The sequence below is a fragment of the Monodelphis domestica genome, chromosome 7 (genome assembly GCF_027887165.1).
Source record: "Monodelphis domestica isolate mMonDom1 chromosome 7, mMonDom1.pri, whole genome shotgun sequence".
In the NCBI taxonomy this organism is placed as follows: domain Eukaryota; kingdom Metazoa; phylum Chordata; class Mammalia; order Didelphimorphia; family Didelphidae; genus Monodelphis; species Monodelphis domestica.
Genome location: NC_077233.1, coordinates 246,845,492 through 246,917,580, shown reverse-complemented (window position 1 = coordinate 246,917,580; position 72,089 = coordinate 246,845,492). Strand labels below are relative to the sequence as shown.

The window sequence follows — 72,089 nt, the reverse complement described above, 5'->3', positions numbered from 1 at the left end:
ACTAGTCAGTCTAATTTAAAAAAGGAAAGAAATAAACCAAATTGACAGTATCCAAGATGAAAAAGGAGACCTCACCTCTAATGAAGAGGAAATTAAGGCAATCATTAAAAACTACTATGCCCAATTATATGGCAACAAATATGGCAATCTAGGTGATATGGATGAATACTTACAAAAATATAAATTGCCTAGACTAAAAGAGGAAGAAATAAATTACCTTAACAACCACATTTCAGAAAAAGAAATTGAACAAGCCATCAAAGAACTCCCTAAGAAAAAATCCCCAAGTCCAGATGGATTCACAAATGAATTCTATCAAACATTCAAAGAACAACTAATCCCAAGATTAAACAAACTATTTGACAGAATGGGCCAAGAAGGAGTTCTACCAAATTCATTCTATGACACAAACATGGTACTGATCCCAAAGCCAGGCAGGTCAAAAACAGAGAAAGAAAACTATAGACCAATCTCCCTAATGAATATAGACGCCAAAATCCTAAATAGGATACTAACAAAAAGACTCCAGCAAGTCATCACATGGGACATCCACTATGACCAGGCAGGATTCATACCAGGAATGCAAGGATGGTTCAATATTAGGAAAACCATCCACATAATTGATCATATTAACAAGCAAACTGACAAAAATAACATGATTATCTCAATAGATGCAGAAAAAGCCTTTGATAAAATACAACACCCATTCCTATTGAAAACACTAGAAAGTATAGGAATAGAAGGGCCTTTCCTAAAAATAATAAACAGTATATATCTAAAACCATCAGCAAACATCATCTGCAATGGGGATAAATAGAAGCCTTTCCAATAAGATCAGGAGTAAAACAAGGATGCCCATTATCGCCTCTATTATTTAACATTGTACTAGAAACACTAGCAGTAGCAATTAGAGAAGAAAAAGAAATTGAAGGTATTAAAATTGGCAATGAGGAGACCAAGCTATCACTCTTTGCAGATGATATGATGGTTTACTTAAGGAATCCTAGAGAATCAACCAAAAAGTTACTCAAAATAATCAACAACTTTAGCAAAGTTGCAGGATACAAAATAAACCCATATGAGTCATCAGCATTTCTATATATCTCTAACCCATTTCAGCAGCAAGAATTAGAAAGTGAAATACTATTCAAAATCACCCTAGACAATATAAAATACTTAGGAATCTATCTGCTGAGACAAACACAGGAACTATATGAACACAACTACAAAACACTTTCCACACAGCTAAAACTAGATCTAAACAATTGGAAAAACATTGATTGCTCGTGGGTGGGATGAGCTAACATAATAAAAATGACAATCCTACCCAAATTAATTTACTTATTTAGTGCCATACCCATTGAACTACCAAATAACTTCTTTACTGAATTAGAAAAAAACATAACTAAGTTCATTTGGAAGAACAAAAGATCAAGGATATCCAGGGAAATCATGAAAAAAAAATGCAAAGGAAGGAGGACTTGCAGTCCCAGATCTCAAACTATACTATAAAGCAGTGGTTATCAAAACAATTTGGTACTGGCTAAGAGACAGAAAGGAGGATCAGTGGAATAGAATTGGTGTAAATGATCTCAGCAAGACAGTTTATGACAAACCCAAAGACCCCAGCTTTTGGGACAAAAATCCATTATTTGATAAAAACTGCTGGGAAAATTGGAAGACAGTGTGGAAGAGATTAGGTTTGGATCAACACCTCACACCCTACACCAAGATAAATTCAGAATGGGTGAATGACTTGAACATAAAGAAGGAAACTATAAGTAAATTAGGTGAACACAGAATAGTATACCTGTCAGACCTTTGGGAAGGGAAAGATTTTAAAACCAAGCAAGACTTAGAAAGAGTCACAAAATGTAAAATAAATAATTCTGACTACATCAAATTAAAAAGTTTTTGTACAAATAAAACCAATGTAACCAAAATCAGAAGGGTAGCAACAAATTGGGAAACAATCTTCATAAAAACCTCTGACAAAGGTTTAATTACTCAAATTTACAAAGAGCTAAATCAATTGTACAAAAAACCAAGCCATTCTCCAATTGATAAATGGGCAAGGGACATGAACAGGCAGTTCTCAGCCAAAGAAATCAAAACTATTAATAAGCACATGAAAAAGTGTTCTACATCTCTTATAATCAGAGAGATGCAAATCAAAACAACTCTGAGGTATCACCTCACACCTAGCAGATTGGCTAACATGACAGCTATGGAAAGTAATGAATGTTGTAGGGGCAAAGTAGGGACACTAATTCATTGCTGGTGGAGTTGTGAATTGATCCAACCATTCTGGAGGACAATTTGGAGCTATGCCCAAAGGGCGATAAAAGACTGTCTGCCCTTTGATCCAGCCATAGCATTGCTGGGTTTGTACCCCAGAGATAATAAGGAAAAAGACTTGTACAAGAATATTCATAGCTGCGCTCTTTGTGGTAGCCAAAAATTGGAAAATAAGGGGATGCCCTTCAATTGGGGAATGGCTGAACAAATTGTGGTATATGTTGGTGATGGAATACTATTGTGCAAAAAGGAATAATAAAGTGGAGGAATTCAATGGAGACTGGAACAACTTCCAGGAAGTGATGCAGAGCGAAAGGAGCAGAACCAGGAGAACATTGTACACAGAGACTGATACACTGTGGTACAATAGAAGGTGATGGACTTCTCCATTAGTGGCAATGCAATGTCCCTGAACAATCTGCAGGGATCTAAAAAACACTATCCACAAGCAGAAGATAAACTGTGGGAGTAAAAACACCGATGAAAAGCAGCTGCTTAACTACAGGGGTGGAGGGGATATGACTGAGGAGAGACTCTAAATGAACACTCTAATGCAAATACCAACAACAGGGAAATGTGTTTGAATCAAGAACACATGTGATACCCAATGGAATTGCGTGTGGGCTATGGGAGAGGTGGTGGGAGGGGAGGAAGGGAAGAAAAGAAAATGATCTTTGTTTCCAATGAATAATGTTTGGAAATGACCAAATAAAAAATTTTAAATAAATAAATTAAAATTAAAAAAAAGACTATGGGGTAGGGTCAGGTAGGTGGCTTAGTGGACCCTTGTAATAAGGTGGTGTTGGAAATGGGATAGGATGGATAGATTTGGCCAGTATCAAGATGTTTCACTGTGGGTTGAAGACTAGCATTTAATTCTGACCAGGGCAGGAACTGGTCTGAGACCAACAGACAGACTGCTCAGTAATGGGGAAAGTTTTTAATTTAATAGGAAAAGGTTAAAGGGAATCAGGATAACCTAATGCTAATCTCACTAACTAAAATTCTCCCAGATCTAAATGTCTTCGAGAAGAGAGTCTTCAAAGAGATGTTGGACTACTCTAATCTTTCCTCACTCACTTTAATTTCCCAGTCCCTACACTTAGCTAATTCTGCACTAAGTCCCCTTTGTTAGTATTTAAAGTAAAATGGTCTGTGGTAAGCTTAGCAGGGCCCAGGGAAGGTCCAAGTTCCAAAAGGACCTAGACTTGGTCTTACAATCACTGCAGATAGGTGGTTTAGGATCACCAATTTCTTCTCCAAGGAAATACAGCACACACAACAGGTAGGATAGGAAACAGGACTAAGCACTCAGGATAAGCAGCCACACTCCCCAGATACCTCCAGAGAGAGAGACCACTAGACCCAACAGTCTCTGAGTAATAGCTTAACCCTTCCCGCAGAATTCCAGAATCTTTCCCTTGTTGGCCTCATGCCTCTACCCTCTTCAAAACCTACCAAACTTATCTCTTTCTTATAACACCCTGCACAAGCCCTTACTGCTCAGATTATAACTTCAAATCTATACACAATATTGATTCTAAGATGGAAGGTAAGGGTTTGGGGACTAAAGGATTGTGGAAAGATGGAGTAGGGAATGAAGTTTTTTTACCCTCCTAATGCTACCCACAAACAACAAAATATAACTCCACAGGATCAATTCTACAAAAATAAACTGGAGTTGGGAATGAAGCTGAATGACCAGGGGCAACTAGGGAGGAAGTTTCTGACTTCCCTGGCACCATTTCCACAGCTGCAGGTCCTGGGGCTGGAACAGAGCAAAAAGTAGAATCAACAAGGCAGCCCCTGAGGGCGGGACCAGCAACCTCAGTTTGTGAGTCCTAGTGATTGTATCCCCAAGGATAACACTGTAATCCACAAGCAGAGGACCTTGGGGGCAGCTGTGTTTATTGTACCTTCAGATTGGGAGATTCTCAGGGAAGTGGACATTAAACATGTCCAGGCAACAGGCCTTAAGGGTAGGAACTTTAGCCTCTCTGCTAACAAACAAGGAACTTTGGAGGCCCCAGGAATATGGCCTGGACACCTGCTCTATCCCTGGCTACAGCAGAGGAAGATGAATAAGGAAGGAGCACACACTGATAAGTGTGGTTGCTGAATTATGGTCTGGGGCCCTGTCAATTGTAGTCACTCCCAGGACAGTAGAATCCCTGATTGCTGCCACAGGGGAAGGCAGACTAGCTGTAGTCACAGTAGCAGAACTACCTGCAAGCTCCAGTTGGAGCACCTGAAGTCAATCACAGACAGGAGCCTGAATAGGAAACCGGGAGTATATCCAACTCTGGAATATAAAAACTGCAATAACTTTAACAAATTTGATGCTGGTGAAACTCAGATGATAACATAGTAGAGAATCCAAGCACTAGGTAGCAGGTCACTAAGTATACACTCGATAGGCCTCTGCCTCATATTTTCCTATCATAATTCCCAAAGTGATAACAAAAATGAAACTTCAGTGTGTAATTAGTGTAATTAAAAAAATACTTACAAGCATAGTTTTTACTCTAAGCTTCTCCTAGATAGGGAAGGGAATCTAGACATAGCATCCATTTAAAAAATCAATGTCTGTACTGTCTGCCCTTTGATCCAGCCATAGCACTGCTGGGTTTGTACCCCAAAGAGATAATAAGGAAAAAGACATGTACAAGAATATTCATAGCTGCACTCTTTGTGGTGGCCAAAAACTGGAAAATGAGGGGATGCCCTTCAATTGGGAAATGGCTGAACAAACTGTGGTACATTTTGGTGATGGAATACTATTGTGCTCAAAGGAATAATAAAGTGGAGGAATTCCAGGAAGTGATGCAGAGTGAAAGGAGCAGAACCAGGAGAACATTGTACACAAAGACTGATACACTGTGGTACAATTGAACGTAATGGACTTCGACATTAGTGGCAATGCAATGATGCTGAACAACTTGGAGGGATCTATGAGAAAGATCACTATCTACATTCAGAGGAAACACTGTGGGAGTAAAAACACAGAAGAAAAACGACTGCTTGATCACATGGGTTGATGGGGATATGATTGGGGATATAGACTTTAAAATGATCACCCTAGTGCAAATATCTATAATATGGAAATAGGTTTTGGTCAAGGACACATGTAATACCCAATGAAATTGTGCGTCAGCTATGGGAAGGGTGGGGGGAGGGAAGGGAGGGAAAAAATATGATTCTTGTAACCAAAAAATAATGCTATAAATTGACTAAATAAATTAATTTAAATTTTAAAAAAAATCAAGGTCTGTATTCAGATCATTAGCTGGTAAGAGCAAATATCAATGTCAATACTAGATGAGAAGATAGGATAAAAGATAAAAGACTGCATGCTCTAGATCTTACTTGTTCAAACTGATACCACTAAAAAGCAGAAATCAAGTAAAAGTAACGATACTGAGTATCATCACTATTTCTTAGAGGAATTTTACCAGTTCAAAATATCATCAAATAATGGAGGCAGAAAAGAGGCTAGAAACTTTTTAAGTCAGCAAATACTTAAAGCTCAGGACAAGAGACATGGCAACTGTGTCAAGGAAGATTATCCCCTTCCCCTCCTGAGTAACTTGACCTGCCCATCAAACATTCCTGACATAAGACAGTTGCTCCAGGTTTGTGTCCCTTTATGTGTGGTACGTCAATAAAAATCAAGGCTTTGGGGCTTGAGAGGGAGAGAACTGAGAAGAGAAGGAAGAAGGAAGAAGTTGAGAACAGAGCAGGCAGGTGAGAGCGATGGAGGAAGGGATTTGCAGGCTAGGGACCATGTGGTCAGGTTACTTATAGGAATGATTGTCTACCCTTTCCAATAAACTTTATAAAATATATATCTGGGTAGAAATATTATTTCGACTCTTACACAACCAAAGCTAACACTAGTCTAGAATAAAAATTCATTCAGAAAACATTGAGAGGAACTTCATGAAAAAGAAAAAAACAGTTGAAGAAAAAAATGTTCAAAGTATTTGGCATAGATCCACCTTTATATGATAAGATTATAAGCTCTGCCTGCATTTGGAAAATATCCCAAGTGATGTCTGGGTCACTTTGTAATCATCTATTTGTATATATTTGTACATGTTCTGGCATATTCAGACTCCAGGAAGATGGCATCATTTTATAATTAATCAATGAGGAAATATAATATATAATTTATTCTGTAGGTAGTATTAGACCATAGCCACCAACCCAATGGCCCTGTCAACAAGTATCTCTAATGAGTGCAGAAAGTCTTCTCCATCTATAAACACAAACCATTTTCTACCTTGCTGAGTAGTTTCAAAAAGGGCAATAACAAGAAATCCTTGTTGACTAGTTTCTAAATTTCAGCCTAAGGAATTGCTGATATTAAAATTTTAGGAGGACTAGAGCTTGCTTGGGATGATCTTGTGGAGTGGTAAAGACTGACTCTTTCTCCCTTAAGGCTCACACTTAGGCCATTTGGCCTAGGACCTTCCTATTTTCTCTCTCTCTCTCTCTCTCTCTGTCTCTGTCTCTCTCTCTCTCTCTCTCTCTCTCTCTCTCTCTCTCTTCCCTTAATTCCTTCATTTATATTAATTAAAATCTCCATAAAACCCAGCTGACTTGGGTATTTTCATATTTGGGAATTTTCCCATGGCGACCACCTAATATTAGATTTTAAATCAAGACACTAAAAATTATCTTTACAGTTTGGCCAAAACCTTTACAGTTTTGGCATTTACAGTTTTTAACATTCACACTATCTAGATTTATTTTACACAAGCAATCACTTTTCTGTAGTCAAATGGTGTACTAAGCATAGCAAAACTGCAAAACCAAAATAAAACAAAAATTGCTAAGTACTCTGTTGATTAAAAGTTTTATCCAGTCTCCCCAAACTTTTTGCTACCATGTTCTTGTGGCATTTAATCTTGAGGTCTCCAAGGAATTTCACTGTACTAGGATAAAGTAAAGATCAAGGAATCAGATATGTCTAGGACCCTCTTGGGGAAAGCTCTATAAGCAAAGGAAAAACAGAGGGAAGAAAAGTGGACTGGTAGGAGTCAGATAGGGACCAGTCCCATCTGTTACTCCAATCTCTTTGCCTTTAGCAAGTATGCATATAGCATACTAGCACTTGGCCTCAGAATGTTACCTGTAGGTACAGACAGTATGGTAAGCTCCCAGAGCAATGAAAGCAACCAGGCCCTCTAGGCACCTCTCTTTCTTCTTCTCATTCTCCTTCCCTCCCTATTATGCCTCTCCCTCTCTATATCTCTTTCCTTCTTCCTTTTTCTCTCTCTCTCCCTTCCTCTCCTGCTCAAAGGGAAGACCAACCGATATGTAGACTCTGAGGCTGCATCTGCAGTAATATGACAGTTCCAACCCCTATAGTCACTTGCCAATATCTAATAAAGCAAAAATCAAACTGGGTCGCATTTTCAATTTCCTGCACAATGATGCAGGAAGAGTTTGAATATTAAGAGCAACAGGAAGAAAAAAGGTACATTTGATCCATTATGCCTCCCATAGTTTTGTTACTTCTCGGCCCTCTTAAACAAAGAATACCTTGACAAATTCAATGCTGATGAAATTTGGATCATAACACAGTAGAGAATTCAAGCACCAGTCAACTGGCCTTGGCCTGTTTTCCTATCATAATTCTGGAAGTGACAAATAATCATTCAGAAGAATTCTATCATTCTTCCTTCTGCTACCTAAATATCATTGTCCTGGGATGTGAAATACGGAAGTAATATAGATGGTAAGGTTGTAGAAGTGTAATATCAAGGGCTGTTGGTTACTTGCTATCACAGTGATGATAGGCCTCTCACAGGCCTAGAAAGCTTATCTGACTAGTAGAATGAGAGTAAAAATCCAAAGACAGGGTTTATTGTTATTCACAGAAGCAGGACAGGAGGATTAGGAAATAGAAATCGCTAAACTAAGAAATTCTTACTAACCCTCCCTCCTTTCTAAGGGTCCTGCAAAGGACTGTCTTCGTTTTTTTCAGGCTGCCTATTCACTACACTCTCTTGACTAAAAATCCCTGGCTATCTACTGCTAATCCTCCCAAAGAACATTTGGTTTTATATATATATATATATATATGGGGAGAGGGAGAGGGAAAGGGAGAGAGAGGGAGAGGGAGAGGGGGAGAGAGTGAGTAAGAGAGAGAGAGAGAAAGACAGAGAGAGAGAGAGAGAGAGAGAGAGAGAGAGAGAGAGAGAGACAGAGAGAGAGAGAGAGAGAGAGAGAGAGAGAGAGAGAGAGAGAGAGAGAGAGAGAGAGAGAGAGAGAGAGAGAGAGAGAGAGAGAGAGAGAGAGAGAGAGAGAGAGAGAGAGAGAGAGAGAGAGAGAAAGTTCATCAGAGTAGTTAATTTGAACCCTTTATATGAGAGGGTCAAACTCCTCCTTGGGTTGGGCCCAAGATGGCTTCAAGTCTTTCCCACAGTCAGTTTTACTGGCTTGCTGGTAGAAATCTTCACAGCAATCAGGGCACTCTCTCAGGACTCAGGATCACAGTTGTATGACAAAGTAGATGACAAAGTAGGTAGGATCTCGACACCAGGACACCAGGACAGGTAGCTTTGGCTCTACAAGAAGAGGAAGGCAAACTCCCACTTGGCTCACACAGATACAAGCTGCAGGAAGTAGTGGCTTCAAGATCTTCCAGAGACAGGAACTAAAAGCCCCCACTAGTTTTACCATGTCCTCTCTTCTATCTTTCCCACATTACAGAATAGGGTCTATAAAGTTCCATGGCATGTGGCAAGGCCCCTCTTTGCAAACTCTTCTCTCTGCTATCTGTTTGCTAACCATTTCTTTTCTTTCCTTCATACAGCCCTAAGGCTAGAGATAAGGCATTTCATAACTACTTCTCACACATATATTATGTGTTGTAGCAGACCAGCCTCTGAAACATACTGGCTGTCAGACCACAGGCAAGTCATTTAGCTTTGCATTTTCCCAGGTAACTCAGATATGAATCCATATTGGTTGTAGTTGGGGGGAGTGTCTCTCCTCCCCCTCCCCCCCATGGATGATGATCTATTTGGGTATTTCTATTTTATTTTAATTATTTTTCCACAATTACATGTAAAATGATAATTTTTCAATGCTATAGGTCTATCTTTTTAATACTCACTGATGCTATATAGATGCAAATCACAGAATGTTATGATCTTGGAAGGATCAGAATTACATATAATTGAAAGAGTAATTAGAAGGGAGGATGGATGGTAGAAGACAATTTGCATAGCAGATGTGACATAAGAATATTACCAAAGGTAAGTATGATCAGAAAAAAGAAGGGAAATCTGTCATAGATATGGGATGACAGATGGGACATTCTGAGTAGTTTACTTGTAACTTGGAGATATTAAAAGAATCAGAAGGCCTCCAGCATTTAGCACTGTGTCTTGCATATTGTAGATATTTAATGTTTGTTAAATTGGTATTTGGGTGAATTTTCCAATAAGAATTTATGGATCTATGGAAAAGGCACTGACTATATTAGCTATTGAAATATAGATATAAAACTAAGATAGTCCTTGCCCTTGAGAAAATTCTACATTGTTGTAAAGTAATATACAAGCAACAGGATTATACTGCATGAAGAGACTGTTCTCTGTAATCAGAAGTATCCTATAAAGAACTTGTGGTTGCCAAAATGAGTATATAGGCAATACTCCTCTAATGCTATCAGGCTACCCTGAACCTTATTATTCCACCCTCTTTTAAAATATTGAAATAGTTTGGTGAAATGCAAGAATACTAAACTTGGAATCAAGAGTTGGGTTCAAATCCTTCCACTAATACTTTCCAAATGTGCCTTGGGCAACTCCCTGGGATTTACCAAAGTCATAGAAGGCTATATCTGTATTAGAGGAGAAATGACCAATATGAGCATCTTTTTACACTAAGAAGAACAGAGATTTCTGGTTTTTAAATCTAAAAAACAGAAACAGAAAACTTAAGAGAACTGATGAAATATGGGAAGTTTTTCTCATTCTTGCAAAGGGTAACCTGTCCTGAACCTGGGGTTTCATCTCAAAGCTCTCCCACAACAGGAGATTACTAACTGTATAAATGGAGATTTTTGAGCCTTTGGAAATCATCCTCCAGAAGTCCCTTAATATTTCCCAAAATTCCCTTTTCCTGCATCCCCACATTTTACGTGATTATATTTAAGTGGCTGTAACTCCTCCCTCTTCCTCTCTTGGTCTTGCAACTGGGCTAAATTCGGGCAGTTCTTTTGTTTTAATTATTATTAATAAAACTTTATAAAATATAATAGTTATTGATTATTAATTTTAAAACCCACATGACAAACTTATCTTATTCTATTACTCCATTTCATTTACTCAATGATCTAGCTACTCATGCTTCTTCCTTGCACAAGACACAACTAAATCCAGATTCCATGCCTGTTCACTGACTATTCCCCTACCCAGAATAGTCTTCTTTTCCTTTAAGAATCAGATTCTTAAAAAAAAAAAAAGAAAAATCAGTAACCAGATCTCTTAGTTAGGACCAAGATTACTTTCCATTTAACTGTATATACATACAATTATTTGTTGGCTCTGTTCCCCATTCATATGTAAGCTCCTAGAGGGAAAGAATCTTTCTTTTCACCTTTATTTCTTTGCATCCCAAGATGCATCCCAAGAAAGGACCTGAATATTCTTATGCTAACATGTACAATTCTCAAAGAAATGCCAAAATTGCTAGAACTAGTGGCCTTCTTCTCTATTTTCATTTAGATAACTTTTGGGCATTCTTACTGCAAGGTTACACTGGAAGATACAAAAATATCAAATATGGCATCTGACAAATCCCAAGGCTGTACTACCCTGGGCAAGTCAACTAATCCTGATTACCTTGCCCTAGCCACTCTTCTATCTTAGAAAAGACAAGAGAAACAAAGAGGGAGAGAGGGAGAGAGAGACAGAAAGAGACAGAGAGACTGTTACTTATTTTCTACTGACAAAAATAAGGATAAAATGAACTGGTAACCTTTAATGTATAGAGAATGCCTAGAATTTGAAAAGAAAGGAATAAGGAGTCATATAGTTGCTGAAAAGTAATTTTTAATAACCAAATTCTGGAAAATAGATATTTACTTGCCTATACATGATGAGCAAAAAGAAAATTTACCTTTTCCTTTAAGTATAAATACCAAACCTAAAAACAAAACAAACTTCCACAACATTGAAATCCAAACAAACACCTTTTGGGGGCAGATATGGGGAGTGGGGTAGGAAGCCATAGTAAATAAAACACAGGGCATAATTTTTTTTTGCAGAGTCAGGCTCCCTAAAACCAGAAAATATGAGAAAAAATGAACAGTGGTGTATTTTCTTAAACAATGAACATTGTTTTCTTCTAGGCATTAGGAAGTTTTAAAACTTGACAAAACCATTTAGCTTTCAAAGCATTCCACATTCCCCACCCACAAGCAAATGCTCATAGATCCCATTTTCAGCCAACTCAGAGCCCAGGAATGGTTTTCTAAATACTATATCAGATTTCTTAAATATTCATACTTCACAAATTAATACTTAAAATTGTAACCATTAATAGCCTTATGAAAAGTGCCAAAGCTTTCCTCCCCCTTCATCTACTTTACTTGTTTTATAAAATTAATTTTAAAAGAATGCTTCAACAAGAAGATAAGGATATAATATGAGATGTGATAATAAGGGATCAAGTTAGGAAGCTAAGAATCACTATATTAAAGATCAATTTGTTGGCTTACAAGGCTTTTGCAATTTTATAAATTACACTAGAAAAAATAAAAATTGAGGTTCAGAGTAACTCTAGAAAAACATCCTATAACTTAACAAAATACAACTGTGATTTCCACGACAAACTTATTTTCTTGCTTGCTATGTGCCAGGAATCATGGTAAATCCTGAGAACACAAATACAAGTAAAAAGATAGTCCTTGCCCACAAGGGCAGTCTAAAGGGGGAAGACATGACACAAAGAGGAGCTGAAAAGGTTTGGGTTAGGGGCATATTGGCAGAGTGAAGATAGGACTGGGCACTTCCTCAAATGGAGACTCTGAGAGAAACATCAATTAGAGGAAGGGCCTAAAAGAGTACAGGAAATTTGTGAGAAATTATTCTGTGCTCTGGAGTAGAAATGGAACTAAAATGACAGCTTTTTGTTATTATTCTAATTCAATATTTATCCTTTGGAAAAAAAAGGGACTAAAACACCCCTTTTCCTGACCCCAAAACTCTACATCCATGAATATTCTGAAAATATTCTCATGTGGGGATGGATATAAAACTTTTAAAAATTATCTGAGTGCTACTGACCAACAGAAAATATCAATTAAATCCCATGAACAATGGTTCTTAATTAATGTTTTCTGTGGTTCAGTGGTGGGCAATTAAAAAGAACAAAAGCTTCCTGTTCCTGCTCTAGAGAAATGCTCATGTTAGTAAAAAAAAAAAGAGGCTTCTTGTTTCTGCTTTTTTCTCCCTTTGCTCAATTTAGAATATTTTTTTTGAAGGGAAAAAAACTCTATGTATATTTGGAGCAAATTATATAACATTGGCCTGGAAGTTCACACACCATAAGACCACAGATGGGATGGGATGGGATGGAAAGGAAAGGAAAGGAAAGGAAAGGAAAGGAAAGGAAAGGAAAGGAAAGGAAAGGAAAGGAAAGGAAAGGAAAGGAAAGGAAAGGAAAGGAAAGGAAAGGAAAGGAAAGGAAAGGAAAGGAAAGGAAAGGAAAGGAAAGGAAAGGAAAGGAAAGGAAAGGAAAGGAAAGGAAAGGAAAGGAGGAAGGGATAGAGAGAGAAGAGAAGAGAAGAGAAGAGAAGAGAAGAGAAGAGAAGAGAAGAGAAGAGAAGAGAAGAGAAGAGAAGAGAAGAGAAGAGAAGAGAAAAAGATTTGAGTTTAAATCCTGCCTGTTGCTCTAGGAAATCTCTCGCTCAACCTCCCTGTGCCTGTTTCCTCATTTTTATAGTGACGGGGTTGAATTGGATAACATCTAAAGTTATCCAGTTTTAATCCTATATTTCAAGATATTTGTTACATGTGCTTTTTGGGGGGCATAATAAGTTTGCAGTACCTCATAATCCCCAGATCTTTTCCATACTAATTGTTAATTAGTCATGTGGCCACTAACCTGTACTTTTATAGTTCACTTTAAGAACCCAGGAGTATGACTTCACAGTTATGCCTATTACATTTTATTTTATCAGATTTGGCCTATCCTTCTTAAGTTCATTTTGAATCCTATCCTGTTATTAAGCATGCTAGCTGTTTCTTTCCACTTTATGCCAAACAGCAGAGAACTAATAATGTCAGATCCCTGAGTCATTCCATTAGAAAATTTGTTACAAGCTAAAGTGGATCCATTAAAGCCTATCTTTTAGGTCCTGTCATTCAGCCAATTCTGATTCACCTAATTACATTCTCATTTGGGCCTACATCTTGTCTACAAAGAGGATGTCAGATTCTGTAACTTGTTTACAAAAACACAGGGACACATAACGACTTTCATGTGCAAGATCTGCCTAAGAAAACTGGCAAACAAAAAAGCAAACCAATTACAAGGTTAGTCTAAGTTTTAATAATCATTACTTTCCTTCAGCAAACATCCTTTTACATAATACATACTAAGATTTTGCCAGGAATTAAAAGCAAATTTACTGTCCTATCTTTTGAAGATTTTATCCTTTTTTAAAACTTTGGAACAATATTTGCCTTTCTCTAGTCCAGTGGTACCTCTTCTGTTTTTTTTTTTTTTTTACAATGTTCCCTCTTCTTCCACTTAGAATCCTTTTAGAAAAAAAAGGAGAAAAAAAGCAGGGCAGTAAAATTAAGCATATCAATCAAGTTTGAAATTATATGTAGTGTTACATACCCACAGTCCTCTGTTTCTCCAAAGAATAAAAAGCATATTCTCCTGTCTCTTCTTCTAGATCAAATTTGGTCATTATAGCGATTTCCATTTTTCCCCTTCCATTTTTATTGTAGTTACTGTTTTACTGATTCTAGTTCCCTTACTTTAGATCTGTTCCTGCAAGATATCCTGTATTTCTCTGCATATTTCAAACATAAGTTCTTGTAATATTTTATTACTTTCAAGTATACTTCTTTTTTGGTCATTCCCCAACTAAAGTGCTTCTGTTTGTTTTTTTTTTTTTGCTACTACAAAGTGTTACTATTCATGTCTTGGTATGTTGGTTATTTACAACCATTATGGCCAGAGTTTTTAGTATCCTGGGATATTGTTCCCCGGGCCTGGGATTCTGAATACATTGAAAAACAACTTACTCACTTAACTTTCATTTCAGCTCCCTATAAACAATTTTTGCTCATCTCTTGCTTTTCAATTTGTATTTCCAGTGCTTAGGATAATGCTTTGCACATAGTAATGGTTTTGCATTCATTCATTTATCTTTACACTAGGAAGAGCCAGTCCCTGCTCTCTAGGAGCTCATGCTATAATGCAGGAGGTTCCAGATGCCAGTCAGATTGGAAAGGCTTCCTCATCTTTGAGTGTAGAAGGAAAGCAGATGGTAAAAATGTTTGGGTGTCATCTCCACTGAGAAAGCCATAATCTATTTGTGACAATATTATAGCAAATACTTACATTGTGCTTTAAGGTTTTGAAAAGCATTTTGTACGTCTAGTTTGATGACAAATCATTTAACTGTGCCAATGACATTAGTGATGAGAACTTTCTTTTCTCCGTTTTCAATATCTCACTGTTGAGAATAAGGGATGAAATGAAAGCTGCTGAGCTCTAATATCTGCATAGGCAATTCATAAATCCCATCTCTCCAAGGGTTGCTCCCTTGGATGATGACTTGAGGGGCAAGGCTGGGAGTGGAAAGGTTGGTGTTCTGGGAGGGGTAAGACAGAAGCAAAGTAAAGGTCTAAACCCAAGGAATGCTGATCACTGCAGAATCGACACTTGAATCGTGGCATGGGAAGAGCTTTTTGAGAGTCCCTTGAACAGCAAGGAGATCAAATCGGGCAATACTTAAAAAGAAATTAGTTCAGACTATTCAGAGAAAGGTCAAATACTGCAGCTGAAATATTTTGACCACATATTGAAAGGGCAAGACTCATTGGAAAAGACTGAAGGCGAAAGATTCCATTAGATGGATAGATATCGTCATGGAAGTAATGAACGTGAGCCTGGACAGACTTCAGGAAACAGAAGAGGTTACGGTCTAGCATGATACAGGGTTAGTCAGACACAACTTGAACATCTGACCATCACCCAAAGGAGACCTGTCCTTTTGTTTTCCCTTTACAACAGAGCTGAATTCCCTTTTTCATGTTCCTCGCATTTAGCCATAGCCTTGTCCTGAGCTTCAGTGTTCAATATTATTCCTATGGGATCTGGCCTATTTTTGTATTTAGATTCTTTTATTTATCTGTTTCCCTAAGAATAGGCCCTTCTGTCAGCTCTATCTTTTCAGAATTTTTTGTTCCTGTTATCAGACGTTTTCATGAACATACACTTCCATAACATTTTTAAAAAACCTTACTTTGTTTTCAAATCAGTATTAGGCAGAAGGCAGAAGACTGGCAAGGGCTAGTAATGGAGGTTAATTTGTTCAGGGTCACACAGCTAGGAAGTGTCTGAGGCCAAATTTGAACCCAGGACTTCCTGTCTCAAGGTCAGGCTCTCTATCCACTGAGCCAACTCCCATGGCATTTTAAGCAAAGGAATCCTGGCAATCCTTTCATTGAATTCTTAAAAAGAAAAAAATTGCCATGACCAAAATTAATGGCTTAGATGGGACTGCTCCCACCTTTCACGGAGTGGTCATTTATTCCAAAGCTTGCATCATTTCTATACATCAGAAACCAGTTACTCGGATCCAGAAGAGCAGTTCCCCTTGTCACCTCCATCACCCTTTGAAGAACAGAATGAGCATTAAGGTGGACTGAGCTTTTCAGCTGCTCTACTTCTGGTTGAGGGGTCTGGCAAACATCTCCCCCATCAGTCCTCTCTGGGCAGGTTTTGTGAACCCTTCCTTCCGTCTGGCCAGGGAATCAATAGCATATTCACACGCTTCTAAATTTTTCCTCACCCAAATGCTATTTTTCATGCCATCTCCTACTACTTGGACTTGCTCATTAGTATATGTTCTTGATACAGCATTCGACTATGTGATCATTAGTATCTAATGCAACTCATTCTTCTTTGTATGTATGCAGTGGTTTCCATGTTTTCCCATTGGATTATAAGCTCCTTAAGGGCGGGGCTGTTTTTGCTTTTCTTTATAACCTCAGTACTTGGCACCGTGCCTGGCACACAGCAGGCACTTAATCAATGCTTGGGGACTTGATTTATCATTCATATATTTTAAGTTTGATGTGCAGGCCCTTGAGGCCACCTTTTGCTGTTACTAACCCCTTTCTTTGATATCATCTGTTATGAATTACTGGCCTTTAAATCTGATGATATACTTCTTCTAGGTATACATGTGGTTAAGTGTAGCCCAGATGATAAGATTCATAAATCTTTGAGCAAACACTTTCCGTGGCCAACAACCATTTTATAAGAAATACTAGGGGTAGCTAGTTGGCTCAATGGATAGAGCTGGGCCTAGAGATGGTAGGTATTGGTTTCAAATCTGGCCTCAGGTACTTCCTAGATGTGACCTTGGGCAAGTCACTTAAGCCCAGCTGCCTAGCTCTTACTGTTCTTCTGCCTCAGAAATGATACTATACATTGGTTCTGAGAAGGTAAGGGTTTAAAAAAATATACTGGTTTGGGATACAAATTCTTCTCTGACATCACCTTAATCAGGGAGGCACATCCCAAATCTGCCATCTCTTCTGACCCCCTTCAAAACAATAAATAGCAGTAGTGACTATCCTCTCTATGCTTCCTGAACTCTTTTTTTTTTCTTCCCCAGGATCTATAATCACTAGCAATGCGTTCTGGGTTCCTCTCAATGATATTATTTGTTTCCATGTGAATCATGGAAATCTCATAGAGTTATCATGAAAAGAGAAAATGAAAACATTTTATGAAGTGCAAAGTCTTATACATAAAGTGCATTAAAAAGGTGTTCTGTTAATTTTCAGGAGCTTATCTACACCTGGCGCAAATTACAGATAGCTAAAACAATAGCAACTGAATATTTACTGGATAAAAATAAAAGTTATAATAGTCTTATCATGATATAGATGTCTTTTAGGGTTTAGATAACCTTCCTAACAATGAGGCTATCATAGGGTATAAGAAACCAATTTTAGAACGTTGCACAAAATTCTGATGGAATAATTTTCCTGTAGAGAAGGCTGACAAACACATGGAGAGATGACTATGACTAAAGGGAAAATTATTCTGTCAGAAATTTGTCAACCAGTTGATTCTTACACAGAAGAATTCTTTTATCAAAAATGACCTCAAAATACAAACTATTTCCTTTTAAGAAAACAACAAGCTAATGGCTAATAAAAAAGTTATTACAAAAACATTGGATAGTTTAAGCAGGCTCAATAAGCTTTCCAATAAGCAATCCAATAAATACTGATAGGCCTAGAACAAATGACTGTCAGACAAAAATAATTTCAAAGATATTTTATTCAAAATTCTCCTGCCTGGAAAAACAAGATATATGACATAGAATCTGCTCATGCTCTAATAACTTATTTCACTGTACATTATATATTCTATACAACAAAACCAGCATTTGAACAACCATCCAGCATTTAAATTAAGAATCAAGGCTTTGATTGAGATATGAGACATGAGACATTGAAGTTGGTAGTGTCTATCAATTTATTCAAAGCTCTGAGCTAGTGCATCATGTAGGTAAATCGGTGTTCTCTCTAAGATTTTGATAGCTGTGATGAGAAAAAGCGGTTATCTTTTAGAACAAGATATATCTTTGTGGGTAAAATTTTTTAGAAAGGAGTTGACACAAACCTTATCCTTCTGTTTCTCTTCCAAATATTAATTCTTTTTATTCTATGTTTCTAGTACAATTTAAAATAGAAAGATTTTCTTGGGTACTAGTACAATGTTCACGTCAACAATATTCTGAATGTGGAAACATGGTAATCAGTTATTATACAGCTGCCAGTAGGGTCCAAAACAAGAAGGGAATCAAACAATATCTAAGTTCTGCCAAAATAGTATCTATCTCTTCAGGATGAAGATGTACTGAATATGCAGAATGTAGAAATCATTCCCAATTAGGTATAGTGACCTTCACTGTGGCCTAAGATAGTCCCTTTCAGGATATTTAGAAACTTACACTTTATTTCATTTTCAATTAAATTGTTCCATTTTTCCTTTTAGTAACAAGTGACTAAATAGTCTCAATAGGAAGAACAAATTACTCAATAGAGCAAGGGAATCTCTTATATTCCACTTGAAGAAAAATCTCAAGAAAGGATTTTCTAAGAATAATTAAAGTATCACTGGAGATCCAAACAGCAATACAATCATGTATGATAAAACCTTTGGGTTCTGGAGTAATGATAAAAGGTAAAGAAAATGTCAGCACCACAAAGTCAATAATTCAATAACTCCAGTGTAAGTCACAAATTGGCAAAATCCCAAGTCCTCTAAAGCACTTATATCATCCATTTAAAGTTGTGGGTCAGAATGTTTCTAAAAAACAAAACAAACAACAAAAAAAAAGTCTAACAAGAAGAAAAATGTAACAGCAAAAATACTTCTTGCTCCAGAAAAGAAAACACAAAACCCTTGTGAACTTGGACTCAAAGGTGTAAGCAGATAGAAAGAAATCTCTCAGTGATCAAAAAAGGTTTTTTCAATGCATTTTGACACTTTTTACAATTTCAGAGCTACAGTGATTGCAAAATCAGATCAGTACAAACATAAGAAAAAGGAAAATTAAATTACTTTAGGAACATCTTATATTCTCCCTCAAATTTTTATTTTCAAGGGGAAGACAACATAAATATTTCAGTCTGGCTCTTAATAAAGAAAAATACCTTCTTAAAAAGTTCAAGTTCCCATATTTTCTTCATAGTTCAATTAGCCTGGATAAAATAAGAAATATAGGGTAACCCACTATAATCGGGGACCCTAAATATTATTTGGCTTTTCAATAAAGTTTAAAGACTCACTTTTAAAGTAGCATCTAAGCATTATAGTTTTAATAACTGCGTGATTCATATTTTTTCTAAATTTTAAATAAGTTCAACTTCCCTTTTTGTTACTATATAAACTATTTTGGTAAACTGCTCTGATTTTCAATTGTTCAATCTACAGAATACAAAGCATTATAGCAATCTAATACCCTTAGGAAAAATAAAAATTTAGAAAAGGAATAAAGTGTGAAAAACTAACAGAAAACCTTGAGATGAATTTAAATAAATATTTTCAGATTCTGAAGATAGCAGCTGTTGTCAAAATTTATATATTGCCCTAACATTAAGGAATATTATAATTGTAAACAAAAGGCAATTCTGAAAAAGTGCATGTCAAGAAGGGATCCATTTATAAACGATGTAACTGATAAAGTAACTATAAAGTATTTTATCCCAAAAAGTCTGCAATATAACTTTAGCTGCAAATGTAGAGTAGAGCTTTGGAATATGACCCAAAGAGTGTTTTTCATAACATTAATTTTCTCTGAGCTGCACTCATGAATATGATGAAATAAACTTAAAAGGTTGCTTTTAAAATGTCATTAGCACATCCCGTTCTTGTACACTAGTGTAGAAAGGTCTTCCGAAGATAAACGAGTGTAGGCCTGGTTTGATTTTTTCAGCTAAAGCCATTATTATGTTAAGATCGCCCTCTGCTGTTAAATCAAGATCTATCTTCAAGTTTCGAAGAGATTTAAATGGCTTTTTTCCCTTCTGCCTGAAAATTACAAGGAAAAACCTTGTTATATTACAGAAAATGCTCACCTGAAAAAGTATAAAATTATCCTGATTTTACTAGGACTTTTACTTACGTATCATCCTCTATGTATTTTATTAGGGTTAAGGCTTTTCTATGAAGGACAAGTAGAAACTGTGCTAGAAAAGTACTTCTCAGAGACAAACCAGGTTTCAAATGAAAGACCTATAAGAAAAACAATAGTATTTTATTAAACAAAATAACATTTTAAAATTACCCCTTTCACATTTGTTTCTTAGAATTCTTTCCATAAATTCATTTCTATCACCCACTGGGAACCTATTATGCTTTCTATGGTGGTGAAGATGGAGTAAGAAGTACAGTGATTAAAAAAAAATTTTTTTTGACCATTTATAAACTAACTTTACTACCAATTTTCCTCATGAGATCTTTGTACAAAGACCAACAAATCTATACACTGAAACTAAAATACATTGATATTGTTGCAGATAAATGTAATGACTGCTCACGTGCTCTCCTTGGAAATGAAGCTGGAGGAGCTGGTTTCATTGTATACACAAAGGCTACAAGAAACACCATTTTATGGGACATTTGGTCAATGTTTCTTACTGTGTTCATGATAAGCTCAAACAAAATAACATGAAGATAATTGTAGTATGTGTGCTAACATTTGTTGCAGAGGATGAAGAGAAAGAAAAATTTTTTACTAAGAACTTGTTGGTTTGAGATTAATGTGAAGATGGGTGCTGATCACAGAAAACATCGGCAAATGCTGCTTAAATTAGAAAAACACAAGAGCCAAAAAAAAAAAAAAAAGCTTATAGACTATTCTGGAAATTAAAGTCCAAGTAGCACCACCAATACTTTCATCTAGAGAGAGAGAGATAAGTAAGGCATAGGATGTAACAAGTCCTCAATGAAAGCATGAAACAAAGGCAAGAGCACTAACTCTGGAATCAGAGGACTTGGACTTAAATTCTGCCTTAATACTTAATACTTGTGTGACATTGAGCAAGTCACTTAACCTTACTGAGTCTCAGTTTCATCATCTGTAAAATAAGGGGCACGCAGTAGATGGCCTCTGAGATCCCCTCCAGATCAACATCTATGATCCTAAGAACATCACAAAAAATTAAACAATTATCTTAGGCAAGAAACTGTTGGTCACTGATGTGGAAGTTATTAGAATCAGTTTTCTGTATGTAGTCATGACTTATCTGGTTAAAGCAAAGAAGATCAAAATCAATGTCAGATTAGAAAAAGAAAGATAAGATATAGGATACAACTGCCAACAGCCTCAGCCTGACCTATTCAAATGAACTATTAAAGATGAAAAATGGGAAAAGGCAGAGATTAACTTTGGTTATCACCATTTAATCAGTCATCAAAAGAGGAAGTCAGAAGAGTCTAGAAATCCTCATTGCTCCTGGTCTTGTCACTTTTAGGTATGGCCTGTTACTGGTGAAGATGAAAGAGCTATTTTAGTTGTAATGATGAGCTTTAAATAAACTCTGTTAATGACTAAGTTGTGGTAAGTAAAATTCTACTATAACCAAAAGCTCATTTATTGACTAAAGCCAATGACAAAAACATTTAAACACTGATAGATGTACAATCACATTAATATGGGTTTTCTTCCAAAGAACAGACTGTAATTCAAACTAATGTGATTTTGTATGTAGCATGGGGAGTTTACATAATATTTTGACATTGGATGGATACCAATGAATGACAAAAGTTGTTCATTGGTTATTCTCTGTCCTTGCCACATAATTGGCCCTTTTTTCTAGGCATAAGTCTGTCATTAGAAAGTGATATACTTTATGCTGCTTCTCCCACGCAATACCTCATTTGGAATGTGTTACAACCTATATTCACATCAATAGTGTCTCTCCATTGACCTTGGGGAACAGATCATCAATTTTCATTCCCTGAGACTTGTATTCCATGACTTCTAAAAAATAGGAGAGGCCTGAAGGTTATTAAAAACACTACACTATTTCCCTAAGGTAATTCAACATGTTCTCTTCTTGTTCAGCTCTGTATAGCTCATTGCCCATCTGTGGTATCTAGATGAAGATAAACATACTAGTGATCTGATCTATGGACTAGCCTTCCACATAGACTTGAAAACTTTTTAATATCTCTAATAGTAAAAAAATCTTTTCCCACGCACTAGTTACATGTGTTGTGGAATTTTGTCTGATTGTACTTATTAAGATTAAAGAGTCTGAGAACTGTGCTGGTAACCCACAAAAACAAAAAGATCTCTAGTTAAGCCATCTGAAGAGAATCTCTTGAGATAATACCAGTAAGAATGACAAAGTATGACAGCATATGGATGAGTTCCAATTATGACCAATATTTGACCACATCTTTAAGACTAGAACTACTGAAGTATACTTCTTTGAGCAAGAGCATGTAACATAATTTGTACTAAAAGAATGTGAAATTTGAACCTTATATAAAACACTCATAGGTCTATTTGAGCCTTTTAATTCTTAGTAGTACTAGTAGGAACTCATTAATCCAAGGTTTCATCTGTAGTGTGATTCTATGATATGAATTTCCAACATGGCATCACAATGAAATAAGAAAAATTCTAATTATTCCATCATTTATGTTAATGGTATCACCATTCTTCCAGACACTTCAGGTTTGCAACCTTCCAGTCATCCTTCTGGGCCTCATTTCCCACCCTCCCCCAAATAGGTAAGGTTTTTAAACACAGGGGTTGTATTAATCTGTCCATTGATCCCCTTGGAACACTACTTAAAAAATGTTTACTTAACAACTGCTTGCCAAGTCTTAATGATTCTCCCTTCACATCATTTCGTAAGTCTGTCAGTCTCACTTCTCAACCTAATTCAAGCCTTAAACAGATCTGACCAAGTCCCTTGGCTTCTCAATAAATTCTAGTTGCACCTACTTCTAAGGATAGAATTCAAAGCCATTTAAAACCTTTATAACCTAACTACAATCCCCCCCCCCCCCCCCCCATCCTTTATGCACTCAGTAGTCTGGCTGAACTGGTTTTAATATTCTTGAAACAAAATACTATATATCTCCATTTCAATTCTCCTCCCACCTCCATTATCCTACTTCTACTTTGTATATATTTATGTGTACACATGTTATTTCCCCCACCAAAATATAAGCTCCTTGAGGACATAGATGATTTCATTTGTTGTCTTTATATCCTCAGGGCCTAGTACAATGCCTGGCCCAAAACAAGTATTTAATGAATTTTTGTTGATTGATTCTTTTTATAATGATTGGGATTTTGCATTTGGCCATTTAAAGAATTAACCAAAAAATGCTTTTTTCTTTCCTTCTTTTACCATTTAAATGAGAAAGTGTTGTTTATTTAATTATTTCAATTGAGTAAAAAACCAGTAATTTTTAGCATTATACCTATGGTTAGTGATTGTAATTAAAATACACAGTATCTGATGTGGGAACACCTAGTACTGCAGAAGAAAATAATTTTGAAACTATTTAGAAATATTGGCAATAGTTAAAAAAATTACTTAAAATTTTAATGGATGATAGGAGTATAATGGATACCTGTTTTAGATAAAAGTTTTTATTTTTGTTGATTCTAATTCAACCATTACCTGATCCAGGAAGGCTTTTACTAGTGTGTCTCTGTGTAGGACATCTTGAAAAACATTCCTGGGAAGATAGCATAGAGACAATTGAATACAAATCAGACTGTTAAAAAATGACAACAGAGAAAAAGCTTAAAGATAGTAGAAAAGAAATGTAACTTTTGGTATTTGGATTATTACTCTAAAAGGTTTATTTCCCATAGAAATTTTCAGGGCAGTGCATTTTCTTTTTTCTACTATAATCAAATCACTATGTGGATTAATATAACTTGTCTCTGAAAATAGAGACCATACCTAAAGCAAAAATAGGCAGTTAATTAAGGCAATGATTGCTTCTAGCAATCTGCTTATAAATTATACCAGTATTTCCATTTCTAAAACACTGGGTAGCACTTAAATGGGGTGCCTTGAGGAAACTTGCTAAGCTAAATGAATTACCATTGCTACTTTAAGGGAGGCTGCAAGAAAACTAGAACCGAGCCAAGGCAGGCTCTATATTTCTCTGCTGGTGTCAAAGGTAGTTGTAAATGAGATAAGAGGTTAAGGGCTAATGAGATGGCAAGTAAGTTCTGCATTTTCTATAACTACCTCCTATATGTCAGTTCTCTATTTTTCTAGGTCAAATTTTATTCTAGTAACAAAGAAAAACATTGTTGTAGCCCTAACCTTCTTGGGATGAACAAATGGAGAAAGAATTTTTCTGGATAATTATTTAGGTTAAGATTACACTTTGAACTTTTTTTTCTTCCCATCTTTGCTGGTTTAGACAATTTAATCTGATGATTTACATTATTAGAGAAAATGATAATCTTTGAAAACTTAAAATATGAGAACTATAATCTCTCTTGTTTTTGGTGCAATCATTTATATGATCTTCATGATGTCATGATCATTATCCATTTTTATAGTCCCCATTTTTAAATACAAAAAGAGCTACAATGCTAAACTCATTTACTGAAATGTATTCTGTACTATGACCAAGGTGTGCTGCCTACATTTAGGATAAAAGTAACCAGAATTCATTCATTTTCTTTATTTAACAAGCTAATTAAATTAATAGTAATTCTACTGATATTTTAAAAGAACTAATTTTGCATCATTTGAGGAAGACAATGATAAAAGAAGAAATTGAACAGTTAATTCCATTTAACATAGAAAATATTCCTTCAAATATTATCATTAATCATGTTCCTTTTATTTTGAACATGTTATTTGAATTATATGCATTAAGATGTTACTGGCAACAATGAGCAATATTTAGTATAATTTGGAAGCCATTACATACAAATCAGGAGTAAAGCTTTCATCTGTATAGATAATTGTATCCTGAGCCACATCTTCTTCTGAAGTGGCTCTCCAAAATGCAGTCAGCTCTGATCTCATGTAACGACGCTGGTTATAGATATGTTCATGACAAGGTGGCATCTGTTTCACTGTATTAACATCCACATCTATATGTGTAGTAGGATATGGAGCATACATGACTTGTCGGAAGGGCAACACAAAACTTCCAGTTGAATCCTGTCATAATAAAAAATAAATTCAATTTATTATAAAAATTTTAGGTAACTTTACCATGCTTTCAATTGTTTTTCAGGATTCAGATTTTTTCCTGTTCTATAAAAATTCATAAACAAGCACACTGACAAAAGTTTCTTAACTTTAAAAAACCTATCAAAAGAGTCTATTAAGGTTCTGCTTAGTTATGACTCCCATTTTGGAAAATTATCTTTTTTTGAGTAATTCCAACCATTCCAAGAGATGTTACTCTTTTCATATCAATATCATCCATCACACCTTCTACCACATCCTCACTGTGGGTATTTAACTTATTAATATATAAAATATTTTTTCTTTGCATGAGGGAAACTCTGTGGCACATACAGAACAAGAGCAATATGCTGTACACCAGAAGGACTAGGTAAACTAATTCTCCAGATGACTGCAGACAAGTCACGCCACCTCTCCAAGAATTAGGTTTTGATCTGCAAACACTCATTCATTCATCGATTATGAATTTATATACTTGAGAAGAAATGAGTGAATCAAACTCTTTGTCTATCAGTGACTTTAAGTTAATCAATCAAAAACTTAAGTACCCCTACTTAGTACCTTACTAGTCACTAACCAGTCACTAAGTATAAGAGTTCACAAGTCACTTGCTAGAGTGGGTGACAACTCCAGAAGCCACTGTACCCCCACACCCCTGCCAGTAGTGCTAGACAAATTGAAAGACTGTGATTGATTCCTGTAAAGTGGGGAAGGGAAAGGAATTGACAGGGAAAAAAAGTCTATAAAAAGTTCTGAACTTCCTGTCCAAGAGACTTCTCCTTGAGATTTCTCCTTTGGAGTCCCTACTCCTTGGATCTTCTCCTTTGGACTTCTTTGGAGGATGAGGAAGGCTTCTGGAGCTTTTGGACTTATGTCTTCCACTTGGAGCTTTGGGCCTTTCTTGTTAGGTTCACTACTGCCTTGGTGAGCTTAGCTCAACAGGGATTTTCTGCATTGGGACCTTGCCTGAATATGAAATATGAAGCATCTCATTCACAAATAAGAAGATTCCAAAAATCATTCCAGGAGAGACAACTTAAGAATCATTGGCATACAAGAAGACCATGACAAAAGGAAAAGCCTAACAGCATACCACAGGAAATTATCCAAGAAAACTGCCCTGATATTCTAGAACAAGAGGGAAAAGGGGATATTGAAAGAATCCACAGATCACCTCCTGTACTTAATCCCCAACTGACAACACCCAGGAATGTTATAGCCAAATTCAAGAACTATTAGCCCAAGGAAAAAATATTATGAGCTGCTAAGAAGTAATTCAGATACCATGGAATATAACACAGGATCTGGTTGCATCTACTCTGAAGGACCAAATGGCATGGAATATGATATTCTGGAAAGCAAGGGACCCAGGTCTACAACCAAGAATCAGCTACCCAGCAAAACTGACTATATTCTTACAGGGGAGAGTATGGTCATTTAACAAAATAGAAGAATTCCAAGCATTTGTAAAGAAAAGACCAGATCTGAACAGAAAATTGTATGTCCAAGCACAGAATTCAAAAGAATCATCAAAAGGTAATTAAAAAAGAGGGAAAAAAGAAAAACAAAACAAAACAAAAAAACTTTTTTTAAGAGACCCAATAAGTTAAAATGATATGTATCCCTATAAGAAAAGAGGTCATTGGTGACTCTTAAAAATTGTTATTACCACGGGACATTTAGAAGAAGTACACTTAGAGGGAACAGTGACAAACTGTATAGGATGAAATGACAAGACATAAATATATATATAGATATATGTATGCATAAATGCATATAGTGTATATATATGTATACATACACACACACACACATATATATATATATACACACACATATGCAACTAGAGCTTTAAAAAGAGGTTAATACTAAAATAAATAGGAAAAGAAACTGAAGGGGGTAAAGTTATATGTCACAAAGAAGCACATGGTGGGAGGAGGGAGAACATCAATACACTGGAAGGGTAAAGGCTGGAGAGAGGAAATACTCAACTCATACGTGCATTGAAATTGCCCCAAAGAGGGAAGAACAATCCAATCCATAAGGGCAGAGAAATGATTTGCGCCCCATAGGGAAGTAGAAGGAAAACAAATGGACTGGTGGGGAGGGAAGCAGTATAAGGGAGGGATAGGGTGGGGGAGAGTAGTTTAAAAGGACTTTAAAGAAAATAAGGGGGGAATAAGAAGGGAGCAAGGTAGAAAGGGAAGTAAAATAAGGGTGGGAATTAGGGGAATTGATTAAAAAACAAACCATTGGTTTGGAAGGAAATAGGGAAAGAAGAAAAGGCAGGACTAGGAGTAGAAATCAAAATGCTGGGAAATACACAGTTGGTAAACATAACTGACTGTGAATGGAATGAACTCACGCATAAAATGTAAGCGAATAGCAGAGTGGATTAGAATCCAAAACCCTACCATTTGCTGTCTGGAAGAAACACACATGAGGAAGATAGATATGCATAGGATGAAAGTAAGAGGATGGAGTCAAATCTATTGGGCATCAACTGATAAAAAAGAAGGCAGGAGTCGCAATCATGATATCTGACAAAGCCAAAGTAAAAATAAATCTAGTTAGAAGAGATATGGAAGGTAATTACATCCTGATGAAAGGCAGTATAGACAATGAGGAAATATCAGTACTCAACATGTATGCACCAAATGGCATAGCATCCAAATTTCTAAAGGAGAAACTAGTGGAGCTCAAGAATGAAATAGATAGAAAAACTATACTAGTGGGAGACCTGAACCTTCCTCTATCTGAACTAGATAAATCAAACCAAAAAATAAATAAGAGGTAAGGGAAGTGAATGAAATCTTAGAAAAATTAGAGTTAGTAGATATGTGGAGAAAAATAAATAGTGACAAAAAGGAATACACCTTCTTTTCAGCAGCACATGGTACATTAACAAAAATGGACCATGAAGTAGGACATAAAAACATTGCAAACAAGTGCAAAGGAGCAGAAATAATAATTGCAACCTTCTCAGATCACAATGCAATGAAAATAATAATTAGTAAGGGTACATGGAGAGGTAAATAAAAAATTAACTGGAAATTATAAACAATACGATTCTCCAAAATCGATTAGTTAAACAAACCATAGAAACAATAATTTAATTGAAGAAAATGACAATGATGAGACATCCTTTCAAAACTTATGGGATGCAGTCAAAGCAGTACTCAGGGGCAAATTTATATCCTTGAGTTCATATATTAACAAATTAGGGAGGTCCAGATAGATTCACAAATGAATTCTATCAAACATTCAAAGAACAACTAATCTCAATATTATACAAACTATTTGACAGGATAAGAATAGAAGGAGTTCTACCAAATTCCTTTTATGACACAAATATGGTTCTGATCCCAATGCCAGGAAGGTCCAAAACAGAGAAAGAAAACTATAGACCAATCTCCTTAATGAATATAAATGCAAAAATCAAAATAGGATACTAGCAAAAAGACTCCAGCAAGTCATCACAAGGGTTATTCACCATGATCAGCTAAGATTCATAGCAGGAATGCAAGGATGGTTCAATATTAGGAAACCATCCACATAATTGACCATATTAACAAGCAAACTGACAAAAACAACATGATTATCTCAATAGATGGAGAAAGTCTTTGACAAAATACAACACCCATTCATTTTGAAAATACTAGAAAGTAAAGGAATAGAAGGGCCTTTCCTAAAAATAGAAAACAGTATATATCTAAAACCATCAGCAAACATTATCTGTAATGGGGATAAACTAGAAGCCTTCCCAATAAGATCAGGAGTGAAACAAGGATGCCCATTATCACCTCTATTATTTAACATTGTACTAGAAACACTAGCTGTAGTGATTAGAGAAGAAAAAGAAATTCAAGATATTAAAATAGGCAATGAGGAGAGCAAGCTACCAATTTTTGCAGATGATATGATGGTCTACTTAGAGAATCTGAGAGAATCAACAACAACAACAAAAAATAAACCCACATAAGTCATCAGTATTCCTATATATCTCCAACACATCTTAGCAGCTAGAATTAAAGAAATTCCATTTAAAATCACCTTAGACAATATAAAATACTTAGGAATCTATCTGCCGAGACAAACAGGAACTATATGAACACAACTACAAAACATTCTCCACAATATTCAAACTAGATGTAAACAATTGGAAAAACACTGATTGCTCATGGGTAGGATGAGCCAACATAATAAAAATTACAATCCTACCCAAATTAATTTACCTATTTATTGCCATACCACCCATTGAAATACCAAAAAACTTTTTTACTGAATTAGAAAAAAACATAACAAACTTCATTTGGAGGAACAAAAGATCAAGGATATCTAGGGAAATCATGAAAAAAAAATACGAAGGAAGGAGAACTTGCAGTCCCAGATCTCAAACTATACTATAAAGCAGTGGTCATCAAAACAATTTGGTACTGGTTAAGAGACAGGGAGGAGGACCAGTGGAACAGACTTGGGGTAAATGACCTCAGCAAGACAGTCTATAATAAGTCCAAAGATGCCAGCTTTTGGGACCAAAACTCACTATTTGATAAAAAACTGCTGGGAAAATTGGAAGATAGTATGGGAGAGATTAGGTTTGGATCAACATCTCATACCCTACACCAAGATAAACTCAGAATGGGTGAATGACCTGAATATAAGGAAGGAAACTATAAGCAAATTATGTAAACACAGAATAGTATACATGTCAGATCTTTGGGAAAGGAAAGACTTTAAAACCAAGCAAGAGCTAGAAAAAAAATCACAAAATGTAAAATCAATAATTTTGATTACATCAAATTAAAAAGTTTTTGTACAAACAAAACCTATGCAACCAAAATTAGAAGGGAAGCAAGAAATTGGGAAACAATCTCCATAACAAAAACCTCTGACAAAGGTCTAATTACCCAAATTTATAAAGAACTAAACCAATTGTACAAAAAAATCAAGCCATTCTGCAATTGATAAATGGGCAAGGGACATGAATAGGCAATTTTCAGTTAAAGAAATCAAAACTGTTAAAAAGCACATGAAAAAGTATTCTAAATCTCTTATAATCAAAGAGATGCAAATCAAAAAACTCTGTGGTATCACCTCACACCTAGAGGATTGGCTAACATAACAAACAGCAATGGAAAATAATGAATGCTGATGGGGATGTGGCAAAATTGGGACATGAATGCACTTCTGGTGGAGTGGTGAATTGATCCAACCATTCTGGAGGGCAATTTGGAACTATGCCCAAAGGGCGCTAAAAGAATGTCTGCCCTTTGATCCAACCATAGCACTGCTGGGTTTATACACCAAAGAGATAATAAGGAAAAAGGCATGTACAAGAATATTTATAGCTGCGCTCTTTGTGGTGGCAAAAAATTAGAAAATGAGGGGCTGCCCTTCAACTGGGGAATGACTGAACAAATTGTGGTATGTGTTGGTGATGGAATACTATTGTGCTCAAAGGAATAATAAAGTGGAGGAATTTCATGGGGACTGGAATAACCTCCAGGAATTGATGCAGAATGAGAGGAGCAGAACCAGGAGAACATTATACACAGAGACTGATACACTGTGATACAATCCAATGTAATGGACTTCTCCATTAGTGGCAATGCAGTGATCATGAACAACTTGGAGAAATCTATGAGAAAAACCACTATTCACATTGAGGAAAAACTATGGGAGTAGAAACACTGAAGAAAAACAACTGCTTGAACACATGGGTTGAGGGAATATGACTGGGGATGTAGACTCTAAATAAACATCCTAATGCAAACACCAACAACACGGAAATAGGTTCTGATCAAGGACACAAGTGATACCCAATGAAATTGCGACTGCCGGAAGGGTGGGTGGAGGGGAGGAAGGGAAATAATGTGATTATTGTAACCAAGGAATAATGTTCTAAATTGACTGAATAAAATTTTCACAAATGAGATAGGGACAGGGAAGAAATAACAACTCATCTGACCTTAGGAGCAAGCAGGAATTGGGCAGGCAGAGACACAGAGGAAAGAAAATGGATTAAATGATTTCTAAGATTTCTTCCAGCTATAAAAGTCCTAGGAGTTTTTGATGAGAAGCTATTAACAAAGAGTATTAAATACTTTAATTGATTACATTTCAAGCATATAAATCTTCAACTTTTGATAAATTTGCACAAATTGAGTTGGCATTTATGGTTCTTAAGGGCCAGTCACACTGAAGTCGTCATTGTGGGTGCCCACTTTGATGTGGGCTAGGTACAATGTTCTATTTGCATTCATTTTTTACCATTTGCCCCCTTTTTCACTTTGCCTTGCTTTAAAAAAAGTAGTCCAAGGATAAAATAAAGGTCTCAGAACAATATGTAATTTGTTATTCATATCTTATTGATAATTCTATCACAGTTAAAGATTCAAAGAAATAAACAGGTACATTGCATTTTTGGATATTTTAGTAGCATTAAGCATCCAAATAAGTACTTAAAATTTAAGTGTTTGGTCTTCTACTCTTGAAGTGTAGGGGGAAAAAAGAGAAAAGCAGAGCAAATTTCTAAAATGCAAACAGAAATTAAAATTTATATAGGATACAGCTTTTTTTTCTGTTAATATCCAAGGTGGCATAAACTTTATGTAGCAAAACTACTAAGTTTGCTGAGGAAAAAAGAGAAATATTCTAATTTTAGCTGTATAAAATGATGGAAATTTCCTCTCAAATAAAAACAAAAACAAAAAAATATATTTTTGTAGTGTGTTTTTGCAAGCTGGGTATGTAAAAACACCAAGTAGATAGAAACAGCATTGTATATGGAGCATTAGCAGTGGGTGGGTCATACTGTGCTGTCCCCAGGAGACAATCAACATACCCCAGGAAACATGCTAGGAACAATGATTACATTTGTAGAGCCTATATTCCCTTGAATATATTCCACAACTAAATTTTTTTAATTTCTGTAAAGGATAGATGTAAAATTCAAATGACATACATTAAATGATAATACATCAAACAGTAAATATTTTAGTGATTTTCCAAAATTGATTTGAGATTTCATTTTGTAGAAAAGGGCACAAGTTGTACCTTGAGCAGACCTTGTACAAATAACCCGGATTCATATTTAAATGAAGACTCATTCCTACAAAGTCTGGAGCACTTTCGTTCTGAAGGAGTTAGAAAAAGACACAGTGTCCTCACTATCTGTAAAACAAAAGAGATTTTCAGTAGGAAAAAAATATAGTAAAAGAGCCGTTGATTTACCACAGAAGGAAATCCTGACTAGAAACTTAATTTACATTCATTGAAGAGTAACAAGTTTCCAATACTTAAGCATATTGCCAAGTTGCCTCTCCTGCTTATAAGCAATTTTTTTCAGACAAAAAATGAAATATGAAAAAATTAGGTATAATGAAAGATCACTTCTGAAGAATTATACAAGCATAATTCTAAAAAGACCACCACAGAGCTACCCTGGTCCAAAGATTTTTATAGTAATGAAGTTTTGTAGTAATGAAATTTTGTTCTATCAATTATTGGTTTAAAAAGTCCAATGTCTAGTGTTTGGACACCTTTTTCATTATATCAAGAACTCTATTGTGAAAAGAAATTATTGGAGTATTAAGGCAACAGATCTGGAGGAGCTATTTCTGCAGGGCTTTTATACCTATCAAAAATAACTCAATTGGCTATTTATACTTCTTTGTTTTTGACATGTTTGAATTGATATATATTGGTTCATTAACCAGTGCCATCAAGGTTTAATGGTTCTATTATCTTTCATTTCCACTGGCCTACTCAAGTCATGAAAGGATGTGAGAGAGCTTGTCAATTGGGCTTACTTTGAAATTTTCTGTAACCTTTCTTTTTGTTTCTTTTGGGCAAGCAAAGATTGTGCTTTCACTGGAAATTTGCAAAGGGATATGCTGAAATTTTCCCGAGCCACCTTAAAATAATGCTTGGCACATAGTAAAGACTTAAATGTTGATTAATCCCTACTGGTACATCTGTCTCAGATTACCTTCTAATTTCCTTCATTTCTTTGTATTTATTCTCTTTCATATAGACATAAAAATGTTTAGTGTCTCCTAGTGGAATGTAAGCTCTTTTGTCAGTAGTATTTCATTCATTGAACTTCAATTCCCACTGCCTATCACATCACAGTCCTTTGATACTTGATTAACTTGAAACTGTCTCTTAATTACTAAATCTCATTGTCTATTCTAAATCTTTGTATGTTCTTGACCCCTCTTTACCATTTGACATTACTGGCTACCCTTTCCTCCTAGTTGCTTTCCTCTCTGGGTTTTCATGATACTGCTCTCTCTTCGTTGGCATCCTAGTCGAGTAAAAGGTTGAGGCTAGCACTGTTTTCTTGGTTCTCTTCTTACTTGTCTGACTACCCTTCAGTATTTTTTTGATGATTCATCAACTATATACAATTCTTACTGTCTATCAATTTTTTTCAAACTGGATGTCCCATATGCATTTCAAATTCAATTTGTCTAAAGTAGAACTTATAACTCCAACTCCTCTTGTAACGTAATATTTTTTTAAGAATATCTCTCTAGCCACCTAAGTTCTCAAAAATGGCATTATTGGACTTCTTACTTTCATCTCACATTTCTAATTAGTTGCTAGTGACTCACTAGCATTTGTTTCTAATGTTTATTTAACTAATGAACATAACTAACATACTAACATTCATTTGTTTTAAGAAAAAAAATTTTTTATCTTTATTACCTCCTTTAAAAATTATATGAGTTGGAAGCAGCTGGGTAGCTCAGTGGATTAAGAACCAGGCCTAGAGATGGGAGGTCCTAGGTTCAAATCTGGCCTCAGACACTTCCCAGCTGTATGACCCTGGGCAAGTGACTTGACCCCCATTGCCTAGCCCTTACCACTCTTCTGCCTTGGAACCAATACACAGTATTGATTCCAAGATGAAGGTAAGGGTTAAAAAAAAATTTATATGAGTTGTTTAACAAACAGAATTATTTTAACAGTAATGTATGTATCTATTAAGTAGAGCTTTACAGGCAATTTTTTTTTCTTTACTGAGTGGAGCAATCAAGGTGTGGAGACCACTAATGTTGAGAACTAAAAATAATCTCATTTTATTAAGTGAATATAACAATGTGAAAGTTTTTTTTGAAAGCAGAAGCATTGTATTTTTCTGAGGAAATGATACTATACTATGAACAGCATGGACATTAAAACTATTCTAGAAATGAATTAAAATATGGATTATTCACTTTGCATATTACTTAAGATATGTTAAAATTTCAAATTGGATTCTTTCGACTACTAGTATATACTTTTAGACTGCTTCTTCCATCATCAATTAGAAAATTCAAAATTATTTTTAATATTAATTTAAGAAAAAATAAGTAGGAATATATGTGCTACTAAAAAGTAAAATAATGCATATACAAACTAAATATAAATACTTAAAAGTTAGTGATGTAATTTTCTTCTTCCATTATTATAAATAATCAACTCTTGAAAATAAGTAAACTAAGAGGTCTGATCCTTTTGGTCACCTCATTAAAAAAAGGAAATGAGAGCAATCAAAACAACAATGATACTACTTACATCCCAATTCTCCTCTGAGAATGTACATTATAGATTAATTTAGGGCTCAAAGAAGTAGAAAAAGGGATCAAATGTAAGTGTGAAAGAGTAGGAAGAGAATAAAAAAGGAATGAAGTTAAGAGGTGAGAGATGAAAAGGAAAAGAATTAGAATATAGGAAAGAAGAATGCAAAAGGAGGGGAAGGATACACAAAAAGTAGAAGTATGGAATATTTAAGATAAAATATCTTTGAATATATTAAAAAAATTCCATTTATGTTAATTCACAGTCAAGTAAAATGGTTTTTTTGAAATGTCAAACCAAATTATGACTTCTCACTTTTTGTCATGGTACATGACAGCAATTTGGTCAGATTGTCGTTTCCAAATGTTTTTATGATATATTAATTCTTTAACTCAAATCTTTAAATTACTACAATATACTGACAATACTAATGATTCTAGTATAAGTCACTGAATGTAAAGTGACTTACCTTATTCACTTTGTCTGCACTGCTACCTACTACTACAGAACAGCCACAGGTCTGCAGGTGGGAGCTGATGGCACTGTAAGTTAAATGAAGGGAGATTTTTAAAATATTGGCTAAATAAGACAATTTTACATATTGAAAATCAAACAAAAGCAAACCATAAAGATTATTTAATAGTTAACTCTTTTAAATGTTATAAAACCCAAAGCTATCATGTAAAATCTGGCGCAAACTTTGTTTTGCGAAATCCTCAAGCACCCTTACATCACCTTAGGTAGGATTAGTAGGTTTGTCCTAGACTGAAGAGTAGTAAACCTTCCAGTATCCAGTGATCTCACTCTAGATAGGATTAGCAGATATAATCAAATCTTAAATTCTCTTGTCTTCTAAATTTCTCCCAAGTATTCAGGCAGTTCCCAGGTATTCCAGCCTCTGTCTAGAGTACTTCTTCCCGAGTAAGCCAACCAATTGTCCTTCCTGTTCTATACCCCCAAAAGAGTATAGAAGACTGCAAGTTATTCAGTTTGATGGAAAATTTCCATTCCTGGTATTTTTTCCTGGAGTCATTGTTCCCAGTCTCAGAGCTTGGCTCAGGGTGATGGTGGTGGTGGGTGGGTGGATAATTACTACTGTGATAATCCTATAATCCCACTTTGCAGTTTTGAAATTTATTGGCAAATTTATTTAATTATAAAATTAACAATTTATATAAGATGGAAAAAACAAAGACAAAGGCCACAAAAGGTACAGACACAATTACCAAATAGAGTCAGGCTTCTGTACCTCAGTTTCTTTTACCTATTAATTTCGGATAACCAAAATAACTTTGGAAAAGACAATCAAATAAAAATATGCAGAAAACAGATGCTAGTTCTCATTTCCAGAGAAACTAGGGTAGTTTTTCAATCCTATTTTTTTAACCACCAAAATTTATTGCTTAACATCGTATATTAAAAATTACTTTAATAAGCTTTTATGAAATGAAACAAATTCTTACTTGAGAAGGAAACCTTCATGGCAACTATCCCCAATGTCATCATCATTTAGTACTGTATCACTTATCTAAAGTGCAAAGAAAAAAATTAACCAAGTTAGAATAAAGTATAGAAAGAATTTGTTGTCCCTAAGATTTTAATCTAGTCGCTAGCACATTCTATGGTACATAAGTATTTAAAAAATGCCAGCTGATGGGGGCAGCTGGGTAGCTTAATGGATTGAGAGTCAGGCCTAGAGATGGGAGGTCCTAGGTTCAAATCTGGCCTCAGATACTTCCTAGCTGTGTGACCCTGGGCAAGTCACTTGACCCCATTGCCTAGCCCTGACCACTCTTCTGCCTTGGAGCCAATACACAGTATTGACTCAAAGACGGAAGGTAAGGGTTTAAAAAAAAAAATTCCAGCTGAATAAGATTTGTGGCATGAAGATTTGAAAGGGTACATTGGCATCGCTGCTTTAAATCAAGGAATGCCATGATATAATCACTTGTATGTTTAATAGTAAGTCAGAAATATGTTTCTGAAAGCTGGTCATGCAGGCAAATCACCATATCATGGTGACAAAAGGCCACCATAAATGTCCATACATCCATACCAAAATTTCATAAGTACACTTTGTCATTTATAAAAATAAGCACCATATTACTAGTTTTTGTGTTAACAGATAGCAGGCAAGTGGCAAAGATAATATAAGTAACATGAGAAAAAATGATTCACTTGCTTTGAACAAATTACATAAAATATTTCTATTTCATTCCTAAAGGTTTTTTTCCCTACAAATGCACTGCTTTACACCAAGAGTTTGCTAACTGTGTGAAAATGTAACGCTGCTTTGAATTCATAATACAAATAAGAACTTACATTTATTTCCTCAGGAACACTGTGTGATTTCATAGATGAAAGGAGTTCCATTACAGGAATAACCTCTCCAGTGAGCATTGGAATAATGCTCTGACCCTACACAATAAAGAAAAATGAGATCAAAAAAGATCATGCAACACAGGAAGATCTTGGTAATGAAACTACTAACAAGGAAAGCAAGGGATAAATGAGATTATCTTGGAATGCAAAACCCAATACTTTCATTTCGTAGAAATGCTTGATAACAAAAAACAGTGAAATAAAACAAGCCTCCCATTCAATGTTTTGATTTAAAATCAAAGATGATTTAAATTTTTCCAGAAAGTCTTTTTCCAATCACTGAATTGGTCACACACTGCCAACAATGACTTATCACGGCTGAATGTCATTAAACCCTGGTTTAAAATGAATATTTCTAATTCATTACTTGAGATATAAAAATTAATTAAAAGGACACCTACTGCTTCTCACATTTTACAGGTAGTGAAGCTAAAAGACAGCATAGATGTGAAAATCTTTTGTATCCAATAATTTCAAATACTGAAGCTTGGACTCATATCAGGACCATTATGACTGCTAATAAAATATTATTTCTACAAAAAAAGGAAGTTCATACATAATTATATTGATTTTAAGAATGAAAAACTATCCTCTGGTCTCAAGATAACATTTTTCATTAGTACAAGTCAAAGGTATAGAGTTCTGAAATATGCTCCTTCTAGAACCAAAACAAAACATTTGTCCTTTACAGAATCTCAGACATTTAATGTAGTCTCAGATGTGAGGATTTTGGCTTTGCTGATCAACAAACTACCCAAAAGTGAACCTACAAGAAAATAAACCATAAAGGCAGCAAAGTGTTCATCTGTGAAAATTATTCTTACACTGATTGTCCCACCACTCCCCACCCTTCAATCTGTGCCTTAGATTCTATTTTATGGGTAAAGTGTTTGGATGGATTCCTTCTTCACAAAGGTTCTTTTAATACTCCTGGTAGCTGACTAATCCAGTTTACTATTAGGTCAACCAAAAGATCCACCAAATCTTACACAAAGACATATATCTGTGAGAATGTGTGTATATATGTTACATAAACATATATACACACACATATAGATATAAAACCTTTAATTATCTTTAAGAACAGTAGCATTTGATAGCATATTCTTCTTACCTGATCTTCCATTCTCTCTGTTCCTTCTAATACAATCTTCTGGACATTCTCTTGCCTCTCCTGGGCAAAAAAAAAAAAAAGTGCTTAATTTAGAAGAGTGTTAGTATTTGGCTGTATGTTAATACAAACAAAATAATTGGTAAATTACTTTTAGGTGAAATTTTACTTCATAAACTCTTGGGGACTTGATATGGATGGTTTTCATTTTCTGGGCAGAAAGAAGTATGGAATTATGCTATCATCTACTATGGTCCACACATATAAGGAAAGGCCAAAACAAAAGCATACTTTGCTTTCCAGTAAAAAACAAAAAACAAAAAAAAAAAACCAAAACAAAAAAAAGAACACTTGCAAGAATGTTGATCTTAGTGACCTATAACTTCTCAAATGAAAATGCTAAAGTTAGATGTAACAAATAGGGCTGAATAGTGAAAAACAACTTTTGTGACCTAGCAAAAGTTTTCCCAAGATTTAATAAAACTTGTAAGGGACTTTTACAAAGTAAAATTCCAAACTCTTATCACCTCCCTTCCTCTAGTTCACCACCAATCCACTGAGGGAATTGGAATACTCCCTGTTCCCTACTGCCTTCTTAGACTTTTCTCCCTTTAAGGTCCACCACACTATCAAATTTACTGTTCAAGAAAAGCAGAAGAGATTAAGAAGAGATGGCAAGAATACATAGAACTATGAGAAAGATCTTAACATCACAGCGATGGTATTGTTACTTATCTAGTGCCAGATATCCTTGAGTTCATTTAGGGAGGGCAGAGGTCAATGAATTGGGCATGCAAATTAAAAAACTAGAAAGTGAACAAATTAAAAATCCTCAGATGAAAACTAAATTGGAGATCCTAAAAATCAAAGGAGAAATTAATAACTTGAAAGTCAAAGAACTATTGATTTAATAAATAAGACTAGAAGCTGGTACTTTGAAAAAACAAAAAGACAAAGTACTGGTCAATCTAATTAAAAAAAGGAAAGAAGAAAACCAAATCAACAGTACCATAGATGAAAAGAGAGACCTCACCTCTAATGAAGAGGAAATTAAGGTAATCATTAAAAATGATTATGCCCAATTATATGGCAGAAAATATAGCAATCTAGGTGATATGGATGAATATTTACAAAAATATAAATTGCCTAGATTAACAGAAGAAATAGAATTCTTAAATAATCGCATATCAGAAAAAGAAATTGAACTAGCCATCAAAAAACTCCCTAAGAAAAAGTCCCCAGGACCATATGGATTCACAAATGGATTCTATCAAACATTCAAAGAACAACTAATCCCAATATTAAACAAACTATTTGACAGAATGGGCCAAGAAGGAGTTCTACCAAATTCATTCTACGACACAAACATGGTACTGATTCCAAAGCCAGGCAGGTCAAAAACAGAGAAAGAAAATTATAGACCAATTTCCTTAATGAACATAGATCAAAAATCTTAAATAGAATACTAGGAAAAAGACTTCAGCAAGTGATCACCAGAGTTATTCATTATGACCATCTGGGATTTATGCCAGGAAGGCAAGGATGGTTCAATATTAGGAAAACCATCCACATAATTGATCATATTAACAAGCAAACCAACAAATATCACATGATTATCTCAATAGATATCAAAGCCAGAAAAAGCCTTTGATAAAATACAACACCCATTCCTATTGAAAACACGAGAAAGTAAAGGAATAGAAGGGCCTTTCCTAAAAATAGTAAACAGTATATATCTAAAACCATCAGCAAACATTATCTGTAATGGGGATAAACTAGAAGCCTTCCCAATAAGATCAGGAGTGAAACAAGGATGCCCATTATCACCTCTAGTATTTAACATTGTACTAGAAACACTAACAGTAGTAATTAGAGAAGAAAAAGAAATTGATGGTATTTAAATAGACAATGAGGAGACCAAGCTATAATTCTTTGAAGATAATATGATGGTCTACTTAAAGAATCCTAGAGAATCAACCAAAAAGCTAGAGCTTCAAAATAATCAACAACTTTAACAAAGTTGCAGGATACAAAATAAACCCGCATGAGTCATCAGCATTTCTAGATATCTCCAACCCATTTCAGCAGCAAGAGTTAGAAAGAGAAATTCCATTTAAAATCACCCTAGACAATATAAAATACTTAGGAATCTATCTGCCAAGACAAACACAGGAACTATATGAACACAACTACAAAACACTCTCCACAATATTCAAACTAGATCTAAACAATTAGAAAAACATTGATTGCTCATGGATAGGATGAGCTAACATAATAAAAATGACAATCCTACCCAAATTAATTTACCTATTTAGTGCCATACCCATTGAAATACCAAAAAACTTTTTTAATGAATTAGAAAAAACCATAACAAAGGTCATTTGGAAGAACAAAAGATCAAGGATATCCAGGGAAATAATGAAAAAATGTGAAGGAAGGTGGCCTAGCAGTACCAGATCTCAAAATGTACTATAAAGCAGTGGTCATCAAAATAATTTCGTACTGGCTAAGAGTCAGAAAGGAGATTCAGTGGAATAGACTTGGGGTAAGTGTCCTCAGCAAGACCGTCTACGATAAGCCCAAAGACCCTAGCTTTGGGGACAAAAATCCACTATTCGATAAAAACTGTTGGGAAAATTGGAAGACAGTATGGGAGGGATTAGGTTTGGGTCAACATCTCACACCCTACACCAAGATAAACTCAGAATGGGTGAATGACCTGAATATAAAGAAGGAAACTATAAGCAAATTATGTAAACACAGAATAGTATACATGTCAGATCTTTGGGAAAAGAAATATTTTAAGACCAAGCAAGAGTTAGAAAAAAATCACAAAATGTAAAACCAATAATTTTGATTACATCAAATTAAATAGTTTTTGTACAAACAAAACCAATGCAACCAAAATTAGAAGGGAAGCAACAAATGGGAGGGAAAAATCTTCATAACAAAAACCTCTCACAAAGGTCTAAATTACTCAAATTTATAAAGATCTAAGTCAATTGTACAAAAAATCCAATTGATAAATGGGCAAGGGACATGAATAGGCAATTTTCAGTTAAAGAAATAAAAACTATTAATAAACACATGAAAAAGTGTTCTAAATCTCTTATAATCAGAGAGATGCAAATCAAAACAACTCTGAGGTATCACTTCACACCTAGAGGATTGGCTAACATGACAGCTATGGAAAGTAATGAATGCTGGAGGGGATGCGGCAAAGTTGGGACATTAATGCACTTCTGGTGGAGTTGTGAATTGATCCAACCATTCTGGAGGGCAATTTGGAACTATGCTCAAAGGGCAATAAAAGACTGTCTGCCCTTTGATCCAACTATAGCACTGCTGGGTTTTTCCCGAAAGAGATAATAAGGGAAAAGTCATGTACAAGAATATTCATAGCTGCGCTCTTTGTGGTGGCAAAAAAACTGGAAAATGAGGGGATGCCCTTCAATTGGGGGATGGCTGAACAAATTGTGGTATCTGTTGGTGATAGAATACTATTGTGCTCAAAGGAATAATAAAGTGGAGGAATTCCATGGGAACTGGAACAACCTCCAGGAAATGATGCAGAGCAGAGCCAGGAGAACATTGTACACAGAGACCAATACACTGTGGTACAATTGAATGTAATGGACTTCATAGCAGCAGTTCAATGATCCAGGACAATTCTGAGAAAGAACGCTGTCCACATTCAGAGGAAAAACTGTGGGAGTAGAAACACAGAAGAAAAACAACTGCTTGAATACTTGGGTCAAAGGGATATGATTGGGGATGTAGACGCTAAATGAATATCCTAATGCAAACACCAACAACATGGAAATAGGTTCTGATCAAGGCCACATGTAATACCCAGTGGAATTGCAGGTCAGCTATGGGAAGGGGTGTGTGGAGGGGAGGGAGGGAAAAAATATGATTCTTGTAACAAAGGAATAATGTTCTAAATTGACTGAATAAAATAAAAAAAAAGTTATGTTTAACAGTACATGTACCATGTGAATGATAACATAAAATGGCAAAACTAACATTTGGTAGTGTAGAATTTCAAAAGGACCAACTGATTTTGTATTAAGATTATTTTATTTCCTCTTATCTTGCTTAAGAATTTTTCTTTGTTTCCAAAATTTTTCACTTGAATAAAAGATATTTGGTTCTATTTTATCCCTGAAAAGTATTTTGTTATGATTAACTTGTGAAACACTGACCTTTCAAGAAATACTGCAGTAGACTAGGATTCCTTGGAGTGGACACCATCTCCGCTAAAGTAGTAGGTATTGGACGCCTAGGCAATTAACTTCTCAATGACCTAGACAACTAAAACTGTAAAAATGTAGAACAGGTGCTGATTTGCATTGGGAGAAGAAATTTTCTCCCTAAACATCTAAAATCACTTCTCAAGACCAAATAGAATACAATAATAAAGTAAATAAAATGCTAGACTCAGCAATCTACTAACCTTATGCATCCATATCCTTCCTTTCCGGATGATGTGTGTTAATCTATCAACACACACTCTATGAAGGGGAAGGTAGAAACTGAGTTCAGATTGTGGAAGTATTATTGACAGTCCATATGTACTCCTATCTCCATTCCAGTTTCCGTCAAAGATTAATGAAACAATAATTACTCCTTTTTCAGACAACACAAAAAACTTCACATCTATGGCTCCACTCTCTGCATTCCGAAGGATTTCTCCATTTAGAGTATGATTAGCAAGAAAAGTTATTTCTCCATCACTAAGAAGCAGTTGTTGTTTCTTGGGAGCCCAAATGTGCCTTACTCTAGGGCCAAGAATGTTGTCCCAGTATGCAAAAGTAGCTGCTAATAAAGGTGAATCACCATTTAAAGCAATCTCAGTCTTGGCAACAGCTGGAGATGGTGGTGGACAGAGAGTTGACATGATTGCATCCTAACTGTCACATTATCATGATGTTCAGGTGACAACCTAAAAAATGAAATTACAAAAAAAGGACTATTAAATTTCTCTTTTTAATATATTCAAATTTTTAAATGATTTTTTAACCAATTACATTTAATACATTTCCACCTAAGTTTTCCAAAGTTATATGATCCAAATTGTCTCCTTCCCTCCACCTGCCCCCAGAGCTGAAAAGCAATTCAATCTGGGTTATATATGTATTATCATGCAAAACAAATTTCCATACTGTTTATTTTTGTAAGTGAATAATCTTATAAAACAAACAAAAGGACCGAAAACATATACCTAAATAAACAAGGGAAAAAACTTATGCTTTCTGTTATAGGGTGATTTAGGGGATGGGATCAGATTTGGGAAGGCCAACAGAGTCCAGTGCAGGCAGAGTCTGACTCTAAGATGATACATACAGTCGCAGTGAAATGGAAAGTAGGTTTAATAAAAGAAATAAGGTAGAAGGGTATGGGATAACCTAAAACTAATTTGTCTAACTAATGCCCAAGGATCTGTTCTTGGCTAAGCTAAACTAACTCCCCCACCCCACCCCCACCCCCTTAGCTGGTTTTAAGAAAAGGGTCTGTGTAGGCATGATAGCACTCACGGAAGGTCCTAGATCCAAAAGGGACCCTGGCCTAGTCTCACAATCAGATGCCAGATGGTTCAGGAACACCAGGAACTGCAGTAGATAACAAGCAGATTAGCAAAGCAAGCAAGACAGATGGACAGCAAGACATGATAGGGAATTCAGGGTAGTGTCAGCCACAAAGGAAAAGCAGCCTGCCCCTCAAGGTCAAAACCAGAGAAAGACCCCTAAACCTCAGTTAACTGTCTCTCCCTTACTTTCCCATTCTAGAATTCTCTCCCTGTTAGTCTCATGCCTCTGCAACTTGCTCTAACCCTCTCTTCCTTATAAAAATTCCTACTCCAACAGTTCTTTCTCTGGAGGAGTACAGCATTCTTTTTCATTGGTCCCTCAGAATTATTCTGGATTATTATATTGCTGTTAGTAGCGATGACCTTGTTTTATGGAACCCCAAATTTACTTTCGTCTCTTAGGAATTTGTCTTCAGGGAAGTTCCAGAATAACCCTTATCTTAGACTTAACTATTACTGAACTGAACTTATTTTTTTTTTACTGTCTTAAATTTTGTTTATTAAACTTTAAGTTTACAAATGAACACAATTTAACGATATCGATGCAGTTGTAAAGTGTTGCGCCTTCTCCAAATAGCATGGCGAGATCCCCCAATTGTACGGTGGAACTTGTGACCCTTTCCAAGACACCCGCTTTTCCAGCCAGCTGAGATAAGACCATGCATCTCTCTGTGTTTGTGCACTGGCTTGGTGATCCATTGAGTGTCAGGGTTTCCTCTAATAGCTTTATGGAATGGGTCAATAAGAATAACCTCAAAGAATTTGTAGGTTGAATCTTCACCCACCCAGTAGGAGTTCAAGACTGTTAGAGCCCCACAGTGGCAGCCAGCAAGCTCTTCTGCTACAGACTGAAGGCTCTGGCAAACTTGGCCCCCCATGGCACACTGGAATTCGGTAAATGACATAACCTTGCTTGGCCTTGTAGCCCAGCCACCTGGCCTTGTCGAATTTGGTGGGCCGCAAGGCGTGGTGCAGGGAAGACAGCTGGCAGTGCCTTATTAAAATACCCAATGATTTAAGCTTAGATAGAATTAGCAGATATAATCATATCTTAAATACCCTTTTGTCTTAAAATGATGGCAAACCTTGGCATGGTGCCAAAGACTTTGTGGGCACTCTCATAAACCTCCCTGCCCCTCTGTGCTTATTCCCTCTCCCCTGAGAGCACTTAGGCCACACATCTCCCTCCCTTTCACCTTCCCCTGTCTTGGATTCGGAGTTGCAGGGAGCGGGGAAAAGAGGTGTCTCACCCAGTCTGGCCCCAACCCCTACAAGATTTCCACTTTCTTCCGTCCTTCCTGGCCAGCCACTAGTCTGGGGGGTGACTCCAACCCCCCCCACTTCCACCCCTCACATGGGGCCCAGCACAAAAGGCAGCCCAGGGAAGGATGGATGCAAGGATGGGTCTCCCCCAGCAGGTACAAGCAAGCTGGGAGCTGGCCTCACCCCTCAGGCTGCCCCCAACTTCCACCTTCCCAGCAGATCCAAGTAGCAATCAGCCCACTCTCTTGGCCTGCTCCCTGAAGGCTGGATGTCCCTGTGGCTGCAGGAGGAGGCTTCCTCCCTGGGCAGGCATGAGTCAGCCCGCCCCACAAATTCAGGAGAGGGGGTCCTCAGAGTCCTCAGACTCTGAGCCATGTCCCCCCAGGCTTCTTTTACAGCAGTTCCCTCAATCTGACCCCCCCCCCTCCCATTCAGCAGGATACAGGAATAGGTCTCTGCAGTTATAGGAGGCGGCTTAGGGGACAGGGATGTATGGGAACCTGGCTCCACCCCTCCCAACATAGTGGGGGAGGGCATTGCATAAAGTGGGGTGGGGTGGGACATATTATGGCTAGGGTCCCTAAAAGGTTCTAAAAGGTTTACCATCACTGTCTTATAAGTTTCTCCCATAGTATCCTGGCCTCTCCCAAGTAGTCTAGCCCTAGGCCAGAATCCTCCTTCTCTTGTCTCATGTAAGCCAATTAGTGAGTTTCCTTTCCTTCATTCCCCAGAGTGTATATAGGATATAAATTCTTCAATTCAGAGACAATATTCCCAGAGTCCCAGAGCTTGACTCTAGATAGTGATCAATAGAGCACTGTATTTCTTGTCCTAATTAAAGACTTGTTCTTTTTAACTACTTTGGTGGTTCTGTGTTTTTCAAGGTTGACAAAAGTCTATTATATTTGATCTACAATATTGTTATTACTGTATACATTGTTTTTCTGGTTCTGCTTATTTCATTCCACATCCGTTCATGTAGATCTTTCTAGCTCTTTCTGAAATCATCCTGCTCATCATTGCTACTATCTTCAAATTTTAAAACACCATAATAACAGATAATTTTGATGCATTCTTCACATTGTTTTTTCATTTTTTTAAAGTAAAGAAATTTTCAAATGTGATTTCCATTTGGATAATGATAGACATACAGATTTAGGATAATACATACTATAAAATATGTTCAATAAATATTTATTGATAAAGTAAATAAACTCACTTTCCAGTGATCATTTATCTGATAAACTCAAATAGCCAAAATAATAATAGGATAGGAAATTAGAATAAGAAATAATGAAAAATGAAGCCTATAAATCTTATTAAGATTTACACATCTGTCCCCTTTAGATCTTATCCAGAACCCATTTATTCTCATTTTATAGAATTCTAGTAAGCATGGTTATATTTCCCCATGATTATAGAAAATTATAAGCAGAAAATTAGAAAAGGTAGAATGATAGTAGCATGTGAGTAGCAAAAAATGACACTTGACAAAAATCAATCCATAGGCCTCTTAAAAATCAGGCAAAAGTACAAAAGGTGCTGAGGAGAACTGTGCAATATTAGAGTATTAGGGCAGAAGTGGACCCAGGGGGGCAGCTAGGTGGCTTAATAGATTGAGAGCCAGGCCTAGAGACAGGAAGGCCAAGATTCAAATCTGGCCTCAGACACTTCCTAGCTGTGTGACCCTAGGCAAGTCACTTTTAACTCCTATTGCCTAGCTTTGACTGCTCTTCTGCTTTGGAACCCATATGAATTCTAAGACAAAAAGAAGGTAAGGTTAAAATAAACAAACAAACAAAAACAGCCTAGTACACTGTTGGTGAATACAAGGCACATGTACGGAGTTGGCATTCAGGGAACTGATCAGTTCCTCCTCTTCCTAGTGCCAGAGGACATTTTTTGCATGCCCCATCCCCCTTGTCCAACTGCCCAAAGCAAGCATTTTTCTCTGTTAAATCTGGGAACTCACAGACAGCTTGAATTTGCTCTCTGGGCATCAGAACTCAGAAATGGCTCACCAAGGAGGGCCTAATATATAGGCTACCCATATACTACTTCTCTTTCTTGATACATGGTCATCCCTTCCTTATGCCCTATTCTGCTCATATGTGGCTAAACATTACTTCCTATTTGCAAATAACATATATGTCATATCTTTCCATTGCAATTTTCACACTACCAGTAATTTTTATTGTTCTGACATTATACTACTTCCATATAACAACACTGGGAAACTCAGTATTAGAGACCAACTTTAATAGAAGCAAACATTTTAGGATCAATAAAAGCACTTTTTAAGTTCCCAAATATGACCTAGTCTTACATCCCCACCAAATATGGATGCTGGGATGGTAATTTAATGCACAGGAGCTGAAAAGATCATCGAGTAACATAGTAAAAATGGAGAAGACAAGAAAGGCCAGGACAGAACCTTGAGGGATACCTCTTCTTAGAGGTTGTGATCTAGAAGAGGATCCAACAAAGGCACTACTAGAGAGGTAGGAGATATCCCCCAAACCTAGAGAGTATCAAAGAGCAGAGTGCCCAAGTGCAGAGTTTAAGAATGGGATGGATAAAAGGCCACTAGATCTGACAAGTAAGAAACCACTAGTAACTTTTTCAGTAGAATGTTAAGGTGAGAAGCCAGAATGGAAAGGCTTAAAAAAAAAAAGTTGAAAGCAAAAGTATCTATTGTAGATGGTCTTTTTAAGGAGGTTAGCCACAAAGGGCAGAAGAGGTATAAGATTTTAGTGGGGATAAAAGGATCAAGTTGTTTGGGGTTTTTTTGGTGGATGACCTTGTTTGTAGACAATAGGAAATAAGCTGTGAAAGTGAAAATAAATGAGAGTGGGGAAATCTCTCAGGGGATGTAGGATGGAAAGGATTCAGAGCAGGTGGAGGATTTAGCTTTGATAAGGTATAAGATCACTTTATCATGTGAGACAGGGATGAAGGATGAAAAAGTGGAAGGAAACATCTAAGTGAAGAGATGGGAAACAGTGGAATTGCTTGTTGGTTATGGGAGGTGGGTGTAGGGGGATGGGAGGAGGGGAGGGAAAGAACATGAATCATGTAACCATTAAAAAATATTCTAAATAAATAAAATTTTTTCAAATTAAAAAAATAATAAACACCCCCCCCCAAAAAAAAAGAGATGGAAAAGAGAGGAGAAAGTACACAGGAAATGGCCTCCATTTTTTTTTTCTGTATGAGCAAGAATTCAAATCTGAGAAGATAGGAGAAACAGGAGTCATGGGAGGTTTGAGGAGTGCCAGTGGAGTAGAATAATGAGTTGATCAAAGGTAAAATCGGATTGTCTAATGGCAGTGAGGGCCCAGTTGAGATTGTGTAACATAAAGTTGTAGTGAAGGCAGAGTAGTTATATGATTTTCTCCAGCTTTGCTCAGTATAATGTGTGTAGCAGTGAAAGCGGCATATGGTAAGAGTTATCCAAGGTTGAAGCCTGTGTGAATTTCAAAACTACTCAACCCTGTTCAAACCATTCTTTAGAGGATGGGATTTGGCTATTTCCTGATCAATAACAATGGAGATACTTGGAATGACAGAATCAAGTCTTGGAAACTACAATCTCCACCCTACTCAAGGTAACAGGATTTAGGAAGGGCTGCAGCAAAGCTCAAGATTTAATTATTTGAGAATATGACCTTCAACAGACATGTGCAAAGGGGACAGACCTCTGGGCGGTCCTGGGTTAAGCTAGAGCCACCATTGGCACAGGGGAGACACAGGAAGTGAGGTAGAGGACAGCTGAGGAGTCTGGGGACTTCCTGGGTGGAGGAAAGGAGGTTGTTGGAGCCTGGGCCCTGAGACTGTTTCTCCATTTTGGTCACGTGAGTGATAGTGACTGATCTCTTTTCTTTGCCTCAGCGATCCAAGGCCTTGGGTTCTCATTCTCTCTCTCTCTCTCTGTCTCTGTCTCTCCCTCTAATACCTTTCTTCCTCCTGTTAGTAATTAAAAACTCCATAAAAGGTTGACTGCTGACTTGAGTTTTCATTTAGGAATTACATAGCTGAATTCCTTGGCGACCTTAAATTAATATATATAAGTCTTTTAATGTGATTTCCATGTCACACCTGGCAGAGATCTTTCAGTGAAGTGATAGAGAGCCTAGGGAATCTAAAAGGAGTGTAATGTTTAGTTGAATTGGTTCCCGCAAGGGTCAAGATGGGTTAAAGATGGTTTGCAGGAGAATTGAGAAGTGAGAATTATGTAAAGGAGGGCAGGAGAAGAAAAAGGCAGAAAGCCAATAGATTATGGTCAGATAAGGGGATTTTGGAATTTGTGAACATGGAAATGGTGCTTATGTGGTTGATAACAAAATGGGGTGGAAGAATATGGAAGTGAACAGGTTGAGGAATGGATTATTTTGAGGAAGGATCTATATGAGAGAGAGAGAGAGAGAGAGAGAGAGAGAGAGAGAGAGAGAGAGAGAGAGGCGCCTAAAGGCTAGACTCTAGAATTAAACTCATGGCTTCTAGTTCTAGAAATCTGATAGAATTTTTACACAATGATGGGATTAAGTAAATGGGTTTTCTATCAAACTGCAAGTCTGGGTATCAAGCATTTTTCATCCATTGTTGATGGTCTTTTCAGTTATTTTTAAATTGTGGAATTAACAATTAAGAATTAAGAAACACAAGAATTCCAAGGCTCTGTGGATTAAACACAACAGTAACTGTTTATGATCATTTGAGTTCTCCAAATGATCAATCAGTTTTGACTCAGCAAAAGATATCCTTTCACCAGTGAACAGTTCAGGTGAGCCTGTCCCTTCTGTTTGTATTCCTCATTTTGTTTAGTTCATCAAATAGTTTTCTTGTAATTGAATCTGAAGAATTGCATATTATTTTTACGTAAGGAAAGCAACAACTAATCTGACAAGATCTTATATTTTCTTCACTGTGACTACAAAGATATGGTTCTGCTTTATAAAATCAGTTACTGCCTATTCACTTTAAAAATTTTGTTATTCTGAACTCATTCTACCTGTTAAGAACAGAAAAAAAGGAAGAGTATTTAAGCCACCACATCCTATAAAATACACAATTTTTAAAGTATATAATTCAGCAGGCTAATTCCAGTTTCTCATTTTTGTTTCCCTCTGATTTTATTTTTATCACTAAAATGCTTTGCTGATGCTTTTTTTTTGTCATTGCTAGTGTGAGACCTCTTTCCCCACTTTTCATAAATCAAAATCCTTCCCTTATAAAAACAAAAGGAAAGCAATTCAAATCTATTCATTGGCCATGTCCAAAACACAAAACAAATTCTCCTTTCTGAACCTTTAGTCCATCATCTCTGTCAAGGGGTAGGATGCACCCTCTACTATATCTGTGAAGATGTGTTTGGTCATTGATCAATTCTTTTTAAATTGATTATTTTCTCAGTCAATCCCAATATAAATTATTCTGGTTCTGTTTACTTCATTCTGTATCAGTTCTTCTAAATCTATCATTTTTGCAATTTCTAACAATACAATAATATTCTATTCCAACAATATATCATAATTTGTCCAGCTGAATATTGTGACAAGGAAATCACTTTAAAAGACTGATATATATTAATTTAAGGTTGCCAAGGAATTCAGCTAAGTAATTCCTAAATGAAAACTCAAGTCAGCAGTCAACCTTTTATGGAGTTTAATTACAAACAGGATGAAGAAAGGTATTAGAGATAGAAAGAGAGAGGGAGAGAGAAAAGGGGAGAGAAGGGAATAAGGCTTAAATACCCCTTCTGTTTAGGCTGGGCCAAAAGGCCCAAGCCCTTAGATAGCTGGGGCAAAGAAAGGAGATCAGTCCCTATTACTCACATGACCAAAATGGAGAAACAGTCTCAGGGGCCTCCACCTCCAGCTTCCTTCAGAGCCGACTCTCAAAGCACCACCTCTCCAACCAACCTCCTCAGTCCTCAGACCCCTCTATCTTTAAGGAAACCATCCAAGTTCCCTCCCCTCAGTTCTCACATCTACCAATCACTGTCCATGTCTTCCCTGTGCCAATGGTGGCTCTACCTTAACCCAGGACCGCCCAGAGGTCTGTGGCTTTGCACATGTCTGTTGAAGGTCATATTCTCAAATAATTAAATCTTGATCCTTTGCTACAGCCCTTCCTAAATCCTGTTACCCTCAGTAGGGTAGAGATTCGAATAATTAAATTTTGATCTATGCTGCAGCCCTTCCTAAATCCTGTTAGGACTGAGTAGGGTGGAGATTGTAATTTCCAAGACCTGGTTCTGTCATTCCAAGTATCTCTATTGTATCAATTCTAAAATCAATCATGACTCAAAGAACTTCCTGTTCTATGCTTAAGCATAGGTCAAAGCCCTTTCCATTGTTCAGCAAAAGGTTTCTGTCCTAAAGAAATCTTAAGAGGGGAGGAGGAGGAACCTCCCTTGCCAATGGGGTTCACATTCCAATAGAGTTCCCACTATCAATAGGAAATTTTTCAAGTATGAAATTTTCCAATGGTGAAATTTCCAACATTTATAAGTCTAAGAAATTTTAAGGTTTACAATATTCCCCAACAGACAGGCACCCATACAGAGTCTTTTTTTTTTTTTATACAACAATAAACCCTGCTACGAATATTTTTGTAATATGGGTCCTGTTCCTTCTATGTGATCTCTTTGGAGTATATTCTAAGTGCTGTAATTCTAAATAGTGGTATTTACTTTGACCATTGATGTATGTGTCTAATTGTTTCTGAAATGACTGCTACAACTATAAGTCCTTTCCTGTTGTGCAATAGATTTATTTTCATTTTTTGTGATTGTTAGTGTGAAGAAGTTAACTCTCCCCTTGCCTACTTTTAAATTTAATTACCAGAAATGTATATACCCTACTTAACTACTAAATGGGAAGGTCCTCAACCCACATGCTAAAGTGGGTGACAACTCAGAAATGACTGACTCCCCCTGGGCAGTCCTAAGCAAAGTTATAGACTTCTATTGGTCACCGTAAAGTGGGGGAAGGCACAGAAAGTGATGCAAAGAAGGGTCTTTAAAAGTGGCAAAAACTTTGTGACCACACTTCTTTGTCCTGAATCTGGATTGTGTAGGAGCTGGGACTCTGGCTCTTGGATTTTCCCCTTCAGACTACCACATGGGTGAGTGAAAAGGCTGACACTGTTCCTGGCTTCTGGAGAGATTAACTGCCAGAGGAGGCCATGAGGTTATTCACCACCAGGTCCTCCAGCTAAACAGCCCTCCAACTGAGAGTCCTCTGGTGGAGAGTTTTAACAAGCTCTGCTTGGTTTGAGCTGGCCAGAGTAATTATCTAGTGTGATAGGATAGATACCTTCTTTACCTTCTTTCTCATTTTTCTACTTTACTCTTTCCCTCTATTTTGTAAACAAAGCTGCTAAAGTCATTTGACTTGTGACATATTAAATTTGGCGACCACATTCTCTTATATTTAGTCCAACTTTAATTTTAACCCCTACATTAGTGCTTGTCATATCTCAAGCCTACTTAGAAACTTTTCCAAGTAAAGGCATGAGGTTTCTGGGGAATCTCTAAGACCTTGACCTACTTCATTTTGAACCAAATTTTCACCGTGTTCCCTCACATCCACCTTTATATTAAAATCACCAATTATACACTCAGTTTGGGAGATCTTGCCAAGTTTTTAATATAATTCTCTATTTCCCTATCCACTGCAATAAGATTCTGGACTATGTTCTACAGTTCTTCATAGTAGTATGTTTGCTTATGTTCATCATAAAAAAATGAAAAGTGAGACTCTATGAATTGTCGTATAAAATGTTCAATCATTTAAAATGTTTATTAGTCACCTACAGTTGTAGTCAAGTTGTGCACTAGGGAAAATACAGTTTAGCTAAGACAAAAAGAATACTCTCATGGGGCTTACAGTATTATTTATCTCTATCAAAGCACATAATACATACCACATCTGAGGAAAAACTACAGGGGGAGGAGAAAAGGAAAGATTTCATGGAAATAACGAGAATTGGATTTTAAAAGACACAGAATTCAATGTGAGGAAATGATTAGGGAATAGTGTAAATTTAATCCAAGAAGACAGAAGTGTTATGTATTTTTGGAGATTAGAATATAATCCACTTTGGCTAGGATGTGTGCAAAGAAATATGAGATACGGTTGAAAAGATACAAGTGGATGCCAGATTTTAGAGTTTTGAAAACCAAAATCTGCATTTTGCCCCATAGGAAATAGATACTTAAGATTTTTGAACAGAAGTGACAATGCATGTACAAAAAAGTATTATTTTGATAATAATATGAAGGACAGAATGGAAAAGTGTGTGCAGATAGAAAGTCCTGTCATGAGGCTACTGTAAAAATCTAGGTGAATCAGTAATGAAGTTCTATACTAAGATGATGACTTTGGGAAAACAGAAGAGATAGATGTGAGAGATGTCATGGAAATGGAATCAATAGGACTTAGTAATTGATAAGATATGAAAAGTAAACAAATGGGAAGTCAACAATAATAGCAAAGTTAAGAATATGGAAGGCAAGGTGAATGATAGAACCATAGGCAGAAAGAGTAATGTCAAAGAAGAGAAACAGAATTAAGAAGGTAGTAAATTTGGTTAAGTACATGTTGAATTCAAAATGTTAGTGGGACTATAATATTATCATCATCACAAATAATAGCATCTCAAGTTTAGCAATTTCAGGCCTGCAAAGTACAGGACATACATTATTCTATTAGATCTTCACAAAATCTGAGAGGTAATTGCTATGACCTCCATTTTATTAAGAAACAAAGGCTTAGAACTTATTGCTCAGAGTTAATGAACTAACCAGTATCTGGAGCAGCACTAAAACCCAGGTCTGCCTCATTTCAAGACCAGCATTCTACAACTCCATGATGCTTCTCAATCAATCTTAAGATGTCCTAAAAGCAGATGGAGATGAGATTTGGAGTTCAGAAGTGAGGTTAAGATTACAGACATATATGTGAGTCAGTCATCTGTATAAAGGTGACAGATAAAGTTAATGGGGAGAAAAAATGAGGTCGCCAAAACAAAGAGCATAAAGAGAAAAGTGGCCCCCAAACAGACCCACATTAAGAGGTGAGGAAAGGGACAGCTAGGTAGCACAGTGAATAGAACACCAGGCTGGGAGTCTAGAAGAGGTGGTCAAATTTGGCCTCAGACATTTCCTAGCTGAGTGACTTTGGGCAAGTCATTTAACCCCCATTTCCTAGTCCTTACTGCTCTTCTGCCTTGGAAATGATATTTAGTATCAATTCTAAGACATAGGGTAAGAGTTTAAAAAAAAAAGTGAGGAAGATTCATTAAATTGTTAAAGTTATGGGGGCAGCTGGGTAGCTCAGTGAATTGAGAGCCAGGCCTAGAGACGGGAGGTCCTGGGTTCAAATCTGGCCTCAGCCACTTCCTAGCTGTGTGACCCTGGGCAAGTCACTTGACCCTCATTGCCTAGCCCTTACCACTCTTCTGCCTTGGAGCCAATACACAGTATTGACTCCAAGACAGAAGGTAAGGGTTTAAAAAAAAAATTGTTAAAGTTAGGAGTCTTGGGGATGACTCAGTATGGTCTCTTACTTTTAAAGATGAGGAAATAGGAAATGTCAAATAAGTTACCCAAGGTCACACAAGAAATAGATGAGACTTCCATAAATACTTAAACACTATGTGCAGGGCTCTTAAAGATGCTACAGATATAGAGATAAATTAGTTTCTGCCCTTGAGAGATTATAATCTACTTGAACAAAGATTTTCTAGTTCAGAGTTCTTTGCACTGAACTACACTGCCTCTTGAAAGTCAGAACATCATTTAACACAGGAGGATTAGTAATTGAGAGAAAATGACCTTAAAGGTCTTATGAGTAGTCAAGTAACAGAGCTGCAATCTGGGACACGATTCTTTCAGAGTGTGGCATCTCTGAAACCAAATGAACATGTATAAACAGATTAAGAAGAGTGAAGATGGGAAAAGGCTGATTGATTTGACAATAAGGAGGTTGTAAGGAGTAGAAATGTAAGGGGTTAATATAAAAGATTGGACTATATTATTTAGGAGTAGGGTCGCCAGGAATTTAGTCAAATTCCAAAGAGATTTATTTTAACTATTTATAAAATATAGAAAGAGTGAGAGTAAGAAAATCAGAGAGAGGATAGGGTAAGATATCTAGCCTATGCACTAAGTATTTTGCTCTAGCCTCTGGCTCAACCCAGGCAGGGCAAATTAGTCCTTAGCTGGAGGGATCTCAACTTTGAGTCGAGGACCTGGGGATGTAGGAAGCCTCTCCTGAGGTTAGTCCCTTCAGAAAGTCCAGGAAAGGAATCTACCTTTTTTCGCTCACTCCATGTGGTAGTTTTAAGGAAAGTAGAAGCAGTCAGAGATCCTCAGAGCTCCTCCAAAGTCAAATTGAAGACAAAAGATCGAAAAAAACCTTTCACAGGAAGTTCTTGGCATTTTTAAAGACCATTCCTTTTTGTCACTTCCTGTGACTTTCTTCCATTTTACATGTACCAATTATAGCTAAAGCTTTGCTTAGGACTGTCTGGGGGCAGTCAGTCGATTCTGATTCGTCACCCACTATTACACATGTGGGTCACAGACCTCCCCCATTCAAGTGTTAGTGGGGTATATTTGCTTCTGGTAATTAAACCTAAAAATGGGCAGGGGAAGAGTTAATTTAATCTTCACAAGGTCCACCTTTAAGAGAGCAGTTTCAGTAGAATGGTGAGTGTAGAAGCCAAACTGTAATGGGTTGAGGAGAGGAGGTAATAATAAAATTTAACTGAAATAAAGCAAAACTTGATTAAGGGAAAATATTTTATAAAATTAATGTAGTGCTAATTATATACTATAATGATTATAAAGAAGTTCATTTAAAATATTTATTACTGAAATTCTGTCAGGTTAATATGGCAGTTTCAGGTTCCAGATTGGAATGAAATAAGTTAGTTATAAAACAACATTTACTTAGTCATAGCTTAGAAGGGATACTTAGCAAAAACATACCAATGAGTAAGTTGGGCACAGTTTCATGGAGTGCTCATGTCAACATGGGAACTACTAATTCCTCCTGGGCTGGCTTTTGTACTTAGGCCACTCTAGCCCAATTAAACCTGAGGGTGGCTTTTCGATTTTTTAAGGAAAAATCTAGGCTGATGCATGTTGGGTAGGTTTTAGCCCATCTACCAGGCAGAAAGTTTAGTAGACACTTCCCTTTATCGTGCATGCTGTCTTCATATGTGATGAAAATCCACATTTGGAAACGTATCTGAAAAGACTGATGTAAGACCAGAGACCTTTTTCCAATATAACATACTACTTATACAGTATTGGAGAGTATATTCCTAAGAAAATGAGGTGATTCATCATAACGGTCTCCAGGGACAACTTGCATGGAAAGAGAGAACAAGAATGTTTTGTTAATATTACAATCTATTTTTTGTGTCCTGGCATTATTTTAAGAATTTATTCAACATGACTGGCTTGGTCACTCTCCCAGGAGCAGAATAAGATGACATATAAGAATTTTAAACAGGCACCTGGTATTTTTGGTACAATTTTTCTATAGCCAGAAGGGCATTTTGTATTCTAACAAATAACTTGCTGTTTGAGCAAAGAAGTAATGGAGTTCCACCTGGAGAATTCTTGTTTTTTTCAGCTGGCACTTTACTCAGTATAGCTTGCCTGGCTTTCTTTCCTTGGAAGTGAATCAAAGGAAGGTATTTATGATAAACCATGCTGTGACCACAACCTACAGAAGTTTCTTCATTCTCCCCTTTGTCCTTCAGGAAACAGTTTGACCAGATATACTTAAAAGATTTTACAGAGATTCTTCAAGATTATTGCGTAAATGCCTGAAGGGGTATAAAACTGTTATGCCTGAAGGGGTATAAAACTGTTTTTACCTTTTGATCCAGTACAACCACTACTAGGTATATATTCCAAAGGGGAAAGGCTATACTTCTACAAAAATATTTATAGCAGCCCTTTTTGTGGTGGCGGCAAAGAATTGGAAATTGAGGGCATGTTCATCAATAGGGGAATGGCTGAGAAAATGTTGGTATATGTTGGTGATGGAATTCTACTGTGCTACAAGAAATGATAAGTAGGATGATTTCAGGAAGTGCTGGAAAGACCTACATGAACTGAGGCAGATTGAAAAAAGCAAATCTAGGAGAACACATTCACAGTAACAGCAATGTTGTACAATGATCAACTATGAAACACTTAGCTACTCTCAGCAATACAATGATCCAGGACAACTCTGAAGGACTTATGACAAAGAATGCTAATCCACGTCCAGAGAAAGAACTAATGAAGTTGGAATGTAGATCAAAACATACTATTTTTCAACTTAGTTTATTTTTATTTTGGGATTTTGATTTTTATATGAGCATTTTCTTACCACAATGAACAATATAAAAATAGATTTTGCACAATAATACATGTAAACTACAGATCAAATTGCTTACCATCTCTGAGAAGGGGGAGGGAAGTGAAGGAAGGAGACAGTATGGCTCTTATAACTTCAGAAAACTTATGTGGAAAATTGTTATTACGTGTAATTGGTAAAAAAATAAAAATTATATAGATCCTCACCTTCCTTTCCCATCTTCTCAATTTGAATTTTATCTTGTATGTTGGGAATCAACATCCTCTGGTTACCTCCCAACACATATACACACTCAATTTCCTTTCACTAAAAATTAAAAAATCTAGCTAGTCCCTAAATTTAGGTCTAGTCTCTAGATTAGAAATTTGAAAATAACAACAAAGACTGTCCTGCCAAGAAGTATGCATTCTTTAAAAAAAATACAATTATTCATAAACTGCACCTAAGAAGTCATCCAGGGACACCTACTTTGCTTAAAAAGATCTACCTTATTTATGATTTGTACAACAACCACATTTAGTCTGCTGACCCTTCTTCAAGTCTTTTTGTGTCCAAATCTTCATGATCTCATTTGGAGTTTTCTTGGAAAAGATTATCAGAGCAGTTTGTCATTTCCTTCTCCAGCTCATTTTCAGATGAGGAACTGAAGCAAACACAGTTAAGTGAGTTGTTCAGGATTACCTAGTTATCAAGTGTCTGAGACTGGACTTGAATTCAGGAAGATGAGTCTTCTTGGCTTCAGGCCCAGTATTTAGTCTGCAGATTCCTGCTAACTAAAATTCTGTGATCAATTCACATATTTGAAACTGTGCTTCAGTAAATACATACTGTATATTTTTTTGGACCCTGAATGTCCATAACCTCTAATGGTGACCAACATATGGCAACTTGAGCATTTTACTACAGTATTGTTATTATTTTTAAAACTTTTTACTCTTAGAATAGCTATGTAGTATTGGTTCCAAGGCAGAAGAATGGTACAGGCTAGGCAACTGGGATTGAGAAATTTTAATCCAGGCCTGGCTATCTATTCACTGAGTGACTCAGCTGCCTTCTATTACAGTATTCTTAAGCTTCTTTTCTACACTGTTAATATTGGTATACTCACTATACTTTCTTGATATTTAATATTAAGTTAATATCCAGCAGAGTTCATAGGTGACACTTATTAAATAGTTCACAAACACATCTCCACTTGTTATAGGTCCAAGACTTGAACATTTAGTGTCACTAATATAGTCCTTTAGCATGGAACTCAATGCCATGTTATATTTGGTCTGTCTCTAAAGATGTGTGACTCTTTTTCAGTTGTTTTTACTTGTCTAGGAAGTACATACAGTCTTGGATTGCTCAAATGAGTGAATTCAGTGATAACTTTCATTTCTTTAAAGCAGTGAAATTTTCTAGTTGTGTACAGTTTCACTAGTGTACATGACTTCCTTCATTTCAAGCTTCATGACCTTTGCTGACAGTGAGATCTCTTAGGAAATGGTTTTCTAAGTCTTAATTAACCATTTAGTTACTGTGGCCTTTTTATGTATTTGTGTGAGAATCCCAGCCATCTATTCTGTTGCATCCTATTAACTGTACTGCTGCATGCTGGGCATCCCTCTCCAAAAATTCTTATAGTGTTAATAGTTAACTAATTAATCACACAATAACTACTTACGATCTGCTTACCATCTCCAAGGACTTTCCAGACAAACTCTCCCTCCTTTGGGAAGTCTCCACAATAGAAGTGTAAACTCTCTGAGGCCAAAGTCTGTCTCAATTATGTATCTGTATGCCTGGGGCTTAATATCTAGTTTGGTTATAATAGGTATTTAGAAACAGATTTTCTTTCATTCGTTTTTTTGAGCACTGATATAAGTATGTATCAACTAGCTTCTAAATTCTTGGCTCCTACATCAGGTGTGAGTAAAGTTATTCTTAAGGTACCTGCAAGCATCAGCCATTTTGTTTATATTGCTTTGATGCTTCCACCACATTTTGGCATCCTAAATATAACTCATCCCCAGCTGATGAATCCTCCAGACTCTTTTCATTGTTTTTTTTTAAAGGTCTATTTAAGGAGGCAGCTGGATGGCTCAGTAGATTGAGAGCCAGGCCTAGAGACTGGAGGTCCTAGGTTCAAAGCTGTATTCAAATACTTCTAGCTATGTGACCCTGAGCAAGTCACTTGAGCCCCATTGCCTAGCCCTCACCACTTTTCTGCCTTAGAACCAATTGGTTCTAAGACAGAAAGTAAGGGTTTAAAAGTCAATCAATCAATCAATCAATCAATAAAGGTCTAAGTTTTGAAAAATGCAAAATGTCTTGTACAAGATTCTACCCAACTTGATACAAGACTGATAAGAATTCTAATCTGATACTCATCACTTCTGTGGACATCATTTTTAGAAGAGGAATAATTTCCTTTTTCAATTTTCCAATTTCCAATTATTCTAAGTTTCACTTTGCTCATAAAGGTTTGTTTCTATATATGTTTAGTAAATTCACCATCAGGGCAATCTATCAAAATTACTGTAATGTCTGGCTTGATGCTCCTATAACATACTGATTATTTCCTTTGCCTAAATTAACTTTACAAATTTTATATACAAGAGGCCCACAACTAACCAGATGCAGTCATCTTAATGAGTTAAAACACAGGGATTCTTATCCTTTTTTATGTCCTGACCACTCTTTGAAGTCTGGAAAAGTCTATGATCTCCTCAGTGAAGTAAATAAGAGTGCTAGGCCTGGAGGCTAGAACTCGATTCAAATCATGACTCAGACACTTATGCTATATGAACCCTAGACAAGTCATTGAATCGGTTTGCCTCAGTTTCCTGGGTGTTATTATGTGTAAAGCCCTTTGCAAACCTAAAAGTGCTATATAAAAGCTACCCAGTTTTTAAAATGTTAAATTACAATCAGCGATTATTTATATATTTTTTTCATACAAGTTCCCACCCACCCCTTCCCCTAAAATCTATCCGCAAGGAGCCCAGCTGAAGAATCTCTGCAGTAAACTACAGATCAAGCAGTACTTGGAGCATTTGGGGCAGGTTTTTGTTCCCCCTTCCCCTATAAGAGCAAACAGAAGCTTTAAGACAAGTGTGCTGCCCGAAGTTACAGAACACAACACAATCTTATCTTTCTACCCTCCTTACCTTTAAGAGACCTTGACAGGAGGCGTCGCCTCAAAGTTGGGGAGTTAAAATGTAAACTTTCACCCCCAGCAGTGGTTCCTGTTCACCACCTGTTCAGCCCATCCCACACAGGCCTAAAGTTTTTGGCTGAGGGTGACCTGACCCGCGGGTGGATGATCTAGGTGAAAGGGGTGAGAGAATGACAACGGTACCGTGGGTGAAAGGGATTGCTAAAAGAGCACAAGTCGCGGGAAAGAGGGAACAGATAACCAACCAGTCCTTGGCTGTGTCTCTACCACAGCCACGTTCTCTCTCAGATTCACACAGCCAAAGGGGGCGGCACGGAGCTGGCAAGTCCCGCTTCCCTACCGGGGGAAAGGTACCCCCAAGCCCTGGATCGCCATCCAGAATTCCCCCCCACCCCTCCCTGGCCCAGAGGATGGGGACAGCAAAAGGAAAGAAACTGACCCGAAACTGCCACGCCAATCTAGGTTCTCCCCCACAAGCCCACCGGGCAGGGGAGATCTTCAGAGAATTTGGGCACCCACTTTCTTACAGATAAAACCCGAACAAGAGAGCTAAGCCGACAGGGAGCGAAGTCTCCAGAGCCTCCGTGCTTCTCTCCATCAAATCGAAGGCCGCCCCGAGCTTCCCCCAGCCTTTCCTCACTCACCCGCAGCCGCCACCGCAGCAGCTGCCTCCAACTAACGACCGCAACCGCAGCTCCGCCCCTTCCCTGCAGGGCCCCGCCCTGAACCCGCCCCCTCCTTCTTTCTTACCAACCTTCAACTCGTCCAGCTTCATGCAGCAGCGATTGGCCATGCATAGGAAGGTATCCGCCCACCGTCCACTCTCGGCCCCCATTTTATTCACCTCGAAAGTCAGTCAACAATTTTTACTGACCAACACTAGTTCTCCAGTGAATACCTTACGAGCCCGGGAAGGTTTCCGGCCAGGCACGAGTCAGGAAGAAAGGCGGTGTTCTTCACTCACGTTCTAATCCTTTGCTGATTCCGCTGATGGAGAGAATAGAAATGGGAAAGGGAACGTAGATACGCCATCATGCCCATGGGCGGGACCCGTAGTCTACCTCTTCCTAATTTAGTGGGGCGGGGTTTTGGACACCCAGACACCCGGAGGGAAGAGGGAGACTCCAAGATCCAAAATGACGGAAGTCGGAGTTGGCTAAGGAGGAGGAAGTTGGGAGTTTGACGTATTACGTCACGCGTCGTCTCGCCTGCGCAAAGAGGAGAAAGCCATGACGTATTCGAGAGTTCCTCGAGGTCTTTAACACCACCCCGAATTTCCCAGGTTAAACCTTTGTTTTCCTTTATCCTAGGAGAGAAAATAACCCCAGGTAATGAAAATTAAGGGAAGTGAATGACAGAATTTACCCCAGCTAGAGCTATACACTCCACTGTTGTTTAATGAATGCAAGGTGGTTTAAAAAAAAAACAACAGCCAATGAAAGAGTTTTCTTGTAGAGAGTATCATTTGAATTAGTTGAACTGGATCTCATATTCTTTACAACTCGGAGGTTCAGGAATTCGTTCCTTTTGATCTTCTTACAATTACGACTCCACACAGTTGAAAGCCTTTTTTGTCTAGGACAAGATAATAGTATAACTGGACAAGTCACTTTAATTTCCCAGAGCCTCAGTTTTCCTCATCTGTAAAATAAAAATAATATGGGTTGTGGTGAGGAGCAAATGAAATAAAGTAGGTAAAGCACTTTTTTTTTTCTTCAGAGCACAGCTCAAAGGCCTTTAGGAAGCCTTTCTTGATTCCTTCCAGCTGCTACTGCCATTCTAGCTGATAGTGCCTTTTCCTAAAACTGGTTTGTATTCCAAATACTTGTGTATAGGCCCATCCCACTTCCTCTAAAAGGAAGTGAGCCCTGGGACAGCTTTTGGGGTTTTCTTGGCAAAGATCCTGGAATGGTTTGCCATTTCCTTCTTCAGCTCATTTGACAAATTAAGGAACTGAGGAAAACAGGGTTAAGTGACTTTACCATGCTCACACAGTGTCTGAGGCCAGATTTGAACTCAGAAGTGTTGCTGACTTCAGTCCTGGCACTCTATCCAGTGTACCACCTAGCTACTTTCCTTGTAGGCATGTACCACTTCCTTTATTTATGTCACTATATCTTTAACATGGTGTTTGGCCCCATAGTAGGTGAAGTAAATGCCTGTCAATGAATTGATCTGTTTGACTTAAAACTTTTAGCACTCTGAGGGACTTATGAGAAAGAACACTATCTACATCCAAAGAAAGAACTGTAGGAGTAGAAACACAAAAGAAAAACATTTCCTTGATCACATGGTTCAATGGGGATATAATGGGATGTAGACTTTAAATGATCACTCTACTGCAAATAATAATAATATGGAAATAGGTCTTGATTTTGATACTTGTAAAACCCAGTTGAATTGCTCATTGGCTACAGGAGGGGGGAGGGAAGAGGGGAGGGAGACTATGACTCATGTAACCATGGAAAAATATTCTAAATCAGTGGTTCTCAACCTTTCTAATGCCATGACCCGGCAATACAGTTCCTCATGTTGCAGTGACCCCAAACCAAAAAATTATTTTGGTGGCTACTTCAAAACTGTAATTTTGCTACAGTTATGATTCGGAATGTAAATACCTGATATGCATTATGTATTCTCATTACTACAAATTGAGAGGTTGAGAACCTCTGTTCTATACGAATTAAATAAATAACTTAAAAGAAAGTTTTAGCACTGCATAAATGAGTTATTTTTTCAAGTCACTGGGTTTTGAGCACAGGTCTGTAAGGAAGATTGCCTCTACTTTTTTTTTTTTAAACCCTTACCTTCTGTCTTGGAACCAATACATATTGGTTCTAAGGCAGAAGAGTGGTAAGGGCTAGGCAATGGGAGTTAAGTAACTCGCCCAGGGTCACACAGCTAGGAAGTGTTGGAGGTCAAATTTGAACCCAGGACTTCTCATCTCTAGGCCTTGCTCTCAATATACTGAGCCACCTAGCCATCCCCTATCCCCACTTTTGAGAAGGGGAAACAAGCAAACTGATTTGCCCAAGGACACAGCACAAACCCAAATTCCATAATCTACAGGAAGCCTTTCCCAACCCCTCTAAATTCTTCTTTCGTGTAATAGTGTTCTTTTAAGTTACAACTCTCATATCATGATGCAGATTATTCCATATTGTTATTAGGAGTCCTAAACAATGATAGTTTTTCTTGATTTAGAAGAGTAATTCTTAGTGGTTGTATGTGTGTGTGTATAGAAATATATATGTATATATAGATATATACAATTTATACATTAATATTTTCCTCCTTTCTCTGCTCTTCCCACTCTTGTTTCTAGGCAATTCTGTTAGAACAATCTGTGGAGAGGGTACTAACTTGCATTGGTGGAGAGACCCAGTAGTTCTCTATAGCAGTGAAATCATGAGCCAATTATCCTCCCTATTCTTCATTTCACATTCTATGTTAACTCTAAACCTTAGTCTCTTTAAACAGTTTTCCATGTACATTTGTCTTCGTTTTCTAGCCTTCAACACTTTTTTCAGCCTTTTGTTATTAAATTTTCTTCCTAAGACATTTACCCCACTTACATGTAATTCAGAAGTCTTTTGAACTTGGGATCCTTTCATCTTGTGAAAAGTATACTCTCCTGTAATTAACTCTCTTTCATACAAGTCCTTACTTGAAAGTAGTTGTATATGCTTATTAATCAAACAGAATTAAATTACACATTGATTATTTTGGGGATATTTTGGCACAAAGTCAACTATGTAAATGGTTATTCCTGAAAGTAAGGAAATTAAATCATATACAGGAAAATTAGGTGTGAGAACACATAACCATAGGTCATATAGAAAATTCATACAGGGAGATCACAGAAACAACAGAAAGATTAGAGGGCTTAGGTTTCTGAGAGAAAGGAGACACATCAAAGGAGAGTAGGACAAGACAAGAGACTAGTAACTTGCAGGGAAATAGGACACTCCAGTAAAAATATATTTTCTTAGATTCCCATTAGAATTACCATTCCAAGGATATGTTGAAACAGCTGATAAGAAAACAAAGGAGACTAATTTCTTATGAGGCATGATCTCTTCTGATTAAGCAAGCCATCATGTCTTGACCATAGAGGAAAGAAATATATGACAAGTCTGGAAAGATAGGAAGGGCACTGACTGTGCAGAGCTTTAACTGCCAAACAAAAGAAATTAAATTATTTTATTTTAGAGGTCATAGGGTACCACTGGAGTTATTGAATTAAGGGTAGAACTGGGCAGAAGGCATGTGATATAGCATAATCAGACTTAAACTTTAAGAAAATAGCTTTGGCAGCAATGACTGTAGTGGAGAGGGATATGAGATATTGGGGCTAATTAAAAGGCTACTGCAGGGGTGCGGGGGCAGCTGGTTGGCTCAGTGGACTGAGAGTCAGGGCTAGAGATGGGAGTTCCTAGGTTCAAATCTGACCTCAGACACTTCCCAGCTGTGTGACCCTGGGCAAGTCACTTGACCCCCATTGCCCAGCCCTTACCATTCTTCTGCCTTGGAGCCAATACACAGTATTGACTCCAAGACAGAAGGTAAAGGTTTAAAAAAAAAAGGCTATTGGTTTGGGGGTCACATGATGAAGATAGTAGATTAGATAATTTTTGCAGTCCTTACTAACACCCAGAAACTCCTCAAAATAGAAATTGTACCCAAGAAGTAAAGCAATTGCAGCTGTCTTCACAGGCCAAGATACTAAGGAACTTAATAAGGTAACAGCCTTATAAATTAATAGCAGAGAACATTAATTCCTAACATGCTTATTCAGGACACCCCTACTATTCTCTGTCTGGGCTTATGGCCCAATTCCTATATTTGTGTTCCAGGAGCCATTGAGGAATTTCCCTGCTGCTGTCACATTCTCTACCAGATCAGTCTGTTCCTGCTCTTAGCCCACCATTCAATGACAGAAAAGAGATTTCAATTCTGTCCATCCCCTTGTAGAAGAAGGGGAAATATAAGAGAGTGGGGGGTCTTCTGCCTAGACAGAAGCTGTCAGCCAAAGAAATAACATAATCAACTGGATAGGACACTAGCATACATGTGTGGGACTGCCCTATGCTTAAAGGAAAGGAAATGTATTCAGTTCCATCCAGTCCTCTCTCAGCAAAAGCCTATGGGACAGAAACTGAGGCTTGACCTTGAAGAAAAGAACTCCTCAAAGTAAGGGTCCACAGCTAATTCATCCCCAGGGAACACTATCAAAAGGGTAGGAGTTAGAAAATTATTACTAGGGGAAGAGAAAGGAAAAAGGCTTAATTCAACAAATCTCAGAAAGAAGTGGAAAAAAAAACAATTAAAAACCTACATAAGTGGATAAATTAGAAAGATGGTAGCAAGATACTAAATGATTAAAAATGTCTCTTAATAAATATTACAAGACAAAAGAAAGTGAACTAATTCCCAGTGAGACAAAGTACCATGTGGATTTGTAAGAGTGAGTGAAGTCACAGTGGGATTTTCTAAAAGGATTAAAAAAAAAATCAGATTCTTGAAAGTAATTTGAAAGGAACAAATAGGGGGCACCTGGGTGGCTCAGGGAAGTGAGAACTAGGCCCAAAAGACAGGAGGTTCTAGGTTTAAATGTGGACTCAGACACTTCTTAGCTGTGTGACCCTGGACAAGTAAGTCACTTAGCCCCTATTGCCTATACCTCACTACTCTTCCCTCTTTGAGCCTTTGTATGGTTTCCAAGACAGAAATTAAGGGTTTAAAAAATAAATATGTTGACTAATTAATTAAGGCAACAAATGGCAGAATTTTTTGCCTACATAGTAGGAAATCAAAAAAACATAAATTCACAGAGGCAAGTCTCTCCAAATAAGCAAAATAATTGATAATACTTAATTGAAGTCTAGAAGAAGAAAGATAAAAAGCAGTAACAAAAAAAAATCATTATATCTAAACAAGCAGAGCACATTGATCTCAAGAAAAAATGCACACAGTTAAGGGTCATAGGTCTCTCAGCATATAAGTAAAGAAACTTGAACACCATAATGCAAATCAAATTAGAAAATTTCCCTAAACTTCTGAATACACAAAACAAGTATCAATCAAAAGAATCCACAGATGTGAACTTGGAAATTATTCCACCCTCCTCAGACAGTACTTTAGGAGAAGATAAAGTTGTAATCTCCTGATTGAACAATGAAAGTACTTAGTTCTCACCTTATAGTGAAGCTAGAACTTTAAGCTAAGTCTATTTTTAGTATCTTAATACAAAAGATGTTAAGTACCTATAAAGGTTAAATTAATCACAAAAAAGGTCAAGTAACTAACAAAAGGTGAACTTAACAAAGAAGTGTGAAGTAGCTCAAAAGATATAATCTAACTAGAAAAGATAAGAACTAAAGAGTGGGCAGTCCTGGAGAAAAGCGTCTGCTGTGATTGGTAGACATGAAAATTTAGAGGAGGAGACACAAGAGTGAAAGGTCTATAAAAGAGGATGAAAAGTTCAGTTTCAGACATTCAGAGATTCAGAGATTTGGAGATACAGGCAGTTCGATCCTGGAACTCAGCCTGGAGTAGCTCACTCAGACAGATTCCTTGAGATGGTCTCCTGGTGAGTGATTAGACCGATTCCTTAGGAAGGCCACTTTGGCCAAAGCCTTTTAACTCCTGCCTGGCTCAGCCTGAGCTGGAGCAGTTTAAATTAACTCTTTCCTCTTCCTCTCTCTTCTCCTTAATTCCTTCTCACTATATCAATTAAAATCACCATATTTTCCAGCTGACTTGGGTATTTTATTATTTGGGATTTTCCCTGGTGACAAATTAATTTAGATTTTTAAATCACAATGCTAAAATCATCTTTGCACAGATATCCTCCAGAAAAAATACCCCATACTATAAACTGTGTTTACTTTGAGCAATTCTAGTAACAAACGACAAACTTTGCAAGTTAACAAGAAAAAGATAAAGGAACAGAAATTTTAATATAAGACTATATTCTTCATGCACTGGAAACTACATAAAAGGGTTGGAATAATATATTCATAAGAGCAAAGGAACTCAAACATGTCCTGTTAATCTAAGCATCAATGAAAATAGACGTTCCCTAAAAAAGAGGAATTTGAAGCATTTCTACCAACAGAAAAGAATATGAGCAAATTATTGTACTGGTAAGAACCTAGAACTATAGAAACACAAGTAAAATAAATAAATATAGTTACCAAGAAAAGAATATGACGAAATAAATTATTTCTAACCCTCAAGACTATTAAAAGGAATAGAAAAGTGAAGAAGAGACATCTCTGGAGATAAATAATAGATTATTAAGAAATTGCTTACTACAAGAATCAAAAGGAAATAAAAATGAAAGCAGAACTTAAAGAGATAGCAGAATCTATGAACGATCAGGCCTGAAATACCATGGATTTTATAAACCTTAACCTTATTTCTCTAGATGTATATTGACACAGATGTCAATGTGTTTTGTGGGAGAACAGGGTACAAAATGGGAGATGAGAGAAAGATAGAGAAGAATATATTTTGTACTTTAATAAAGTCATTGGTAAATAGTGATGGGAAGATAACTCCTGTCATTTTAAATTATGAATTGGGGCTACAAGAGAAGGGATGAGTAAAGGTGGCTCAGTGGATGGAAAGCCAGGCTTGTAGATAGAAGGTCCTGAGTTCAAATATGACCATAGACACTTCCCAGTTGTATGACCCTGGACAAATCTAATTGTCTAGACTGTTCTGCCTTGGAGCCAAAACACAGTATTGATTCTAAGATGGGAGATAAAGGTTTAAAAGAAAAGAGAGAGAATAGGCGAGACAAAGAGACAAATTGAAACAGGAGGAAAAGAGTGAAATCTTGATTCAGTAGTGAAAGAAATGCCACTGAAGTACATTATGGTAAGGACAGATGTATTCTATAGAGATATGGGGACTGGGTATAATCTGCAGGAATTTGGTCCCTAGAAAAACTGCTACCTATAAGACAATTTTCTGCCTCCATGGATAACATCCAAACTCAGGAAAGGAGAAACTGGAGCTCTAGGGGGTAACCAGCATCCAGAAAGGTTGGAAAGAAAGAACCAAGGGAGGAATTTAATTTGTAAAGGTAAAAGAAAATCATTGTGGAAAGGGTAATGGGTAGAATTCGACTGCATGACCAAGGAAAGAAAAATTTCTGCCATGAGATAGTAATATTTTTATGCCCTCATTTCCTGTTGATTTTTCTAAGACTGAGGAACTATAGAAAATAGAGCCGGGGAATAAAAGATGTGTAAGAAACACATCCAAGTTTGAAGCAGGGTCTCATCCCATTTTATTTGAAGAAGATGGTTAAGGGGATGAAATAGCCTAATAGCTGGCAGAATAACCTCAGGGTTAACTGGATAGCCTTGGGGCTGATGAATTAGCCAGGGGGCTAGTAGAGTAGCTTGGGGGCTAATAGAGTAGCCTTGGGCCTAGGAGAATAGACCAGCAGCCCAAGGTGTGGATTAGTAACTCTATAACCCTAGGATCAGGGTTTGCATATTTATTAGGATCTGGGGATTTATCATCTCCTATTCCAGGAAAATCTCCATCTTTTTTCATTAAAGCTAGGAAACTCTGGAAAATGGGCATGGCCAAATTCAGGTGAAGGTTGTATATATATTAACTTGTATCTTACTGAAATCTGATTTATTCTGTCCCTATGTTACCTCACTTGTTACAACATTCCCTTTTCCACTCTAAACTACTCTGTCCCTGTCTGTTAATGGTTAGTATTTTAACTCTCTCTTTTCTATCGATATTAGTGGATTAGATTGTTATTATGCTATCTATGTACATGTCTGAGTTTTCTACACATTTACATATGTTACATGTTATTTATATACATATATATATATATATACACATCCTCTGACTCTAGAGATTTATTTACAGATATATAATTTATGGGTTGTCCTTATTTACAGCACAGCCCCTAATGTCAGTGTGAAATTTGTTCGTGTTCTAGATATGTCGTGGTGGATGCATATTTATTCCAACATGCATGTAAATGTACTTTCCTAAATGTGAAGTTAATGTGATTGGAGATTAGTCTTATGTGACCTATTTTCCTGAAGTTCATTCCCAATAATGAATGTCTTTGCTTCAAAGTTCTTTCCAGTTGTCAATGTGTCTTCCATCCTATGATGTTGCTTGAAGTTCGTCACCAGTCCAGGGTACCTTCTCCTTTATAGGATACATACTTGCCTGTCGTCTCACCTTGAAAGCTGATCTCAGATATCTGGAACTACAGGATTATGCATGTGTGTAAGATTAACATGTGTGTGCGTATAAGAGTGAATATGTTGATGCATGTGAGTAAAATTTTATACAGGATGTTTGTGCCATCTTCATGTGTGCAAGTAAGATTTTTTAAATGAGTGTAGATATCATTCTTAATGTGTGATTATAATGCAATTGTTATACTCCTATGTGGTTGATTGTAGAGGTTAATACTATTTTAGTCTAGGCTTGAGATGGAGATTTATTTGTATATATGTGTACTAATTCTAAGGGATTCTAAATCCACTCAAATAAACTCCTAGGTTCTGCAAGGAACGGCTTCTCCTGTGTTTCATGGGCTACATTAATCCTCCCTGATCTAACTAACCCAAATTTATATCTGACTTGGGCATTATTCTATTTTTCTTTCACTGTCTCTGTTTAGTATCTCTATTTCTTCTTCTGTGATTTTGTTGGATTCATGGGCTCAAGTTTATTTATCAAGCGTTGTTCTTGGGATGTCTGTGTTTGAATGGATTCTTGGGCGGAATCGATTAAGTTGTCTTTTGGTGTGTTATTATGGGCATAGTGATGTTTAATGTGAGATGTGTGAAACCAATCATCTTTTCCTATTACTTTAATCAATGTAGGAGTGGTGAGAGCTACATCATACCAATCCATCTGGGCTCTGTGGGTTTGTCTTTGGTAAAATTTTTCACATATACTTTGTCCCCTGGCCTGATGTTATGTAATGAGAAATCTAGTGGGACCCTTTGCACTAGTAGTCCTAGCCTTCTCAGTTCTTCCAATCTATCTTGTATCTGTGTCAGATAGGTGTATAACTGGCATTCCCCTCCCAGCATGGAAAGATAAGATGGTTTAGCTGTCCTTCCTATCCATACTGGCTGTCTACAATATCTCATATGGGGAAATATGTACATCTCCTCTGGGTTTCGTCCTCAGATAGAAAAGTGCAAGTGGAAGAACCTCTGTCCATTTAAGATGAGTTTGGGCACAGAGTTTAGCTATTGTGGTTTTTTTAATTTCTTTTTCATTCTTTCCACCTGTCCCAAACTTTCTGGTCTATAATTTAGAACAAGAGAGTACCTCCCAGAATCTAGAAGGCATCTTGAAGATGACTGCAGAGAACACACACTGCACCAGAAGATCCAGATTAAACTTTGAGATATGGCGAATTTGAATTCTGGGAAGTTTGAAATGCCTTTTTTTTTAAATGTACACTCTTATGTCAAAGGGGATTGCCCCATTGGCTTTTTGTCAATGCACCTATTATTGGTTTTGTTCCTTTTCTCTTTTATTTTCCTCTTATCCCCAAATTATTGAAATTTCCCTTTAAAAACTGTAATATTTGTGTATACCTCTATTTCAAGTTAAGTGTTAGTTATGTGTTCATGATCCATTGGGAAGACTGGTCTCCCAAAGGATCACAGGGAGATTGTATCGATTGGAATCTTGAACCCTGGGGACTACAATCCCCATAATTCCCTTTTCCCTTTCCTGGATGTGCATTGTTAAGTTGTTTCCACCCCTGTATGCGCTCTCTCTTTCTCTCTCTTACTTTCTCTCTCTCTCTCTCTCTCTGGCTTAGACCAGCATGGAGGAAGGGAGCAGCCTTTTCTTTCTCTGGCATCACTTGCCCTTTGCTCTAAGTTGATTTTAATAAATAGTATTAAAATAATACTTGAAGTATTGAATATTAATTTTAATCTTTCCAAAGGAATAGCCAGAGGTGTTGGTCTTCTTGGGAATGGATCTCTAATACAAGGAAACTTCTAAGACTAAAAGGGTACTTAACATTTGATTAGGTCTGCTAGCCCCACTGGACTAAACTATAATTATCAATTATTTTAAGGGCTATTATTCAGTCTGAAATGGCTAAGTCCGTGACCTCTCTCGGAGCAAATTCTTATGGGACAGAGCCTAATTTAGGGTCTCTGGATTTCAACTTGACAACTGTGACAGGGTTGAATTTGTACAAGGGATGTTAGAATGGTTCAAAATTAGGAAAATAATTAATATTATTAATTATAAAACATTATCATAAAATACAATTATTTCGATTGATACAGAAAAAACCCCACTGACTAAG

At 36.7% G+C, this 72,089-nt stretch overlaps 1 protein-coding gene, 1 long non-coding RNA gene and 1 pseudogene across 15 annotated transcripts; 1 reads left to right on the top strand and 2 right to left on the bottom strand.

The window, feature by feature from the left end:
* Positions 1-17,841: 17,841 nt before the first annotated feature.
* On the bottom strand, positions 17,842-61,943 carry C9orf72 (C9orf72-SMCR8 complex subunit). 14 transcript variants are annotated; one of them, XM_007498102.2, is made up of 12 exons: positions 61,185-61,416; positions 54,006-54,099; positions 42,800-43,288; positions 38,347-38,406; positions 37,173-37,268; positions 36,314-36,378; positions 35,320-35,392; positions 32,340-32,456; positions 25,015-25,250; positions 23,736-23,793; positions 20,213-20,322; positions 17,842-20,118 (listed from the first exon to the last, which is right to left on the bottom strand). In XM_007498102.2, the coding sequence occupies exons 3-12, from the start codon at positions 43,241-43,243 to the stop codon at positions 19,932-19,934; spliced, it is 1,446 nt and encodes a 481-aa protein (XP_007498164.1). In that variant the 5' UTR covers positions 43,244-43,288; positions 54,006-54,099; positions 61,185-61,416; the 3' UTR covers positions 17,842-19,931. The 14 variants fall into 14 exon arrangements, with proteins under 14 accessions (XP_007498164.1, XP_007498166.1, XP_007498162.1 ...); XM_007498104.2 differs by lacking the exon at positions 54,006-54,099 and adding an exon at positions 60,738-60,894 and having other exon boundaries at positions 61,273-61,400; XM_007498100.3 differs by lacking the exons at positions 54,006-54,099; positions 61,185-61,416 and adding an exon at positions 61,500-61,943.
* LOC107649529 (uncharacterized) lies at positions 22,755-37,582 on the top strand. The gene is made up of 2 exons (XR_001623321.2): positions 22,755-22,830; positions 37,187-37,582. It is a non-coding gene; the product is annotated as an uncharacterized LOC107649529 (long non-coding RNA).
* LOC130455636 (60S ribosomal protein L15-like) lies at positions 44,147-44,962 on the bottom strand (annotated as a pseudogene).
* Positions 61,944-72,089: the final 10,146 nt, after the last annotated feature.

Coding starts and splice junctions, on each gene's coding strand:
- C9orf72 (XM_007498100.3), bottom strand. CDS start 43,243: ATGTCAACTCTCTGTCCACCACCATCTCCAGCTGTTGCCAAGACTGAG. Junction 38,407..42,799: donor GAAGGATATGGATGCATAAG/GTTAGTAGATTG, acceptor TTTTTTGCCCAG/GAGAGGCAAGAGAATGTCCA. Junction 37,269..38,346: donor CAGAGAGAATGGAAGATCAG/GTAAGAAGAATA, acceptor TTTATTGTGTAG/GGTCAGAGCATTATTCCAAT.